The 72,089-nt window shown below is 43.6% G+C and overlaps 4 protein-coding genes across 4 annotated transcripts; 3 read left to right on the forward strand and 1 right to left on the reverse strand.

The window, feature by feature from the left end:
- Nucleotides 1-8,392: 8,392 nt before the first annotated feature.
- LOC144702420 (uncharacterized) lies at nt 8,393-20,695 on the forward strand. The gene is made up of 6 exons (XM_078574494.1): nt 8,393-8,679; nt 8,799-8,911; nt 19,265-19,340; nt 19,406-19,548; nt 20,268-20,354; nt 20,428-20,695. The coding sequence occupies exons 1-6, from the start codon at nt 8,635-8,637 to the stop codon at nt 20,693-20,695; spliced, it is 732 nt and encodes a 243-aa protein (XP_078430620.1). The 5' UTR covers nt 8,393-8,634.
- On the forward strand, nt 10,149-11,998 carry LOC144717078 (uncharacterized). The gene is made up of 2 exons (XM_078592405.1): nt 10,149-10,289; nt 10,353-11,998. The coding sequence occupies exon 2, from the start codon at nt 10,394-10,396 to the stop codon at nt 11,996-11,998; it is 1,605 nt and encodes a 534-aa protein (XP_078448531.1). The 5' UTR covers nt 10,149-10,289; nt 10,353-10,393.
- A 10,808-nt stretch (nt 20,696-31,503) lies between the features above and the next one.
- LOC144702499 (uncharacterized) lies at nt 31,504-36,004 on the forward strand. Its single transcript, XM_078574571.1, has 14 exons — nt 31,504-31,700; nt 32,271-32,356; nt 32,461-32,692; nt 32,878-33,001; nt 33,381-33,517; nt 33,595-33,703; nt 33,926-33,968; nt 34,051-34,225; nt 34,308-34,378; nt 34,447-34,540; nt 34,711-34,908; nt 35,368-35,577; nt 35,667-35,813; nt 35,879-36,004. Exons 1-14 carry the CDS (start codon nt 31,524-31,526, stop codon nt 36,002-36,004), a joined length of 1,929 nt encoding a protein of 642 aa, XP_078430697.1. The 5' UTR covers nt 31,504-31,523.
- On the reverse strand, nt 35,629-38,263 carry LOC144707821 (Protein kinase superfamily protein). The gene is made up of 6 exons (XM_078581071.1): nt 37,967-38,263; nt 37,546-37,877; nt 37,342-37,477; nt 36,995-37,131; nt 36,431-36,554; nt 35,629-36,365 (listed from the first exon to the last, which is right to left on the reverse strand). The coding sequence occupies exons 1-6, from the start codon at nt 38,019-38,021 to the stop codon at nt 36,016-36,018; spliced, it is 1,134 nt and encodes a 377-aa protein (XP_078437197.1). The 5' UTR covers nt 38,022-38,263; the 3' UTR covers nt 35,629-36,015.
- Nucleotides 38,264-72,089: the final 33,826 nt, after the last annotated feature.

Below are 72,089 nucleotides of genomic sequence, written 5' to 3' on the forward strand. Positions count from 1 at the left end.
GAAGCAACCTTTGACCTTATGAGTAAATATTTTTTGCATAAATCTCGGATATTGATTTATTTTATCTCATTTGAGATATCTCCCTCTATGAGTAAATATTTTTTCCATAAGTCACTTAAAGCATGCATGTAAAGTAGTTCAGAAGTTCTGATGAAATGTTCTAATAAATTGTTCATTATGTATCTTGGGTAATAATGCAGCAGTTGATGAGCAGGTCCTTATTTTTTTAAATATACTAATTTCAAACAAATTTATTAACTATTTTTACACCACTTTATTTTCATAAAAAAATTTAATTTTCTCTCCCTCACACATCTACAAAAAGTAAACTCTCTCTCATACATTCTCATGAAATGATGCTCTCTTATTTTGACAAAGCAGATTTGTGATAGTTTGCTGATAAAACATAAATTATTGGATTATTTCTATGAAATTTAAAGATTTTATGCATTAAAATAATATATGTGCATGTTATCAATATTAAAATGATTAAATCTACTTTTAGAGTGATATTCTGATTTTAATAGTATTTTTAAGGATTCTTTTGACATATTGTTAAATAAATAATTGTATCATTCAGAGTATATTTTTAATGAATTTTTTGAAATTTTATTCGTGGAGATATGAATTTGCCAAAACAAAATATATATTTGTTATATTTTGCTGACCTAATATTTATTTTATAATGATGAATTAATGTATTCTTTGCCTTAAAAATGTGCGCCGCCACATGTTGCCATTCGAATTGATCAAATGATGACCAATCAAAAGCATTTCAATGATTAGCTGTGTTCATCATTTTGAAAATGGTGAAATTATGGCATCATGAATCGCAAAGCCATAATGTCCCAATCATTGTCTGACATGTTCCATTTGTTTTATTTGTAATAGAAAAAGATGGAATTTGAAACGCAATAAATGTTATGCAATAGTCAATGAAGAAAATAATAAGTATTTAAAAGTCAAGATCTGCGGCGGTACACATGGTGCACATGTGTAACTCTCTCATTGGTTTAAAACATATGCAACTCTGGTGGAATTAGTCAAAAAATGAATGGATAGAAATCCTAAAAATTCAAATGGATATAATTTTATGACCCCATGGGTAGTTTTGGCTGAAATTTCATGGGGAGATAAAGTTATATTTCTTTTCATGACCTATGGCTGAGCCTATAAATAGATCCTAAAATTTGGCTCTTCTTGTACTCCATTGAAGGGACCTTGTGAAACAAAGGCTTTGGAGTGCCAATTTATGGTTTTTATTCTTTCTAAACTGAGTTTCTTCCCTCTTTTGATCTATCTTTGTTTCTATTGCAACACACCAAGGCACCGGACACAATATACAGGTCCATGAAGGGAGATTAATGCTTAGTATTTTTATTCGATTTCCCCCATATTTCTATCAATAATAGCTTTGGGTGAAAAGTTTTCAAATGTCCCACTCTACGTCCCATTCTCCCCGTAGCTCCATTCCACTCCCAATGTGTTCAGAACGATGTAAGAATGACAATGTAGTGAGAATGGGCCTCATCAATATGAGTAGGACATTCAACATAATGAGGATTGCATGTAAACATATAAAAGCTAGAAACATCAACATCTCAACCCATATTGTTTGAGGAACAGAGAAATCACAGATCTGATATGTGCACAATTGATTTAACTAGATTTATAAAGATGTCATGATTCCGTTATTCATCTTCCATTTCGTGCATTGATTAAGTTACATCTCAATCAAGGCCTTGAAACCCAAACAATGAACCTTCCTAAATGCACTATACAGTCAAGAAAGACGTGGAAATGAATAATGAACTAAACAATCCCCATTCAAAATCATTGTGCAATCAAGAATGGGATAGAAACGAACAAATAATCAAATACAGCTTGTTAAAATCACCATGAAATTGAGAATATCGAATGAGAAAAAAACTGTCTTTCAACTCTGAATGACCTAAGACAAAGATAATGATCGAAAAACAATTGGAGTTCAACTAGCACCAAAATAAATAGATGGATGATAGAAATTAAGAGAAATTATTATTCAAATTTGAGAAATTGAAATAGATAGATAGATGATAGAATTTACAAAAACTACCAGTCCACTCTTTACTATCCAAATAGATATATTTACAATAGAAATTGGGAAAAAATCTTAGAGATTCTCATGGATAAAACTAAATAGATAAAGTAATGAAAAATGGAAAAAAACTCCTTGCGACTTTGATGGATAAAACAAGAACACCTGTGTGAGACACTAATAAATAAAATTAAAGAGATAGATAAATGAAAATTATTTCAAAACTCATTGAGGCTGTGATTGCTTAAGCTAGATAGAGAAATGACAAATATGATGATACCATGAAATTATCCTAGAATTATCAACCACAATCATAAATATTTGCATCAAAATGTCCATATTTGATGTTATCATGTTTCAATTTGATCAAATAGCTTTTTGTGATTTTATAAATTTTCCAATTTTTTGGTATTTTTACCAATTTTTCAGACATTATATTCAGGCCGGCACTAATTCTACAAATTACAGAATAATAGTTGAATTATAAATGGCACGTGTTGATTTTTTGAGACTGTTAACATATTTCGCTCAAGTTTTCCAATGGCTAATTCGCTAAGAAATTTATTTATAAGGAAGAATTAATATTTCTAAAAAATTATTTAAGAATTTAATACATTTTTAAAAGTAAATACGGGTCTATGTGACATTACATCCCATCGGATTTTTTTTTTAATTTAACCAATGATTTTATTGATTTATAATTGCACGTTACATTGTTTTAAGCCTTCCAATTTGGGAAAACCTCATAAAGATCTTTAGTTCTTGGAGTGCTCAAACGGTCGAGAGAAAAAGTTGACGCTCCAAAAACTCTAGGGGTTATTATTTATACCTCTTATTTATTTGTAAATAAGACAGCTTAATAATGAGAAATTTATAAATACTGGTTTTTATAATTTCAAGCTAAAGAAAAAATGAGATATAAAATACTATAACATTTTATATATATGAATCCATGATATGTGTAGAAATATTGTAAGTTAAAGAGTCTATCATTTATGTATGACAACCTTTCTATTCTTTCCAACTTACTCTTACCATTTACCTTGTGATGTTGGCTCCATCTAGGTATGTTTGTTGGCCTTTACCTTCTCTCTCCCTGAAACGTCAGAATATAAATATCAGTTCATACCAAGCAAAATCAATGCACAAAATATGCATGTCAAGCATAAAATACACTCTTAAATAAACATCAACGCAAACACTATTTGAAGACTTGTGTCAACTATGAGGACCTAACTTCTGCATCATTGCCTTGCATTCTTTCCTCCTTTGTGAACACCCAACTAGCTTAGAGCCATTTTATGAAGACGCTATTTCTTCTATCAACCTATCCAAAATATTTTCGGATTCTAAGCCCTTCATACTTCACTTGGTGTCATCCTAACATTCCCAAATGGACATACATATTTCTAACCTTTTGTAGTCATACATAACCATATATTCCTATCCTCCTCATCCCTTAATCATTCAAGTAACAAATTATTTTTCTCTTTCTTTCGTATTCTATCTACATTCATAATCTTTATCCATCATATCTCATATTAATCTTAATACTCTATATAATATTCACAGTCACGTTCTCACCTCGTCATTTCCCTCTTCTCTCTTCCTTTTATTTATTAGTATCCATTCTCATGTGCTTAGTCTCCATTTAGAAAGAACCAAAGTCCCAACCAGCATCCCCCGCGGAGATGACCAATACTCATCATTAAGAAGTCATGTTATATTGGGTAAAGCTTTACAAATATTATTGAATAAACTCAATTATCAACAACTTAAAAACACATAAAATTGATTAATCAGGAAATATCACACACTGTTTTAATGCCTGTGATCAGCCTCCATATGGCTTTTTACCAGTGTACGATTGAATATTCATCATTTCTGGCTCCTCTCCTTAAAGGTCTGGCCCCATTTGAGTGGACGGCCAGGATTTGATGTGAAGACAGTTATATTACTTTCCTCATCCCATAGTCTTATGAGATGGAGGGATAAGGAGCGAGGCGGATATTATAGTCAATAAATGAAAACATTAATGGTGTAAAATGAAAAACATTGAGAGTCTGCAGATAGTCTGCCTGCATATTTGACTCGGCCAGAGAATAATTCATAAGAAAGAAATGAAAACATTGTGTACCATATATGAAGAGCCAGACTATAAGTCAAAATGAAAATGAGAAATACATGAATGGTGTAAAATGAAAATATTATTATGACAATCCAAGATGATGGATGCATAAGTGTATTTCATGGTTACTTATACCAATTCACTACAAGCTTCTAAAGGGATAATAACATATCATTATAAGTGTATTTCATGTCTACACACATCATTATACGATAATCAGACACATTGCATACAGTTCTACAATAGCTAAACATGAAGTATAGAGCAAAACACATTATTGGTCCAATATTTACTATTTAAAGAAACAAGTAGGAAAATATTTGGGCCTCGAAATTTCAACCCAGCTACACGGGCAACCGGTTGCCCCAAAGGAATCTTGGGCAACCGGTTGCCTCATTTTTTTTGGCGTTCTTCTTCTTTCGCCCTCTCTCTCGCCCCTTTCATTTTCCTATATTCTCTCTCTCTTCTCGGCGATCCTCTGACGATCCTCCGGTGATACTCCAGCGATTCTCAAGATTCCGGAAAGCCCTGTTAGCACATACAATCGCCACCCCGACCATCAACGCCGAGACACGACTACTAGGCTACGCGATGACAGACCGGGAAAGACGAGTCCAGGTAGGACCCTGCTTCATCCGCATTTTCCGCAATCTCTCCATCTATCTATCCATCCATCTATCTATCTTTTTTTTTTTTTTTTTTTTTTTAGAAAAAAAATGCATTGATATGAACGTGATAGTACATTGCTGGAACATGCCTTCTAGGCAGTTCCTCACCCATAGGACAAAGAGTGTGACAGAAAATTGAGCTAATATTGCACACACTACAGCTTCATTGCTTTCAATGTTTGCCTGCTCTTTCACACTGCTTTGTATGAATGCTTTCTTTAGTGCTGATTTCACTGAGTTGACAGAGACTATAGATATATTCATCTCGAAACTGAGCCCTCGCTTGTGCTGTTTTTTATTCTTTGTCTGAAAATTTCTTTTTTTGCCTTTGTATCTTTACCCAGCTCGCCTTTTTCTTCAAGTACAAGAATGTATCTGTGGAAAGAGATAATTTGGTCAAATGGGGCTACAATCTTAGGCAAACATGATTAAAAGTCATTACATAAACTTGCAGCATGAAAATGGATTTGCGGATTTACATTGATGCCATGCTACATGATATGTATTGATAATCAGAAAGTTTTGTAACAGATAAAACATGGATCAACTATGTTCCGTTTGATAGAAACCAGTATTTTGTCAATTATTCGATAGAGCATGGACTCTTGTTCCCTTAACTGTAGTGCCAAATATCAGAAGTCATTGAAGAAGGTTAGCTTAGGTCTTTGATGGTCCACTGAGACTCTTGGTGACTATGGAATGTTAATCTGGGCTTCAAGTATATACATATTTACTTCTTCTTTCCCTTTTCTAAACTCTTGAATTCATACATTCCTTCTTTGTTATCGCTTGATGGTGGTTTCACTTTTTTTTTTCTTTTCTTTGACTTGTCTGTCTTCTTCCTCTTCATCGTCTGCTTCTTTATCTTCATCATCGTCTTCTTCTTCTTATTCTTTGTCTTCTTCTGCTTATTCTTTTTCTATCTATCTATCTATCTATCTATCTATCTATCTATCTATATATCTATCTATCTATCTATGAGGGACATGAAGAGAGAATATAGGAAACCCTACAAATTGATTTTCGGCAATGAAGGGTGTTGAAGCTGGGGTTGCTACGATCTCTGAAGACGCAACTGCTTCACTGCTGCCTCAAGCGATGTTGGTCACCGGTAGCTCCTCGAATGAAGATGTTGGCTGTGCTAGCACGGGAGTATTAGATGTTGCTCCCGTCGTCGAATCGTCAATTGCTCATGCTTGGCCTGCATCATCTAGTGGTGTTCTAAGGAGTTTGAACAGTTGTAGAAACTTGATTTCGGCTTCTGTAGAAACTCAGAAAGTATCCGTTGGAGATGTCTTTGAAACACTCGAGCAAGCACGTGAGAAGTGTACCGAGTACGCCAACTGCCCCCTTGGTCAGAAGAGTTCCAAGAACTTGAAATTCATTAGGTTTCTTTGTTTTCGCGGTGGTCAGGCATCGATGAAGCAGTCCTCAGTTTCTACACAGTTCCAAAGAGAGAAGAGGACATTGAAATGTAAATGTCCATTTGTAATTAAGATGCGGTTAAATCAAGCCTCGGGGGCGTCTATGAAGTGTGTCATATAAATAATCAGCACAATCACGATCTTTTTACTGAAGTTGGCTACGTGACCCAGCTCTGAAGTCAGGGCTACACAAGGAATGACCGAAGATCAACGTTTGTCTGAACTAACGGCTCTGACAAAGCCCATTTTACGCCGCTCAATTAGAACCGAGAGCACATTTTAGTTGTACAAGGCATCAATGATTGTTTTGGGCGAAACTAGTGAAAGAAACCTACAGACATCGCACCGTGGCATTGTCTGATTTAGAGGAAGATATTTTTAGAAATCCGTTGAAAGCTCGTTGCAAAGGACGACCCAAAATAGGGAACAAGCGCTACATAAGGATGACATAGCAGCTGCAAAGTAAAAAGAAGCATAGGGGTGTCACTTGCTCTAACTGCGAGCAGCAAGGGCACAATGCCAGAACTTGTAAAACAGTTTGATTATATCTTGGTCAACTCTGTCAACATCTATTCCGTGGGTAATTCAAGAGCAGTCTCGCCTTTCTCAAGAAAGCCATGAAGTCTTGAAGTTGCGGGCCCAGGTTAGTGATTACCGGAAAGATGAAATCGACGACTGTTTTAAAGCCAAATAGAGAGAGGTAATGTTTGTTATTTTTCTATTTCTTCATCCATCTTATTGCATAAATACTCTGAAATTCTACAATGAATACATCTTCATTCTGAATCCTTTTTAATGAGAGTATTTTTATTCATCTTTACCTCACATCTGAGCGCATGCTTGTGTAACACGGGATGCGTCCAACTGACAATTCTCATTTGAATTTTTCTTTGCTGATTGGATTGATATTAACTTTTTCCAGCTTAAAGCTAGAGAGACTGGACAATTCGTTTTAAATCTCCTAGCAAATTTATTGGCTTTATCCCAGATTGGCAATTTGGGATTTGGGCTTGAGAAGAGAAAATCCTAATCCTTTAGCTTGTTTACAAATTTATCTAATATTTCGTATCAATATCCTATAAACTCTTTTGGCTTTATCCCATTTTGTTCTTCTGGGATCTGGGCATAAGAAGAGGAGATCATAATCCTTTGGATGATGTAATTTATCTAATATTTTGCAATAATTTCGTGGTAACTTAGTTGTGTTTTTCGGATGTTGGTCATCTTGGGTAGCTTATGTTCATTTTCTCTCATTTCTTTTCCCTATTTCAGGCTTCATTTGCACGAAGCATGGCTACTCGAGGGTTCGACACGTGGATTGTTGAAGTGAGGGGTGCCGGCCTGAGCACACGCATTGACCAAGAGGGCTCAAATGAAGAGGGAAAAACTTCTTTCAAACCATATAATACGATAGTATCTGCTCGTATTAATGGTTACAGATCTGCCATACTCGAGGAACAGAATCTGGCAATACAACCTAGTGAGGGCAACGATGATGTCCTGTCTTCGTGGGAGGAGTCACAACTAGTGACAAAGTTGACTGAAACTTTAACTCGTCTCACCGAGAGGGTATCAGGCTATACCAGTGAAAGTCAACTGAGGGAGATATCAGACAAATTCTTTGACCAAATGTCAAAATTATTGGAAGACGCCCAACTGTCTCGATGCTTTGAGGATGTCCATGTTAAGATTTCTAGACTTTTGGAAGCTGGTCAGAATTCTGCCCTTTCGAGTCAGATTGGAGAGCTTAGCCGGGGGTTAGTGAGCATCCTTGAAGAGAGTCATAGGTCTGTTTCTCCACCGCTATTCGACCTGCACGAGCGACTTTCAACTACTATAGAGGACTTCTAGAAGCAACTTGATCTTGTCGAGATGTATAACTGGGATTTTCACAACTATCTTGAGGAGGATATCCCTGCTGCTGTAAGATTTAGAATCCCAGAGAGAGAGAGAGAGTAAAGTTAGAGAGAGAGAGAGAGAGGGGATTACGGGTTGCCCGGGAAAAGGAGAGATAGCAAAGAAAAACAGAGCGCGTGGGATAGCGGAAAAAAAAAGAGCGTGAAAGGGGCGAGAGAGAGCACGAAAGAAGAAGAGCGCCAAAAAAAATGAGGCAACCGGTTGCCCAAGATTCCTTTGGGGCAACCGGTTGCCCGTGTAGCAGGGTCCTATTTCACTTGAAATTTAGGGCAAAGAAATTTTAGAATTGACGAAGGGTAGTTAAGACATTGAACATCGAGGAAGAAATTGGCGGGAAAAGAGACGCGGTGTTCTTAGTCTGCTTCCTTCCCATTTCTCCAGTTAACGATCGTCGATTTTGTTCTGAGAGGTTTGGCGTTCATGGAGATCTCGAAGATTTTATCGGATATGGAGTCTGTTCTCAAGGTAATAATCTTAGAGCTTGATGGCTTTCTTGCTGTTGGTCTTGTTTCAATCGCCATTTATACGGAATGTTCGGCGTTTCGTAACTCCTAGAATTGGTGATTTCGGATGCTTGTGCGCAGAAATACTTCGGGCATTCACAGTTTCGGCCCTACCAGAAGGAGATCATCCAGCAGATCCTTGACGGAAGAGATGGCCTCGTAGTAATGGCAACCGGAAGTGGAAAATCCCTGTGGTAGCTTGTTGCCTTTAATCGTTAAAGTTGTCATTTTTTTATTTGAGCAGATGGTCTTATGTGTCAAAAGGCATGCCCGCGACGATTACGAATGAACTTTATGTCTTAATGGATTATAGAGGAATATAGAGCTGGATCTAAGACTCGGGATTTAGAGCAGGAGTGGAAACTGAAAACGATAAAATGAATGGATTGGGACAGGAGAATGAACAAATCAACCTTTCAGGAGTTGGGGAGGCAAGGTTTGATTTTACTTTTGATTGCTTGACTCGGGGTGGCCCAAGAAAAGGGAAGAAAATGCAAGGATCATGTAAGTAAGCAAATGCTTTCGAGTTGGAGTTTTGAACGCTCTTCTCGGAAGAACAAGTCTATTGGCTAGAAATAATGCTTTCCAACTATTCAACTATTTAATTTTTTTCCCCTTGTTTTAGAATCCTTTCCATTCCGCCCGAGGGTAATTGGGGGCAATGTCTATCAATTTCCTCCAGAGGGAGACGAATACACTGGCCGTCGATCGCTGCAAAGTTCTTATTCGATCTCTGGGAAGATAGACTGACTACCAAGAAATTCGTTTCAGAAGTTCTGACCTGTATTCCTTTGCTCTGCAGGAGCTTTTCCTTATTGAGTCCGATTCTCTTCTCCTTGCATCCTTGGAATTTCGGTCAACCAAAGGTGTTGGATATGGTATCACGCTCACAGATTCCTGCATGGAAGTATGGAATTAACTGGTTTTTTATGTATGGCTTGGTTATCAAATCTCTGGACCTTAAGAAAGCAACTGAAATCATATCGACCTCTTTGGCAAGTTTACTTGGATGGAGAAGGAAATGCACATGATGCCTTCTATCTAATGATGTTTGGCAATGCTGAGTCTACAAGACCAGTGGATTGTCGTGACCTGTAAATTAAAAAGCTCTCCAATTACCCTCTTGCCCACGTTGAACCTTTCTAACTGCTGCACAATGATGGTTAAATTATATTTTTAAACAATCTTGACGAGATATTCGTTTAGAAAACCACCCGAAGATGAATTAGGAACGATCAGAAAGAGAGGAATCGTGGGCACCGGAGCTTGACGATGGAAGACCTCATCGTCGGCACCAGAGCTTGACGATCTCCGCCGTCGGGCACGATCTCCGCCGTCGGCCCCGACGGTGGCCCACTCGTCGTCGGCACTTGCCTCGTCGCCGACCCCGACGGCCCCCCCTCCGCAGTCTGCTGCAAAAACTCTCGCCTCCTCCAGCCTCTCCGTCGGCTCCCGACCCAGCTTCCACATCCAGGGTGATGAAGATCTCTGCCATGGAAGGGAGCTCGAGCGAGAACCGGAAACCCTAGCGCCCGAGGAAGAAGAAAGAAAGGACTGGGGGCGACGCTGCCGGTCGGTTCAGGGCGGCCGTTTTTTTTCCCGAAGCGGGGTTCCACCCCTCTCGCCGACGTGAAGGATCTGCTGAGGGTTTCCTTTGGCGCGATTGTGCAAAATACATGGCACGGATATACGTTGGAAACCTGGACGCCAATTTTACTAAAAGGGAGCTTGAAGACAAGTTTCGGGCCTACGGCGCTTTGAGAAGTGTATGGGTGGCCTGTAAACCTCCAGGTTATGCTTTTGTTGAATTTGCCGACAGAAGGGATGCTCTTGATGCTATCCGTGAGCTTGATGGCAAAAATGGATGGAGGGTTGAGATGTCTCATGGGGGAGGTAGCCATACTCGGGAGCGACATGTGGGGTCGGCAATGAAGTGTTATGAGTGTGGCGAGCCGGGGCATCTTGCCAGAGTGTGCCGACTTAGCATTGGCTCCAGAGGGATGGGAAGTGGAAGACGCCCGAGTCCTAGCCCCAGGCGACGAAGAAGCCAAAGCTATGGCCGTAGGGCCTGGCGGGCCCCCCCGCGCCACGGACCAAATGACCGGGCGGGCAAACGGCGAAGTCCAGGCCGTGCGGGGTCGGAGGCCGACGCTGGCAAACGGAGTATTTTTGCAGACATTTTTCGAGAAGCTACGCGTGGGGCTGGCTCTGGTGCGCACCCTTTGACAGCCCGATTTGCCCAGCGAGAAGAGCATTCCACACAACAGAAGCGACGGCTTGAACAAATCAACGAGAACTGTTGCTTCCGTTGCCTGGGACGCGGACATGTCGCAAAAGACTGCAGAGATCCAGTAATCTGCCGCCAATGCCGACGCACAGGTCACCGCCGATCCGAGTGCCCAATGAACCTAAAGCTGGGAAGCCGTGCTGACTCGAGAAGTTTCGCGGAGTTCAGAGTCAACTCTCTCATCGGGGAGGTTCAAGGAGGCGCTCCGACATTGGAGGCAGTTCAAGCAGGTTTGGCGGAACACTATGCCCCGCTTTTTCAGGTGGAACTCCAAATGGTGGACGAGAAACAATTCCTACTTAGAAGATTGTCTCGGGCAGCAAGAGAAAACATCTGTGGATGGCACCAGCAGATGCCGGCGCAAGGAACAGTCAAATGGCGGGGAGTCAAAAAGACAGACAGGGGATGCAAGATAAAGAACGGTACGATCTTGGTGGAGGCTCATGGCATTCCGTTCGAATATCGCTCAGTGGAACACGCAGCCCATATGGTGCGAAAATTTGCTCGCCTTTGCCGGATTATATCCACCGGGCTGGAGAGCGGAGACCCTCTAATCACAGTGCTTGAAGTGGAACCCCACAACGTCGGCATGCTCCCTCGATCAGTTTTATGCGAGGCGGCCCCAGGGGCCCCGGTTGTCCAGCTCTTGGTGGTCCCACCGCCTCCTCTTCCTCGATCGGCCAACTTTGTGATGGTTGGGAACCCTCCCACAGGCATCGAAGGGGACGGACGGTCCACCAGGGGAACCTTAGGGCCTCAGGCAGGCCGAACAGAGTGGAGGCAAAAGTCTGCGGCGCTTTCCACGATTGGCTCCGAGAGCGTTTCTTCGCTCATTCAAAATTTGGGGCGCAATCCTCCGACAATGCGCGATGCAACTCCTGAGCAAGCAGCCAAGAATGAATCATCGGAGGGGAGAGAAGCATGGACTCAAGCAACAAGGGAAGGTGTCATGGCAGGCAGAGGGCCACCTCCCAGCTGCCCCTATCGCGGCTGAGCCCAGCTCCCAGGGGACAGCGCCAGAACGTGTTGAACATCCCAAGGCGAGAATGATTGCGGAGGCAGCAGGAGCTATGATGGCCGACAGTAGAGGCGCCACGGTAGCCTCCCCATGAATTGCCTCTCATGGGCGTGCGAGGCCTCCGTGGCAGCGAAGGCGAGTAGTGGGAAGATATATCAATGAATGGGGGCAAAGGTGGTGTGCATCCAAGAGACTATGTTAGAGCAGGATCTACCCCAAGTGTGGGCGCCCTCGGCCGGGGTGATGGAGCACACGTAACCGGTGATGCAATTGGCCGATCAGGGGGTATTGCAGTGGCTTGGAGGGCGGAGGACTTTGATAAGCTGGAGGAGTGGAAAGGGCGGCATGTGGTTGCGGCCTGTTTGTCCAACCGTGAGGACGGGCGGACATGGGTGGTGGCCTCGGCCTACGGACCACCGGCCTCGCGAAGAGGGGAACTGTGGGAAGATATTTACGCCTTTGCCCACAAATTCCAGGAGCTCCCGATTCTCATTGGTGGTGATTTCAATGTGACTGTGGCGGCCGAGGACAGGCCGAATGGCTTGGGGGGGATGGACCCAGGTTCGGCGGAGTTCAGGAACCTACTGGCCAACTGTGGATTTCAAGAAACGGGGCCCTCGGACCAACGATTCACCTGGCGAAGCGCAGCAGGCCCTCTGGCGCGCTCTCGGCTCGATCGATTCCTATGCTCCATCGCGCTGCTGGAGATGTTTCCGCTCGCAGAGGTCACGTCCCGACCCCGCCCTATTTCTGATCATACTCCTATTTCCTGGCAGGCACAAACAGGAACTGCAAAGCCCCCCTATTTCAAGCTAGATCGTTCCTGGTTACGAGAGGAGGGCTTCAAGAGGCGAGTTGCCGAGTGGTGGGGTACCGTTCCTGCTATCGGATCAACGTCGGCACGGCTGGCTACTAAGCTGACAGGGCTCCGCCGACACCTCATCGACTTCCGCCGGAAGATTCGCGAGGACCAGAACCAAACCAGGGACGCTGCTCTTGCGGAGATACAACGATGGGACACAGAGGAGGATAGCCGGCCTTTATCAGCGGAGGAGTTGGCGACGCGTCAAGCCCATCGGGACGTAGTGGCTGAGGAGGATTTAAAGACTGAAATGGATTGGCGACAGCGATCACGGCAGCTTTGGCTGGCGGCAGGGGATGCAAATACCCGCTTCTTCCATCAAGCAGCAAGTGGGAGACGAAGAATGAACAAGATCAACCATTTACGGGTGGAGGGGACAGTGGTCAGCGGCCAGACGGAGGTTGGACGTGCCCGAGCTAACCATTTTCGGGCTTTCTACCGTCGGAGACCGCGTAACAAATGGAAGTGGTCTGGAGCCGACGCACCCAGGATCTCGGAAGAGCAACGAACTAAGCTAATCGAGCCTTTCTCAACTGAAGAGGCTCAGCTGGCCATTCGTGGGTTGAATGCTGAAGGGGCTCCGGGACCGGATGGCATGCCAATTTTCTTCTACAAGGAGTGCTGGGATATGGTGGGTCCGGAGGTCATGGCGACTTTGGAGGAATTCCGGAATGGTACCTGCGAGATGGACCGGCTGAACAAAGCTTATATCGTGCTTATCCCAAAATGTCCGGGAGCTGAACAAGTGGGAGAGTTCAGGCCCATCGCTCTCTCCAATTCGATATACCTGATCATCGCCAAGGTACTTGCCAACAGACTCCGCGAGGTAATCGGCTACGTAGTGAGCCCTCTTCAATCTGCTTTTGTCCCGGGTAGACACATGGTGGAGAGTGTGGTTGTGGCAGAGGAAATTCTTGCGGCCTGGAGGCGAACAGGCACCTCCGGATTTATGTGGAAGGTGGACTTTGCCAAGGCATATGATACGCTTGACTGGCGATATCTCTGGAATGTATTGCGCAAGCGTGGTTTCCCAGAGGTTTGGGTGCAATGGATGAAGCTCTGCGTAGCGACCAGCACTTTTGCAGTCCTAGTCAATGGCCGACCTCAAGGGGGCTGGATCCACCCCCAAAGGGGTATCCGGCAAGGATGTCCACTGGCCCCGCTTTTATTTATATTGGCGGCGGATACCTTGACGCGGTGCTCGGAACGGTTGTGTGCAAGGGGGCTGCTCAGAGGATTTCACACCCCTGGCTGGCCTAGCGGGATCCCACTCCTTCAGTATGCAGACGACACTACTTTTTTCATCGAGGGATCGGTGGAGGAGGCTGAGAACCTCTCGATCTTGCTGGACATCTTCTCCGATTTCTCTGGACTCAAACTGAATAGGGCCAAGTCTACACTCGTCGGTATCGGGCTATCTCCAGAAGATTTGTGTCAGTGCTCCCAACTTCTATATACGCCGATTGGCTCCCTGCCCATTCGGTATTTGGGCCTGCCTCTCACTGATGGCCGAGTTGGAGCACGGGAATGGCAACCGGTGGTGGAGAGGGTTGAACAGCGGCTGGGAGGCTGGCGAGCTCGTCTCTTGTCTCGAGGAGGGCGACTGGTCTTGGTGAAGGCTGTGCTAGCCGCGATTCCTCTACACTTCATGTCAGTCTTCAGGATGCCGGTGAGCGTTCGTAGAAGGCTTGAAAGCTGCATGCGGCGATTTTTTTGGAGCGGGCCCAGTCAAGGGGAATCGAGGGGCGTGGCCCTTGTCAGCTGGGACACTGTATGTCTCCCCACGTCAGGAGGCCTCGGTGTCAGGCACATTCAGCACACCAACATGGCTCTGCTGATCAAATGGGTACGTCGACTGATGCAGCCTCCATCAGATCAGGTCACGGCGGTCCTGCCACGACAGCTACGGAAGGGAATGGACTGGGAGCAATGGGCTACACCCTCCGAGGACTCCGCTTTCATCAGGGGGCTGAGGGGTCTTCGCCAAGGCTCAGCCTCTCTTTCGGCCGAAGCTAGGGATGGAACCAGCCTTCGGTTCTGGTTGACGATTGGACCGGTCTTGGGCCTGCGAGACCTATTCCCAGATTATATGGTCTCGCCCGCCCCAGTGCCCCGGTTCGGGGATGTGGGACAATGCGTGGTGCCCAACATTACCTGCCCATCTTTCCGAGCAACGAATGGAAGACTTCCTCCAGTTACAGCGATTGATTGCCTCTTTGCAGCCGCAAGAAGGGGCGAGAGCCAGTTTTCGGCCAAAACTGCATACCGCATTCTGCGGGGACAGGAGTCCAGCAGACCGCTCCTCATACCCGAAGTCGAATACTGTGGGCGGCGAATCCCACTGAAGGTGAAAATCTTCGGCTGGCTTCTCTTGCGGCGTAGACTGGTGGCGACAGTTCCGTCAACGCTGGTACCGGGAATACTGCGAATGTGTCCTATGCTCGGGCGGTGGAAGACTGTGGCCACCTGTTCTTCCGATGCCCGACGGCCCAGGCTGTGTGGCAGGCGGCCGGGGTAGGTAGCGTTGACCCCGCTACTGAAGAGGACTTTTGGAACTCCATCAGTGGTGGGCTGTTCCGCCGGGAGCCGGAGTGGCAACGGATCTTCGCCCACCTTTGGGCGATATGGCTACACCGAAATGAAGTCATCTTCAAGGGGAGGCCTCCCTCCGTCGATGCTATTCTGCACGACGCTAGGGGATTGGCAAATTTTTGGAAGAGAGGTGGCTGTGGCCCCCTGATTTCGTCCCCCTTGTAATGCATGACTTGATTTTCTATGTCATTATATCAATGGCAACGGGGGATCCCTATTCTGGGGGACTCTCTCTATTTTCCTCAAAAAAAAAAAAAATTTAAACAATCTTTCAAAGTTGGATATTGAAATCCGATATCCACATCCGATATTTGATATCGTCATCCTCCCCGAGAGACGGAGGCGGATGACGACATCGAGACGGATACCGATATCGGATATCGGTACTGTAGCAACCGATAGCCGATATTGATATCTGATATCTGGATATCCAAAAAAATTGATACCGAAAATTTGATTTTCGGTATCCAGTAAGCATCCGTCCCAATACCGTAATCCGATACCGGTATCAGGATGGGCGATCCCCACCGTCTTCTAGTCAATGGGATATTTGGGGGATAAATGGTCCATTATCTCCTGTGCGGCCCATTCATCCAACCAATGTACATCTTGCCAGTATCCCCTATGATCAATTCCATCAATTCCCAGGAGGATGAAAATTCAGACCTCAACATGGAGACAATCTTTGTGGATAATGACAAACCACCTTGAGAGCAAGCTGGTGATGGGGGGGGGGCAGTGTTTTGGACATTTTGTGTATTTTTTATTTTATTTTTTTGTTTCCCTTTAAAAGGGACAGCCCCCTCCATGTAGGGGGCACAGAATAATCAATGGTCTGATGTTCATTTTAGAGGTGTAGTATGTTAATAGTTTAGCCTATCGTTTTCTCCCTTCTTGAATCCCTCTTCCTGCCGAATAGAAGCTTCAGTCTCATCTGCTGGGAGCTGTTCCGCTCATAGATGTGACTCTGGATCATGTCACTAAGGCTTTACCCAGTTCTCACATGGATCTCCTGTGTGACAAGATGATACCAACATGTGTCCTAGTAGAAATAGAATCTCAATTAGATTCTCAAGGAGATACTCTCCATTATTAATTTGGCAAAATCAAGAAGTCATATACGGATGAATCCAGGAGTCCATCAGGCAAACAATGAAACCAAACGGAAGATAGTCTCATATAGAACAAGAACAAGAAGTAGAGGAGAAGTAAGATATTCTGAGATTTTGAGAGAGTAATGGTGATCCTGTCCCCTTTTTCTGGTCGCAGGGTACTCCCTCTCCCAGCCCTCAGCCAAAGCTCCCCTCTAAATAACAGAATCTTGAAAAAGGTCTGATTCCCGCCTCTTCTCTGCTTCAGTTATTTATAGGATCTCCATGGGCTGTGTTCCCACGTGTGAGATCCGGCAAGTGACCCAACTTATCGGGCTCTCTTGTTGGTATCCAAAGAGAGAACTGTATCCAACTGGTATTTAGATTTTCATAGCTCTGATACGATGACAACTTCTCATGTTGTAGTTGCAGGCCATTGATGACACACTCTTACGGATCAAGACAAAACACCTCATCCATTTTTTAACCAAGCCCACTTTATAGGCATGAAGTGGATCTGTGTAATTGTTAGACAGCGTTCATTTCCCTTGTTTTATTTTCTTCTCTATGTATGTGGGCCATGTGCTGTCAGTAGACCCACACGTTCTTAAATGTGGCTTGAGTGGGCAACATTGATGACCCATGTGCCTCAACGATTAAGTCACTATTCTCCTTAGTAATTACATGTTAAGACTCCCAAATGAAGAACCTAGAATCCACGCAAATTCAAGAGAATGTAACTTCTATAATTTGCCAAAAATAAAAGTGTCCACATGATAAACATCTTCTGAGGACATATCATTCAAAGTGAAGGAGAGCTGACAACTCCACACGTGCGGACTGACCCACACGTGTGGGTATTTGAATAATAGGCGGGAAAAAGGTGGCTTGAAGCTGGCGGGAGGAGGCTATAAATAAAGGGGCCAGTCTTGGCGAGAGAGGGACACGGAGTTATTCTTCAAGAAGACGCCCGGAGATACTCCGTTGCTGCTCTCGATCCGGCCTAAGCAGACACCAGATCTGCCCGTCACCAGATACGCTATTCTGTCATTCTTCCGTCTCATCTACATCTGCCATCTCTGTTATTCACTGTCATTTCTTGTGTACTCTCGTCCATTACGATATCCCCGTGGAAGTGTTGTTCGCATTGTGAACCTTATCTGTGGAATGCAATCTAAGTTTCGTTAGATCTATCAGAACTCTAACACCACAAGAATTGTTTTATCTGCTGATGTCCCAAATGAAGAAATGACCAAGAGGAAGAATAGGGAACCGATACTAATAGATGAGAAAGGGTTGGATCAACGTTTCCGCTATAGGATGAAGGACTGAGCCAGAGCAGCCTTTCCTCGTCAAGAACAGGAACATGAGAATCTCCCGCCTGCAACCAACTGACAATATTGAAATTCCCATGGTCTTCTGTCCTCCCTCGAACCTTATTCATAGGCAGAGCTTCCTAGCAAGCTTTATTCGAATTCTCACATGCCGTTCAGACCACATGTGCATGCTGTTCGGCATCTTCTTGTCACATTATTATAGGTTCTCAAAGGAACCTAATCAGTATAAGTGACTTAAGAGAAGTGAGCCAAACCCACTTATTTATATTGGCTGGTATGTAAACCAGCTATCACAAGTAAACACGTGAGGTTTTTGGTTTGGTAAAGCCTAGCTTCACAAGAGCTGACCCGAGGCACTGGAGAGCGAAACATTGGGCGGCTCAAAATGGCAGATCGCAAGAGTTATAATATGTGAATCCACAGAAGGACATTTGTACAATAAATGGAGTTCTGAACCCTACCCAGAAAATACCTGAGGATGCATGCTAGACGTACACATGCTGAGTCAAACAGCATATGAAAAAGAGAGGGCAATAGGCTGGAGCATCTGTCCATTAATAAAGGTGAAATAGACCGGAAATGGAGAAACCTTTTCCTGGAGGCCAGTTGCCAGGGTGACTGGGGGCTGGAGCTCGGGCGATCCTCCCAGTCCAGAGGGAGAGTAGGTCAATAGGTCAGTCAAATACCTTTATTTTCATGCCTTTATCTTCTCTCTTATTTGCGCACATACCCTCTTGGGTATCGTGTAAATGTATTTATTTAGACTGCCCAATTAGGGCACACATTGTAACCTTATATATATACGGTAGGGGATACTGTGCAAAATAATGAAGTTCAAGGTTTCTTGTTTCTTCCTCTTCATGTTATGTTTGTTCTCCACATCAAGGTTTCTTGGTGAAGCTTTGTAGGTGAATGCCCTGGAGTGGCACCATTGTTGACAATAAAGCTAGTCTTTGGTTGCTCTTGTACCAATCTTCTGTTACTCTTCTTCTCTTGCTGTTATTTGCTCATCTTGAATTCTTCTGCCCTTGGAGGATTCATCTATTTCTGGAAATTCTCAGAATTCTTGTCTCAGATCTGCTCTATTCGAGTTCATTCTCCAGAGGAGCGTATCAAAATATGAGTATAAATAAACAGTAGAATAAATAAAACTAAAAAAATAAAGAGTTTACACAATAAAATGGCCTTGAACGGTATTGAAGACTTATCCATTCAAATATCTGATCTATCATCGTAGCACTGGCCTGGGTGGTGTTTCGTTTGCTCATTTGCCAATTTTGTGGTGCAATTTGTACATGGATTTGCTTATTTTGCTGTTTAATAGTAAATGCCAACATTCTGTCTTTTTTTGCTTTCAAAGCTATCAGATACCTCCACTGGTTAGAGGAAAGACAGGTGTCGTGATTAGCCCCCTGATTTCTTTGATGCAAGATCAGGTATGTCCTCTGATCATGGTTTGTGCTTTAACGGAACAATTTGAACTAATACACTTCATTATTAGGTTATGAGCCTGAAGCAGCGAGGCATTAGAGCAAAATATCTGGGAAGCTCACAAACTGACCAAGCTGCCCATTACAATGCTGAAAGTGGAAAACTTCATCTTTTATACATGACCCCAGAAAAGAGTTTGTCTCTTAATGAAAGGTACTCTTCTCATCAAGCTAACTGCAATTCCCAGTGGGGTTATTGAAAGAAAAGCATTTTTACTTCTAGGGGGATCATCTTAAATTCAACGAGTTTTTACCTTATTATCTGTGGACATTTTCTGTTGTCTTTAATCTTATGGTTTAAATTTCCACATCTCATGTCAATGATCTCCAAATCTATTTGTATGATGATGCGAAGTAAGTTTAGATAGCTTGAGGAATATCTGGGAAATAGTTTTCTGGAGGGATTTTTTTTTTCAATCTAATGAACATAATCCAAGATTTTATAACGAATTGATGGTTTCTGAATTGTGATCAGTATAATATTTCCGAAAAGCATAGATCCTAGTGAACCTTAGTTAATAATCTCCAAACGAAAAGTTTAATCGATGACAATTTTGGTAGTGTCATCTTTAAGCATACTTGTGCTTATATGAAAATAGTTCAGTGAAGTTTCTGACGCACTACATTTTGTTTAATATCCCAAGCTCTTTTTCTAATTAAAGCAACTAAGTCACTAAAATTGTGCGATCTACTGTAATTTTGGCGTGTTTAATACATCAAAGGTAAAATTATTAATTTTTAAAAGCCAAAAAGTAAACTATTCGAGAAACTCAACCTTCTCACGGATGTTATATTATTGTGAATGCGCAATATGTTATGATTCTGAGCTTTCTGAACCATGCGATATTTTCTCCTTACACTTCCCTTTTGTAGCTTCTGGAAAAAACTTCTGGCGTCTGGTATTTCTTTGCTGGCTGTAGACGAGGCACACTGTATATCAGAATGGGGACACGATTTCAGGTTCATTAACTTTTCTTATTGTATAATGTTATTAGATGTTTCCTTTTTTGTTGACATATTGTCATTTGTGCAGAAAGGAGTATAAAAGGATACACACCCTGCGCAGTGTTCTTCCATGTGTACCGTTTGTTGGGCTGACTGCCACAGCTACTGAAAAGTGTGTCTCGTTCTCAGTTGGTCAATTTATTGTGCTACCTCTTATGTGTTCTCATTGTCCATTTATTTTCATACTCGGACTAGTTAAAGACTTCATCATGCCATTATGTTTGTTGAATATCCTTCTTTTTGAGAAAAAAAAAGGAAAAAAATTTGTAATGTTGAATATCCTTCGAATCAAGTAATCTGGAGAAAAAAAAACTTCCAGAAAAAGAACTATGAATCAATATAGTTTTCACTGAAGTGTGGGATCAGGAGAAGAAATTGAGAATTCAATAGATTCTGTGGACAAGACCTTGTCCTTGCCAGGATTCTACCAAATAGGCCTCCTCTCGGGGTTGGAGAATCAACAAGGTCCAGCTCGCACCTGCCAATTCTGTTAATGATTGAAGATACTTTCTTGATGGCCTCAACTTTTTATATATAGTGTCTCCATCTCCCGCCTAATCCCACACTTCAGTGAGTCTCATGTGCTTTTTGGAGAGGCTAGAATCATAGATCTACCTTGATGATGTGCACCACTTTCTCAAATGGTATGATAATTAATTTATTACGAATGGAAACCTCATCTCATCTCTTTAAAAGAGGAATCACACAGACTACACTTCGTTCCTAAAAAATGTAAGGGACTTCTTTGAGCACAATCTGATCCCATTTATGCTGGGTAATGTGGACATCATTCTAGGTGTACCATAGCTACGGACACTAGAATGGTTCCACTGTAACTACAATCACCTGATGGTGAAAATAATGTGGCAAGATCAAATTCTTACTATACAAGCTGACCCTGAGCTGAATGGGTTCCTCTTCTCTAGGTTTGAAAACGAACAGGCACATAACTAAAAAAAAAAAAAAAGAAAATGAACAGGCACATATTGAGTGGGTGAAATCAATAGAGAAAACGGACTGGATCAATAGGAAGCATCTAATGTCAACATCAGAGGTATATTCCTTTACCCTGAATTTTACATTCGACAGCTTAAAGATTCCTTTCCAGTGGTTTTCCAAAAACCAAAGACCCTACCACCCTCTGGGGAATGTGATCATAAGATCCATTTACTTCCAGGGTCTCAACAGTCAACATTACACCATATCGGTATTCAGATGCTCATAAAAATATTTTGGAGAATCTTACACAAGAGCTGCTTGATATGCACGTCAGTAAATCATCCAACAGCTGTTTCTCTAGGCCAGCATTGCTTGTTGAAAAGAAAGACAGAGGCCATAGATTAGGTATAGACTTTTGAGCACTCAACATACTGACTATACTGAATCGATTTCCAATGTAATACCTTTCGGATTATCAAATGCCCCTGCTACATTTCAATCTCTCATGAACTCTCTCTTCAAAGTTCACCTCAGACGATTTGTCCTAGTATTTTTTGATGATATCTTGATATACTTCAAGCATTATTTGATGCATGAAAAGCATTTAGCCAAAGTCTTCGAAATACTGGCCAACAATCATCTTCACATTAAACCCGAGAAATGTCAGTTTGGCCGTACCACCATCCAATATTTGGGACATGTGATATCAGCGGCAGGTATATCAACTGATCCTACAGAAATCTAGGATCTGGTGGATGATGCGCTGATGGCAGCCCTTCGGCATCCTCTGCGTCTGTGAGTGAGTCTGGGGCGACAAGGTCTGACTCCGGCATTGGTTCTGACGGGAGAGGAAAGGCACCGGAGGGCATCATAGGCGCAGAGGAAAGGTGTTGCTGGAACGAGAGCTGGAGTGTTCGCATCTGGTCTTGGATGTCGCTCATCCGTTCGGACAAGGGAGAAACAACGCGGTCAATGGCGGCCGCGACTGCCCTGTTAATGATATCGTCCGAGTTGAGCTTCGGAGGGGACTCCGCGGGGCCGTCCATGCTGGGGTGAGATGAGGTGGCTGGCTCTGATACCAATTGATACGTTCCCACTCAACATATCGATCTTCACTTGAGAACAGAAGTCAATTATCACCACAAGGGTTCACAACTGGGGTTCGGGACGGGAAAGGGAAGATAACACTGGAATAGAGACGGGAAGAACAGAGATGAGGGAGAGGAGGGTAGACGATGATGACGTCGTGAGATGGCCGCGGCTGGCTGATGGTCGAGACCTGCAAGCGGAGAGAGGGTGAGAACGACCAGAGGGAGAGGAGGGAGGGCCGGAGGCAAGGGAAGAAAGCGGGTAGAGTACCGATTAAGCGCTGTCTGCCCTAACCCGCTGGTTGGCAGACTCTTCAACTCCTTCGTTAACGGGCTGGGCTTCTCCTCTGTACTTGGGCCTGCATTTGCATTCATATACTCGCCGCGGAATCATATCAATATCAGTGGAAAACTCCTACCACCCTCAAACAATTAAGATGATTCTTATGATCGTCAGTTTATTGCAGAAGATTTGTTTCTGGTTGTGCAGCATTGGCACAATCTCTTACGACTCTGCTCAAGAAAAACTCGTTCAAATGGTCAGAGGACTCAGAAAAGGCTTTTAAAACTCTGAGCTGGTGTTGACAACTACCTCCATACTTCAACTACCCGATATCTCATTGCCTTTTTCAGTAGAGACAGATGCATCTGGGCAAGCTTTGGAAGCAGTGTTGCTGGAAAAATCTCTCCTTATTGAATATTTTAGCCAGGTATTATCCCAACATTCCAAATTCAAATCCGCATATGAGAGAGAATTAATTGCTGTGGTCTGGGCAGTAAAGAAATGGAAGCATTAGTTAATGTTTCAAAATTCTACATTTTCACACCGATCAGTTTAGTTTGAGATTCTTATCAGACCAGAAGGAAATTCCACTGCATTATCATAAATGGCTGTCTGAACTGCTGGGATTCTAATTTGAAATTCATTACAAGAAGGGAAAAATAAATGATGTAGCAGATGCACTCTCCTGCTCCATATCAGATGCATATGATGGAAGTTGCTATTCCATAACAGTTATTCATTGGTTAGATAAAAACATTATTGATCAAGAAATTTCAGCCGATCCAAAGTTGGCAAGAATCAAGGCATCCTTAACAACTACTCCGTCTGATCACCCAAATTACTCCATAAATCAGGGCCTCCTCTTCAACAGAAATCGCATTATGTTAACTGCAGAATCTACTTTGATTCCCTTTGTCCTACGAGAGTTCCATGACTCCAATATGGGGGGACATGAAGGGTACCAAAGGACGTACAAACGTATTTCCCAGCAAGTATTTTGGAGAGGCACGAAGAAGACAATAAAGAAGTAAGTTAACCAGTGCCTTGTCTGTCAACAACACAAACTATCTACTTTGTCCCCAGCAAGATTATTGCAACCGTTACCCATCCCAAATCAAATATGGGAAGACATTACAATAGATTTCATTGAAGGTCTATGATACGGTTCCCATTAGAATATATGAGAGGAGGAAAAGAAGGGCGAGCCAAATAAAGAATGTTGACCAGCCAATAGGCACCAGGGGACCTGATGGCCCACGTGATGCTGACGTGGCTACTAACTCCCAGTCTTGCCTGGGAGTGGTAGGAGAATAAAGGATGCCTATAAATAAGGGGTGAGACCTCCAAGAAAGGCACCTGTGGTCAGTTAGACTTCATGAAGGGTGTGGGGAGATCTTGGAGAGACCAGCTGTATGCGGCTAGAGTCTTCTGAGGGCGTTCATACCAACAAGGGGAGCTAGCTACTGGAGGGATCGGCGTCAACAGGGAATTCTGAAGTGGGATCTGTCTGTGGAATTGTGACATTGCATCTGTAAGTTGCTTTTCTTGATCTTTTCTTACCAATTTGATGCAGATCGTTTAAGTCTACCAAACTCTTATGGGTTTAATTCGATTATGGTCACTGTGGATAGATTAAGCAAGTATGCACATTATTTTGCTGTGAAGCATCCTTTTTCAGTCAGAGATATTGCAGAATTATTTGTTAAAGAAATTGTGAAACTACATAGGGTACCGAATTCAATCATCTCTGATGGAGTCTATTCACAAGTTAGCTCAAATGTGTTCTCTCCATCTCTGATGGAGGGAACACATTTGAAGTTCAGTTCTTCTTACCATCCTTAAACGGATGGACAAACCGAGGTTACCAACAGGGGAATGTATTGCTACTTATTTTGTTTCTCTTCAGAAAACCCAAAGAGATGAGCCCAATGGCTCCATTGAGCCGAATACAATTATGACACCTCTTTCCACGCATTCATCAAGACGTCTCCATTTGAAGCTGTGTATGGAAGGGAGCCACCATTCCTACTTCGATATGGTTCACATCCATCTACATCAACTCCATCTCCATTGATTACTACTTTAAAATCACATTGGGCAAAGGCCCAATCCAGAATGAAGAATTGATAATGTCCCTTTAATTCGGAGAAATATTCTGAACACAGACTGATGAAATAAGGTTGGAGAAGTTCTCGAGATCTCCAGATGCAGTGTACGTAGCCTAGTAATACGTTGATCGTGGAAGAAGGAATCGTTGATCAAATAAAAACGAGGGACTTCCGCCCTGAAACGTTCCAACAACATAGAAATAACAAGAACTCAAAGATATCTGCCTACAAGGTCGTATCGACCCCGGCGATCAGAAGCGAGCCGAATCAGCAACACCCCCTCCTCGAGAGCTCCTCTCGACGTCGACACAAAACCGTTTTCTTCAACGTGTGCTCCCTCCTCGGCCAAAACTTCCTTTTATTCACTTTTCTCCGTAACGTCTTTATTCGATAGGACTTCTTGGCTCCAGGCTGTCACGTGACGTGGCAACCTTCCCTCTTTTGCTTTCATACGTCCGAGGGAGTGCCTTATCAAGAATCAGGCTGACAAACACAGAAGAGATAAATAATTCTCTGAAGGAGATATGGTGTACCTAAAAATCTGACCGTATCGAATGAAATCCCTAGTCAAAAGTGACTTGGGAGAATGCGGAACGCCTGGACACGACTTCCCCTCAATTCAAGCTTGAGGACAAGCTTCAACTGCATGGAGGGAGTATTGGTATGCAACGATTCTTCTCCAAGCAATACCAGAGGAAGAAAAGGAGACATGTGTGAGAAGACCCCACGTTGACCAAGTATAAATAAAGGGAAGCTGCAAATAAGAGGATGCTAGCTTTTTCAAGAAGTCAGTTGCCGAAGCAGGCCGAGGGCTGGGGTAGTAGGATCGGGCCTGCTTACCAGAAGGGGGAGCTCGAGGAGATCTCCCAGAATCCATCCACATTTATCTAGTTTATTCTCTATACTCATCTACATTTTCTTCTTTCCAAATTGTGGACGGAAAGGTTATCAATATTTTATTAATCGATATTGCAAAATTTCGCATTATAGAAGATAGATATCTGTTGATCTGAGTATTACATGTCTTTATTTTCTCTCTCTTGTTAGCCCATTAAGGGCCCTCTCTAGTTAGCCCATTAGGGCTTCCTATAAAACCCTGTAATCTCTTTCATTTGCTATTAAGAATTGTTCTTTTCTTGTTTACATGGTATCAGAGCCCTAACCCTAACCCTAATCTGGGTTTCCTGGGCTCGACCTTGCGCTCCGATCTTCGGCGGTTCTCACGACCGCCTGATCTCGCGCTCGGTCTCGCCGTCGCTCCGGGCCTCCCAGGCGCTCGCCGTTCTGGCGTCCGCCGTCCCAGCGTCTTCCGCTCCGGCGCCCGCCGTCGGCCGCGCCGCCTCGGCTCGCGCCCTCGGCTCGCGCCGCCCGGCAGCGTCCGCGCTCGCCGTCCAGCGACCGCCGTCCAGCGCCCGCCGTCCTCGCCCGCCGTCCCGGCTCCCGCCGTCCAGCTCCGCCGTCCGGCTCCCGCCGTCCGGCTCCGCCGTCCAGCCCGCCGTCGGCTCGCCGTCCGGCTCCCGCCGTCCCGGCTCCGCCGTCCGGCTCCCGCCGTCCGGCGCCCGTCCAGCTCCCGGCTCCCGCCGTCCAGCGCCCGCCGTCCGGCGCCCGACATCCAGCGCCCGGCACCGCCCGGCGCTCGGCGTCTCGGCGCCTGCAGTCCCGGCATCTCGTCGTTCGGCGCGCCGACGTGGTCTACTCTGCTTTCATCATAGCGAACCTGGTTGAAGCCCAGACCTCTCATCACACGCCAGACTCGGCGCGGTATCTACGCCACATGCATCTGCGGTGCCTCTCGAGCCCGAATTGGTCGTCCTCCTCTGGACCATCCTCTTTGCCTCGGATGCCTCCGGATGGTATGTTTACTGGATTCAATCTCCTGCAATGGCGCCAGTGCGTCCAGATAACTTTAAAGGGCGTCTCATGCGCCATCTTCTAGAAGACGGACCTTCGGACCGATCCCAAGTATTATGACTGGCTGGGCGTTGAGGGTAGTTCATCGTTGGCTCTTGGACAGTATTTCACCTAGTGTTAAAGGTGAATTCATGTCTCTAGAGTCGGCTCGAGCGATGCAGGAAGCAGCACTTGAGAGCCACTCCAAGAAGCACAACATTGCGACTCTGTACGAATTGGTACATCGGGCCGCTAACCTGCGTCAAGGGACCGGTCTATCATGGAGTACAATGCAGAGCTCATTCGTTGTGGAATGAAATTGACTACTACATGCCGCCCGACCCCATTCGGTGGACCGCCAGTATACTCTTCAACCGGGTTTTCCAGTTTCTTATGGGACTGAACCCGGAATATGAAGTTATGCGGGCTCAGCTTATTCATCGGGAGACTGGTCCTACCTTCAAGGATGCGCTCCACGGTGTGCGGGTTGAAGAATCCCGCTTTCAGCAGGCCCAGAACTTCGGCCGGCACTTGTAGCTCATTCCTCTTCGTCACGCCCATCGTCGACTCCACCACCCGGCTCTTTGCCACGTGGTCCGACGGCTCGGACGGAGGATTCTCCAAAGGTGATCCTTCGCTGTTTTGCAATTACTGCAAGAAGCGAGGTCACTCTAAGAGGCGTGCTACAAGCTTCAGCGGAAGCGCACAACCAAGCAACCTTGCTGCAGCCGCCTCGTCCGTGCCCCGGGTCAAGTGCCTATGCTGTACGGTCTTCTCCCGACTAGTGCCTCGCCCGCTAGCTTCACTCCGGAAGAGATAGGCGTCGCCGCTTGCTTGATCCTCCAGTCGTGGGCTCATGCTCCTTGGCCCACGCAGTATGTCCACCAGTCTTCCCACACCTACATCCCCTCCTGGCCATTCTTTTTCCTCTTCCACTTGGCTTCTTGATTCCGGTGCCACCGCCCACATGACCCCAAATCCTCGAGCCTTTCAAACTTATGCACCTGTTTCTGGCTCCTCCAAAGTTAAAACAGCCTCCGGCGATCTTCTCACCGTGGCGGGTATTGGTCGTGTGGCCCTTTCCTCTTCTATGCATCTATCTAAAGTTCTTCATGTTCCTCGCCTTACTCATCATCTTCTCTCCCTATTTAGCCTTGTTCGCGACTTGAAACAAGACCTTAACTTCTCTCCTAATTCATGTTTTTATCGTGATAAGGTGTCGGGGAGGACGATTTTCATTGCTGAGGAGCATGAGGGGCTCTATCTTGTTCGTCCTTGTTCGAGTTCTCTTGCTTTTGCTGCTGCGGTAGTTTCCCTTTCGGCTTCCCACGAGCGTTTGTGGCTTCTTCATCGACGTCTCGGCCATCCTTCTTTTGCTACTCTTTATCGTCTCTTTCCTAAACTCTTTCAAGGCCATTCTGTGGACCGTTTTGTTTGTACTGCTTGTCGAATTGCCAAACATCATCGTACCACGTATCCTATCTCGTCTTCTCATTCTTCGACCCCATTCTCCCTTATTCACACCGATGTGTGGGGGCCTTCCCCTATTCATAGTACTTCCGGTTCTCGGTGGTTATGCATCTTTATTGACGACGCTACTCGATTCACGTGGGCATATTTCTTGAAGAACAAATCGGAGATATCTCGTGTCATTCCTCAATTTTACTCCCTTATCCAAACTCAATTCTCTATATCCGTTCGCTTCGCTCCGACAATGCTAAAGACTACGTTAACACCACGTTAAGCATCTTCTTCCAAGACAAAGGCATTATCCATGAAACTTCTTGTCCCTATACACCACAACAAAATGGCGTTGCCGAAAGAAAATTCCGTCACATCTTTGAAATGACTCGGAGCCTTCTCTTCCATATGCATATGCCCAAGTATTTTTGGGGGGAAGCCGTCTCCACCGCCATCCATCTTCTTAATCGCCTTCCATCTCGAGTGCTTGACTACTCCACTCCCATTGACCGTCTTCAGCATTCCTTTCCAACTCTCTCTCTCCGAACTCATCTTACTCCTCGTGTATTTGGATGTGTATGCTATGCGCCAAACCACCAACTTGGTCGTGATAAACTGGATCCCCGTGCTATCAAGTGTGTGTTTGTTGGCTATTCTTCCACCCAAAAAGGCTATTTATGCTATCATCCACCCTCTCGTCGGTTCGTCGTCACCAAAGATGCCACGTTTGATGAATTGCTTCCCTACTATTCCTCCTCTCCTGAACCCTCATCGTCCCCATCTCCCTCCGATCCACTCGAATTCCTCATCCTCGTCCCTCTTCACCGGCCCCGCCCGACGTGTCTCCGCCTGTTGCTCCTCCAGCAATTGTGCCTCCCGACCCGCCTCGGCCGCCGTCTCAGTCCCTCTGTGGAGCCTCCTCCAGTAATTGCTCCTGCGCTCGACCCTTCTGCTGCACCTTCTTCGATTCCTCCGCTCCCTATCCGTCGCTGCCCGCCTGAAAACGCCACGGTATTATATATACCTAGGAGAGAGAGAGGAGAATATGAGTTAGTGATAAGTGAGGGAGCCTAGTGGGTTTATAGAACATGACCCAATAGGAGAGTCCTCTCACTAACAGTATTACCCTTGCTCGTCGCAAGCCTCGGCTTCCTTCTTCGTCTCCTGCTGCCCCGTCTCCCTCAACCTCCACCCCTCCTGCCACCTCCTCATTAGCCGTGCTGCCCTCTTCCCGTTCCTCTCCCCTCTATCCGTTGGCGGAATCTATCTCCTCTCATCGCCTCTCACCCTCTTATCATGCCCTTCTCATCTCCCTTGATGCCACTTCCCTTCCCAAGATGGTGGACATTGCCCTTTCATTTCCGCATTGGCGTCAGGCCATGGCGGAAGAACTTCAGGCTCTTGCTCACAATGAAACGTGGGATCTGGTTCCTCTACCGGCCGGGAAGCATCTCGTGGGTAGCCGTTGGGTGTATGCTGTGAAGCATAATTCTGACGGTTCTATTGAGCGCCACAAAGCCCGGGTTGTGGCACAAGGGTTCACTCAGAAACATGGCATTGATTATCAGGAGACCTTTGCTCCCGTCGCCAAGCTGAATACTATGCGGATCTTATTGGCCCTTGCTGCGGATCGGGGCTGGATTTTGCAACAATATGATGTGAAGAATGCTTTTCTGCATGGAGAGTTGACTGAGGAGATCTACATGGCATTACCTCCTGGCTACACTTCCTTAGTGCCATCGTCTCCATGATCTGTTGTCTGTCGCCTGAAGAAAGCATTATATGGCTTGAAGCAATCTCCTCGTGCCTGGTTTGATCGTTTCACGACGGCCATGCAGCGTCGTGGATACCGTCAGTGTAATGGTGATCACACCCTTTTCTACCGCCATTCCACGTCAGGGGGAGTCGCTATTCTTCTTGTGTACGTGGATGACATCATTATTACGGGTGATGATACGACGACCATTACTGAGCTGGCTATGTATCTCTCGTCGGAATTTGCTATTCGTCGTCTTGGCCCGTTGAGGTACTTTCTTGGCATAGAGGTGGCCTATTCTTCCAGCGGGATCTTTATTTGTCAGAGAAAGTATACGGTGGACCTTCTCTGTGAGCTTGGAAAGGAGGACGCCAAGCCTGCTTCGACACCGATTGATGCGAACCGACTTGGTGCCGATGCGGATAAGGAGCTTGCTGAGCCTGGCCCATATAGAAGACTTGTGGGAAAACTGCTTTATCTCACCCACACTCGCCCGGACATTGCATATTCAGTGGGTGTTCTGAGTCAGTTCATGCAGACTCCTCGCATGAGCCATTTTCATGCTGCTCATCGTCTCCTCCGTTTCCTGAAGGGCACCATTGGCCGTGGATTATTGTTTCATCGCCATACCGGCCTGTGTCTTGAAGTCTACACCGATGCAGATTATGCCGGCTCTGTGGTTGATCGTCGGTCCACATCTGGGTATTGCACCTTCTTGGGCGGCAATCTGATTACTTGGAGGAGCAAGAAGCAGAAAGTGGTCTCTCGATCGAGTGCTGAAGCGGAGTTCCGTGCCCTTGCGCATGGTCTGTGTGAAGCACTTTGGATTACCCAGCTTCTTCGTGAGCTACGGTGTCCAGTTCCCTCTCCTGTCCAGCTGTTCTGCGACAACAAATCAGCGATTAGCATTGCTCATGACCCCGTTCAGCATGACCGTACAGAGCACATCGAGATCGATCGCCATTTCATCAAAGAGAAGCTTGAATCGGGAGATTTTTGCACGCCTTATGTTCCGTCCGCTGAACAGCTTGCAGATATCTTCACCAAAGGGCTTCATGCCCCTAGGTTTGAGGAGCTCTGTTCCAAGCTGGGTGTGGATAACATCCACGCTCCAGCTTGAGGGGGAGTGTTGATCTGAGTATTACATGTCTTTATTTTCTCTCTCTTGTTAGCCCATTAAGGGCCCTCTCTAGTCAGCCCATTAGGGCTTCCTATAAAACCCTGTAATCTCTTTCATTTGCTATTAAGAATTGTTCTTTTCTTGTTTACAATATCAATCAAATTTCACAACAGAATCATTTTTTTTTAAAATTATAAATACCAGGGTTGGCTCACTCTTTCGACCTAGTTAATGTAACTAGAGAAAGACTCAATAGACAGTGAGAAATTGATGTTATTTTGTGTTTGAATGAAGATTAACAAAAATGTAAGTCGTTGACAAATGCAGTAGGGATGGCCTTCCTCCTTGAATGAGTTTTAAATTCAGTTATTTTGTTACCCTTCCTATACGTGTTAACTTTTATTTTTCCATGGATCATATGATTAACTGTTAGCCTTGTTTGTTTTAGGGTTCGTGATGATATAATCAGGTCCCTGAAGATGCGTGAACCTTATATTACTATCGGTTCATTCAATCGAGAAAATATCTTTTATGGTGTAAAGGCTTGTAATCGTTCTCTGTCTTTTGTTCAAGAACTAGTTCAAGAGATTTCTAACCATTTGGCTGATGGAGGCTCAACCATCATATACTGCACGACTATCAAAGATACTGAACATGTATGACATCCTCTCTACATCTTAAGTTATTTCTTTGCATAATTTTTTTAAATTTTTTGAATCATATTGAGATATGTTGATCTATCCTGCTGTATTTGTGGGCCATTTTATAATTCAGTTTTGTATCCCTGGTGTTTTTGTTTTCACGATGAGTTAAACTTTATCAATGAATGAAAAAGTCACTCTGTTGTCTGCAAAGAGAGAGATTGTAGACAAAGGAAGGGAGCCACATTCATAATAGAAGGTGATGCAGACCCCAGATCTTGTACAATCGAGTCTGTTGAATAACTTGAAGGATAAAAGCTCCTTGCAGAGAATTGTAAAAGCCATTAAGTCTCCTCTCTGCACTTAATTCTGGGGCATTCTGTTTAGTCCTTTTTCTCTCAAGTTCCTTCCGGAGAAAAATAAATTCCTCTCCCAAATGAGTGTGCATTCCGTTTTCACGTTACTAGAAAGTCTATTGTAGGGTTCTTATTTTCATAGCTTGATATTCTGTTAATAATCCTTCAGAATACGCATGCTCTGTAGACATCAAATTTTTGGGATAAGTTGACGACTGATTCTTTTCAGGTTTTTGAGGCGCTGAACAAGGCGAGAATAAAGGTTGGGATTTACCATGGTCAGATGGGCAACAGGGCTCGTGAAGAATCTCACAGGTCTCCCTTTCCCTGAAACACGGCATATTTAAAATTTTAATTTCATCAATCAAGACTAGATATAATGAAAAACACAAGTAATATTTGTTTCCGTCGTCATGCAGATTATTCACCAGGGATGAACTTCAAGTCATGGTGGCAACTGTTGCTTTTGGCATGGGCGTGGATAAGCCAAACGTTAGGACTGTCATACACTATGGATGTCCGAAGAGTCTTGAATCATATTATCAGGAAAGTGGTCGATGTGGAAGAGATGGGTTGCCATCTATGTGCCAGCTTTACTATTCGAGAGGTGACTTTGCGAAAGCCGAATTTTACTGTGGAGAATCTACTTCAGTATGTCATCACTCTCACCCTTTAGTGCCTACTTTTCGAGAGGCGCATAAAAGTTTGAAATTCCTCATATTCTGGTGCGATTATATTGTTTTCCCTTCCAGTATTTTACCTTTTTACGTACTTTTTTTCTAATATTTGCTTACTCTTGGATATAAGCGTAAATAAATGAGAGCTCTGTCCAACAGGAAGTCCATAGAAAGTCTATCACCGCATCCCTGATGATGGCTGAGAAGTACTGCTTGCTACCAACTTGCCGACGAAAGTTTTTATTGGAGTACTTCGGAGAGAAAGTACAATACACTTCGTGCGGTAAATCCATCCTAAACTTTAATTGATTTGTTTCACCTGGCAACTCTTTTTCCTAAATTGTTTTATCATGAGTTTCTCTGTAGATGAAATCACATCAATCGCGTAAAAGAAGTCCGGATTATGGATTTGTTAAAAACTACAAGGGTCTTCTAATTTGTTTCATTTCTACTCCCTTGTTAAACTTTACCCACCCCGAGAGAAATCACATTTTTCCTTCAAGATAACAATATTCTCATTTCTCCGTAATGTATGACCTTGCTCTGTGCATCTGTTTTGATTCCGATGGCTGTGGTTTAATCAGGATAAGAATACATTATCTGTGCTTGTCAGTTTTTGTGTGCAACTTCTTTGTTCTTGAAGATCATTCGTCCTGATTTAGGTAATTGCAATAATTGTCTTGGTTCGAGAAGAGAAAGAGACCTATCTAGGGAATCCTTCTTGCTTCTGAGCTGCATTCACTCTTTGGGAGGTCGCTGGGGCCTGAATTTGCCCATTGATGTTCTTCGTGGATCAAAGGTAACCTTTTTGGATTGTCCTCTCTCTAATTTAAATCCTTTATCTAAGAGAATGGATCATGTTTTTCCATCATCAAGTCAAAGAAGATCGTCGACCACGAGTTCGATAAGCTCCCACAGTACGGTATCGGAAGAGACTGCTCTTCTACTTGGTGGAAAGCGCTTGGTGGGGTCCTTCTCTCCCATGGTATTGCTACCGAAACTTTTTTAAAGCAGAATTATTGTCCATACTACGGAAGAATACAAATATTTTTCGAAATTTACCAACTTAGCTTTTCTCATCGTAATACTGATAAACATCACTATTGCTTTCATGCCCTGAAACTTTTTTATTTCCCTTCGGTTTAAGTTGATATCATCAGGACTCAGAGGTGAGTCCATGTAAACTAAATTCTCCGTGTCAATGCAGATTACTTAAAAGACATCGTCACGGACATGTACAGAACAATTAGGTACAGGAACTTGTAGGATTTAATAAAATTTTGAAAATAATTTCTATAAACCTGCGGTTTGATCATCTCCTATTTTTTCTAGTATCACCGAAAAGGGATTTCAGTTCTTGCAATCATCACGTGGTCAGAATAGGCCACCTTTAGTGTTACCGCTTACCGATGAAATGACTGATGAAGAGGATAGTGGAAGTAAACAGGGAAAAATTGAAGGGTCCCTGCGAAATTTGTCATCTTTGGAAAGTGAAGCATTTTCCGAGGTCAGCTTACTTGAAATTCGGTTAAACGCAAAGTAAATTTCATAGATGTCTGATAAACGGGGTTAATCTTTCGTTGTTCCAGCCTGAAGAGAAGCTTTATCGCCAGCTTCTGGAAGTCAGAATGAACATCGCTAAAGATTGTGGCACCGCACCGTGAGTCGTCGATTGAAACTTCCTTTGATTATTTGCTAAGATTAAATTAATTAAAACTACTATTTCAGGTACGCGATCTGTGGTGACGAAGTCATCAGAAGAATTACAAAGAGGAGACCGTCAACCAAAGCAAGACTTGCGAATATAGATGGTGTCAACCAGGTATTTTTTGTAGTAATTTCGCTTAAATGAAGTGAACCCAATGAATATTTTCAGGGAATTTTCTTTTCTCCTGGCTCAAGTGGATAATCGATAATTTAAGAGTTCAGCCTCTACCGTTGACCTTATTTAAAAATCATTAATTTCGTTTAACATTTTCTCTATTTCAACAGTACTTTGTCACAACGTACGGCGAAAATTTTCTCCGCGACATCCTCAATTTCTCCCGAGAATTCGACCTTCAACTGGATGGTGAGGCGACAATTGACTCGAAGAACATCCGGTCAACATCCGAAAGGAAACTAACTCCAGCGAAATGGAACGCCTGGAAAATGTGGCAGCAGGATGGCTTATCTGTCCACGAAATAGCCGTAAACCTTCATCATCATCATGATCATCATCATTGTTGTTGTCATCATCATCATTGTCTTCATCATCATCATGATCATCATCATTGTTGTTGTCATCATCATCATTGTCTTCATCATCATCATGATCATCATCATTGTTGTTGTCATCATCATCATTGTCTTCATCATCATCATGATCATCATCATTGTTGCTGTCATCATCATCATCATCATCATCATCATCATCATTATCATCATCATTGTCTTCATCATCATGATCATCATTGTCTTCATCAGCATCATCATCATCATCGGCATCGTCATCGTCATCATCATTGCCGTCATCATCATTATTTTCATCATTATCAGGATCATCATGATTGTTGTTGTCATCATAATCATTGTCTTCATCATCATCGTTTCTATTTTTTCGTTAAAAAGTAAAAAAAAATAATGATTTGATCTTTTTTCCAATCTCAGAATTTCCCTGGAAGATCGGCCTCGATAAAGGAAAGAACAATCTTCGGGTACATCCTCGAAGCCGCTCGAGAGGGGTACGAGATCAACTGGCCTCGCCTCTGCGACGAAGTCGGGTTGACCCCTGAAATAACGGCTGAGATTCGTTCTGCCATCGCGAAAGTGGGATCGACGGACAAGATGAAACCCATCAAAGACGAGTTACCGGATGAGGTCACGCTTCTTCCCTCTTCGCACTTTCACCATTTCCAGGAAAAAGAAAAAGGAAAAAAAAATCAAAGAAAATTATTTCTCTTCCTCAGGTGACATACGACCACTTGAAAACCTTCTTGGCCATGGAAGATCTTCAGCAGTCAAACCACGAGGACTCAACTAAACGACGACGCGGGGAAGGACACGTGGCAACCCAGGACGCGATCTTAAGCTGGCTAGCCAGCAATCCTAACGGGGTGAGAGAGCAATCATTGCTTGCCACGTGGCAGTTTAGCGTCTAATGACGGGATCTCCGGCGCAGGTCTTGCAGTCGGACATCGTGGCGAACTTCCGTGGGTCCCGCGAGGGTGACGTGGCGGATCTACTCGGCGGGCTTGAGGGCCAGTTCATGGTTTTCAAGAAGAACGGGCTTTACAGGATCATGTAGAGGGAGAGAGATCAGAGAGATCGGACGGTGGGGATTCGACGGTGGGCCAGACCGGCGCCGCCCTGGAGCGGCTCGAGCGTCTCGACGACGTCACTCATCAAGGGCCGGGCCTTGGGGTTCTGGCTAAGGCAGTAGTAGGCCAGGCTGCAGGCCTTCTGGGCCGCGCGGGCCGGGAACTGGGCCTCCAGCCTTGGGTCGATGATAAGCGGGAGCTTTCGCCGGTCGCTGAGTTTGGGCCGGACCCAGTCCACTAAGCTCTGCTCCTTACTGGGCCGGCTCTTATCCACGGCCTTCCGCCCCGTCAACAGCTCCAGAAGCACCACCCCGAAGCTATACACGTCGCTCCGCGCCGTCAGATGACCTGCCGTTGACCCACGCCTATAAGTCAAACCCCACGGTAATTTTCTCCCTCTGCCAGGGGCTTACCCGTCATTACGTACTCCGGGGCCGCGTACCCGTACGTGCCCATCACCCGGGTGGACACGTGGGTCTCGTCTCCCTCCGGGCCCACCTTGGCCAGCCCAAAGTCGGAGAGTTTCGCCGTGTAGTCCTGCAGGCCCACCAAGCCCATTAGCGCTAATAGATACGCGGAAGGGACGATTTTTCGTCCCAGGACGAATAAACCGTCCGGTCAAAGGGTATGAACGCCAATCGGGACGAAAATTCGTCCCGGGAGCACCGGACTGGACGGTTTTCGTCCCCTGAGACGGAAAAACCGTCCGTCCGGACGTCCCGGATGAAAAACAGCTAGATTCAAAGTCCCTGGCAATGATAATTTCCATCAAAGTCCCTGTATTTCTCTAAATAACTTAGAAAAATTTATATTAATATATTGATAATAAAACGGGTTTTTTTGGTCTGGGCCGAGGGACGGGACGGTTCTTGTACCGTTGAACGAGAAATTCGTCCCGTCCTTCGTCCCTGCACCGAATCTGGACGTCAGACGGGACGAAATCGAATCCATAGAGAGAGAGAAAGAGGACAGCGAACCGAGTCTAGGAGGATATTTGAAGTCTTGAAGTCTCGGTATATGACGGGTCTCTCGGCGTTGTGGAGAAAGGCCAGACCTTTGGCGGCCCCCAGCGCTATCATCATTCTAGTGGCCCACGGCAGCGGCGCCGCCGTCTCTGAAAAAAAAAAGAAAAAAAAAAATAGGTCAAACGAAGGAGATCTCTCCCAACCCTGTTCTTGCCGTCTGCAGTAGATAAATCTATAAAAAGTCGGTAAAGAAAGAATTACTCAACACCCAAGTCATCCATCATCTTTAATTTTTCTCAGACGATCAATAATTCCAATTTACAACAGTTCATCAGTGGGACAGAGCAAGAGCGACGTACTACGGAAGAGGTGGTTCTCAAGGCTGCCTCTGAACATGAATTCATAAACAAGCAGCCTGTGTTCATCCTCGCAGCAGTAGCCTATGAGCTTGACCAGATTAGGATGCCTCAGCTGCCCGAGAAAGTTCACTTCTGTCTGATAAACAAATCACACAGAAAAGATCAAAACTCTTCAAGAAAATGAACGCAAATTCATTCACTTACAAGCCATTCTCTGTGGCCCTGGTGGCCGTTCTTGTTAAGAACCTTGACAGCGACAGGGAGAGATTTCAGACCCACTCTCACATTCTCGTCGATGTAGCCCTTGTAAACAGTCCCGAACCCTCCTTCCCCGAGAATATAATCATTACGGAAGCTCTTGGTGATGGTTTCCAGCTCGAACAGGGTGAAAGAGATCAAGTTGGTGTACAGCGAGATGTTCCTCGAGTCTTCTATGATCCTTGGAGTAGACGGATCGCTCAAATCAGAGATGCAACGGTTGTATTTTCTATCCGACGAACTGTTCTTCCCCTGCTGCGGGAACGTCTGATGCTGCCCTGCATCGCAAAACGAGACTCAAAAAACTCGTAAATCTACCAAAGTTCAACCCTAGATTGTGAAAAATCGAGAGGAAAATGAGAAGTACCGCGAGAATGAGCCACAACGGCGGCCGATTCCTCTCTTGTTCCGCAGTTTCCCATCGAGCAAACTCTCTCTCATTCTCCGTCTACTCTTCAGCTCTTCTCTCCTTTACCGACCGACCGTCTGACACTTTCTTCATGCTGCTGCCCAGGATCGATCGAGCCCACCATCGCTTCCAATAGCAGGAGAAAGCACCGAAAATCGCCCAGTCGGAATCCTCATCAATGTCGATTAGATGCCCTCTCCGCCATTACACTAACACCAGCTTCCGGGCCGATCTCCATTCCCCTGTTAAACAAGAAAGAGAGAGAGAGAGATGCGATTTAAACAAGAGAGAGAGATGACTTTTTTATCATCATTCATCTTTTTTTGCAGTTTGCCCCTCGCAAGACTAATAATTGGATTACTCACCGCGGTATTGGCGATACCGTCACCGCGGGGACCATCGGTCAGGAGCAGCGGTAACTGCACCCGCGAAGCACGCGATTCGGCTTGCGGTGTTATTGTGCTCTACCGGCGGTTTTTACTATCGTAAACCAGCGGCGAGCGAGAGAGGGAGAAGGGAGCGTGGGATCACGATAAGGGTTGTTTATGCGGTGCCGCACGTGTTGAGTGCGTGCCAGCGGGTCGGTGGCCCATCATTGGAGGCATGTGAAGAGTCCAGTAAGCTGATTGGCTGAGAAGAACAAAAACATTTGTAGACCCTATAGAACGACAAAGTAGACAGGTGTTGCCAGAGGTGGGTACACCGTTGAGAGATAGATAGATAGATATATAGATAAACATATGTATATTCAGAGAGGCTGACTCTGCTTGTCGTTTTGTCTAGATATGTATATCTTATGAATGGAACAAGTTTTTGCACCACATTGGCCTCAGAAGGGCAAAACCAGAAAAATAAACTGGCATGCTCAGTTGGAACTTTGATGGGAGTTATAGGGACTCCCGTCCTGATACTGGTATCAAATTACAGTATTGGGACGGATGTTGTACTGGATACCGAAAATCAAATGTTTGGTATCCGTTTTTTTCCGATATCAGGATATCGGTATCCGTCTCAATGTCCGACATCGGTTTCTGTCTCGATGTCGTCATCCGCCTCCGTCTCTCGGGGAGGATGACGATGTCGGATATCAGACTTGGATATCGGATTTCGATATCCAAGTCTAGATTTGTATATCTTACGAATGGAACAAGTTTTTGCACCACATTGGTCTCAGAAGGGCAAAACCAGAAAAATGAACAGGCATGATCAATTGGAACTTCTGTGGGAGTGAATCTCTCGGATGCTAAATGGTGTTGGATACTGTATACTAATTACAAATGAAGATGAACATTTAATTCAAAGGAAGAAAACTCTAATCGTGGCATTGGATGTCAGATTCATTTTTCACTTCTTGAAATTCCCTCAATTTATTATCTGGGAACATTAAACTTGGTCAAAGTTTAGTTTTATTCTACAATAATGAATTAAGTCAATCCATGGAGTGATTGGACCTGTCTTTTAATTCAGCATTTTTTGTCATATTGGGCTTAATGTTTTCAAATAGTTTGCATTAAAAACTGAAAAAATGATAAAACATGAGAGGAATTCGTAAAACAATGTCAAGTTTGATCATGGTTTTGAACCACAAATTATCTCAAAACCAAGTAAAATACTGAGATTTAAAAAGGAGAGGATGTTGAGAGTTGGACAAATAAAAATCAAATAATCCATAGAAATGTTTAATTGTCATGATAAATCATGTTGCAAACCATTTTTGTTGTTTGCAATAAGAGGGTTGCTGTACGGGCACACAAAAATTAATATTTTAGGATACAAGTTGATTAAGTTCATGTGAAGAGCAAGTATTTTGAGTTGGTGTCAAGCGAATGTCAAAGGCTTTTGATGAGGTGCAAGCAGTGTTTGTGGTCCCTTTGTCATCTGATGTAACATTTTCTTCGTAGTCATCCGTAGTCGTACAGATTTTTCCCCTGAACACTATCCAATGATTTAATACTCTAGATCTTGATGAATGATTCTGGGTCAATGTGATATTGATTACTCTATATATAATGCCTCTCATGTCTGATTTTAATTAGTTTTGCTTATATGATTCCATGTACTTTAATTAGTTTTGGTTATATGATTTTAATTTGTTTTGCTTATATGATTCCATGTACTTTAGGAAACTTGTTAAGATTCATTTGTTAATAGAGTTCATGCTATCTAATGTGGAGCTGATGTGGAAATGAATTTTGGATTTTTTATATTGTATGTATTTTGTGCTGGGAGATTTGGTGTATGGTTTTGAATTTCTTATCTTATTTTATCATTTTTCCTTTGAGCATGGGATTGATTTTGCATTTCCAAAGAAGTTTCGGCATAGAGGTTGAGGTGTTATTATGTTGATATATTGAATGACATACTTTCCCATCTGAGTGGAATTTTTTATATATTGAGAATATGTACAAGATTTCTAGTGGCTATATTTATAGGTCTTCCTATATGTATCCAAGTTATGTCCAACCATATGATAATGTGAACAGAACATTGGATGCCTTTCCACAGTTATCCTCTGCTTACTATCCAGGAAGTCATTCTAGATGAGGATTAATTCAGGGATTGGCTGTGATAAATCCTCTTCCACATAGGCCCTTATGTATCCAACTTGGGTAAAACTGTTGACTCCTTAATCAATAGCGATAAATGTTCCTGACATATATGCAATGGATTTAAAGGGTGTCAGATTAAAAAACTGATGATGAAGGACCGGAAATCCCATCCATAGTGAAATAAAAATAGATCCTTTTTTAAGGAAAAATCAGGTTTCCACCTAAAAGTTCCAACCATAACTTGAGACAATTTCCATACATTTTTACTTCAAGCTCTTTTAAAATTCTCATCATCTACAAATCTCATGATAACATGTCTCCCATTTAGAGATGTAGCCAAATTTGTATTTATGAAAATGCTAATTTTTTCATCTCGTTGTTGATATTTTTTCCTTCACATGTGAATTTACCAACTAGAGATTCCTCAAATGGCTTGGCCTTTTGTGCATTTTCCTCATCTAAAAAAACTAACCATTTTAAATCCCTCATGCATGGGGAAGTCTCTAGTTGTAACTCTAGTGTTGAATTTTTTAATAAGATTTCCAGCGTTATCTCAGGACCTACTTCTCTTGCAATTTACTTGAGTTTTGTATCAGTTCTAGGAGTGCTTCTTTATAGCATTATTTTAGATGTAGCCCTGGCTAGATCATAAAAGATTTTATAATGTACGTCTAAATGGTCAAAAACCGTAAAATGAAATGATAGAAGGGTGCTTATGTTTATGTGGATATTCTGGAACATCCCTAAGTCATTAAAATACCAACATAACTATTTATAGATTGTTACATGTATTATAAAACATATTGTATTTTTACTGTTCGTACTAGTACTCAATGTGATATGCAGATTTATCAATGCAGCCATTAAATATGGGGATGCAATATTTGATGTTATTATGAGAAGAATAAAGTAATAGAGTTGATGAAGGGAAGGGATTATATCCCATGTTCACTCAAGTAGTATAATGTAACTTGTCTTCTAATAGGTAGAGCATGATTTGTATAAAAAATCACTTATTTTGTACTCCTGGCCGCCAATTTCAGTTTCAGAAGCGGTGTCATGGAAGAAGGGTAGCTTCCATCTTGTTTGGAGAAGAATTGGGAATCTTGATGTTATTCACTTGGAGTCACCTCATTTAGTGTGAAACTTGTATTTGAGCGTTTCAGTGAATCTTCTATCTATTTTTATTTTTTAAAAACCTTTTGGACATTTCTTTTCCTATTTTTGGTTTGTATGCATTGGGATTGCCATTTGCTTTTGACTTCTTCAGCCTGATTGCCTCGAGTTTCTTGTTTTCATGCTGGAAGTTGACTTATCTTTCCATTAGATTTTGGTTCCCACATTTTTTGGCAACTGTTCTGATAAAAGTCTCCAAGGGCACAAGCTTACATTATACCTAGTCCTTGGTACAAAACCTGCCTCACTTCCTTGAATGACCATTGCCATCCATTCCTAGATTAAAAAATATAACTCCAGCTTTTCTCCCTTCTCCTTCGTACACTTTTTATGAACCTTGGCCAAAGGGTTTTATAAATGTGAACAATATTTAATCAGGATACACTATAATATGTTGATGATATATGCACATATATATTCATATATACCATCTAAACAGTATTGAATTCATATGGATAAGGCATTGTTGAAGCATGATATCAATAATACATAACTGCAAGATATCTAATGTGAATAAAACTATCTACCTAACCGTTCATCAATCTATCTGTCCCTTTGTTTTAAAGGCAGCATGTACTAGTAAAGTTCATCACAATGTCAGAAATCCAGCGTATGAATTTCCTAATATGTATTTTACGTTATAGATGATGAATAAATGAAGGAATTCACCTGATTCTAGTCAAAATTGTCTCCAGATGCTTATGCTCCTTCCTTTTTTGACAATTCCTTGTATTGTCCATGATTTTATAAATCTTGATGTTTGCTTCAGTTGGCTCTTGATTTCAGGTAAGGATGTCCCGCGCCATCTGTTATGGTTTGTTCTCTATTGAGTCTTGATAGATCTTTTGGCCTGCAAATATATATCCTTGGTTCCTTATGAGAGGGTCTAAATAAGCTTCACATGCTCCATAGATAATTAATATGTTAAATAAACTAATTTGTGACAATGTGGGAATTCCTGCACTGAATATAGGAAAATTTTCTTTTGTTGGCTAATTCCATAATTAGCCAGTGCATCAGCGAGGTTGTTCCCTTCTCTGTGCCGATGATTCATATGTTGTATAAGATAGTAGTCTGAAGTCAGCTTTTGCCATCTTTTTTTGTAATTTCCATAATCGACGCGACTTCGTTGTCCCCATATGATATGCAGCCTGAGAGTCAGTATCCACAATGATATTGTCGATGCCTACTTTAGAGCAAAGTTTCAGTCCATCTTTTAGTGCCTGAAACTCAGACTCCATATTATTGCACATCTGATAATACTTGGCAAAGCCAGCGATAAACTTTCCTTCACTATCTCTTATTATAGCTCCACCACCAGATTGTCTTGGATTGCCTTGTGATGCCCATCAATACTGAGTTTATATTTGTGTTACAGTGGATGGTACCATTTGATTATAGTTATTATAACATTGTATGCGAGTTATCCTACCTTTACATCCCATGTAGAAAGTGCAGAGACTTGCCTCCTGGTTGTGACCTTATTAGGTTCTGCAATTTGATCCATCAAAAAAATACTCTTATCAATTTTATGCCCTTCTACTGTTCCCATTCCATTTCCTATGGTCCCACTCCTTCCATAATTGCCATAAAAGTATGAGGAAGGATCCTCTCCTGAGGACATGTGTTTTACTTTCTCTATATCTATGGAGGCAAAAGACCTGGATCCAGTTACTGAATCTCCTATATGTTCAATGTGGTAATTAAAGAACCAGGACCTAATGTGCTGAGCCAGATTACTGTGGTAGAAGAGGTGTACCCGATTGCTTATCGAGTTTACTTCATTGCAACATGTACAATTAGAAACCAGCTGTATTCCTAATTGTTAAATATTTGAATGTTTTTTTTAATTTCCAGAACTTTACACCAGAAAATGCTGATTTTGTAGGGAATGGTTTGGTGCCAAATACATTTGAATATTTCAGCCTCTGGCTTCTTTTCCCAAATGTGCTCCAATGCATATTTTGTGATAAAAACTCCTTGCCACTCGAAGGTCCCAATAAATTCATCCTTCCTAGTCACTAATATAATTTTTTGTTTCCTAATTGAATAAATAAGTTGACCTGTCATCCCTCTATCCTTTTGTCTTTCCTACAAGTTTGTTGCTAGAAGTTCTCTCACCTTTAATTTGCGATCATCAACCTGTCTATCTATCTATCTATCTATCTATCTATCTCTCTCTATCTATCTATCTATCTATCTATCTATCTATCTACAGAGAAAGAGGGACAGATAGAGAGAGAGAGAGAGAGAGAGAGAGAGAGAGAGAGAGAGAGAGAGAGAGAGAGAGAGAGAGAGAGAGAGAGAGAGAGAGAGAGAGAGTGAGTGAGAGAGAGACAGAGAGAGAGAGACAGAGAGAGAGAGACAGAGAGAGAGACAGTGAGAGAGAGACAGAGAGAGAGAGACAGATAGAGAGAGACATAGAGAGAGACAGAGAGAGAGACATACAGAGAGTGAGAGACAGACATAGAGAAAGGGAAACAGAGAGAGAAACAGACAGAGAGAGAGAGACAAAGGGAGACAGAAAGAGAGAGAGAGTGAGATAGAAAGAGATAGTTCACATTTGATTGTTCACTCTTGGTAGCTTATTCACGGAATACATTTTGAGCTTCCGACTGTGCATTGGCTTCATGCAAAGACGGTTGTTAGTTTTTGGGATCTGTCATCTTTGATTAATCACCAAATTTGTTGTTCATGTTCATGTCTTTGAAGTTTTCATTTCTTTACTGTAGTCCTAGTTGAAATACTTCTATATAGATCTTCTATCCTTGCAATATAATGTATAATTTTTCTGCAGGTTGATCACACTCATATGCCTCTTTCCCGTTGCTACTCTTGGTTCCCACATTCATTGTCACATTCCTTATATAGCAAGTCCCTGGACTAAGATGTATACTCCGTATTTCCTTGTTATAGAGTCTGTATTAATCCGTTGAGTCAGAAGTCTATTATTTACTGATTGGCCACAAACATGCCCAACAATTCCCCATTCTCTTCCCAGCGATGAATATGCGACATCCAGTATTCAGGAAATATATCTGCCATCCTTTACTACACGTGCAGAAATATGTTATGATGACATGAAATAAATAAACATAAGGATTTTCATATTTAGGAAATATTCCTTTAGAAGAATAGTTTATCATGAATGTCTACAACATAATTTATGGAGAAACTAACACATCATCTACACTAGTACTTTCTCGATAGGCATGATTAATTTTGTCCATTTTATAAATACATGGAGCAGAATTTGATCCCACCATTATTTAAGTCTTCTTAAAGAGCTGGTACATTTTTATATTATTTAACATAGCACAGTAGAGTCAGATTCCCGAACTACTTTTTCAATGCCTTTTTGTTCAGAGAGTCTTAGTCCATGCAGTAGTGACCACCCTTGTGCCTCCATATCAATTCCATCTGGGTATCCATAAGGGAAGGAAATCAATATCTACTGTTGTGCATATCATACTATTCCTCCTCTCATCACTCTCCCATGATTTCCTTTTGATGCTTCATCCAAATTAAGTTAGTACATTGAGCCCTGATAAAGCATGCAATTAATGATTACACTGTTATGTTTTTAGTGGACTGGTCCAAGTGAATGTTCCAGTTTGTCAAGACTTGGACATCTCTATTTGTTGTGATTTTTGTGGGTGTGACGATAGGTTGAATATTTCTTTACCCATGCCTGAAACTGTGCGATTGAAAGCGGTATCCAATATCTCCATTTTCCCATTTCCTTGAATTTCTTTTCTTCCATATTTCCCATAGTAATATAATTGTCCCAAACATTTCTATAACATGGAGGTTCTAATTTCTTTGAATATGTGTATGATTATGATCTTTAGCCATTTCTTTGGTGTCAATTGTATATTTTGTGTCAGATTTTCACTTCTGTATATTCCTGTCACTTCTGTATCTTTAGCCACTTCTGTATTTTCACTTCTGCATCAACCAAGTCTAAATATACCTCGCCCATTATCCTACAAAGAAAATATGATCCCTAACCTCTATTTGTGGATCCTGTAAGCACCAGGTTTATTTTGATGCAATGTGAACCCCAATGTTCTGTATATTCTTGTCCAAAGGCAAGACATTATTAAACAATCTCCACATGGAAAACTTAATTTTGGTTGGTATAGCTTTTGATATTGTTTTATTGATCTAGATCTTGAGATATTTGATGAAAAAATACTTCTATGTTGACTTTTTAGTAAATTCCCCGTGTGTAGTAAGAGTCCAAACTGTTGAGTATGGAGCATTATTCAACTAGTAGTTCTTGGTTCTCACTTATGTGATTATACATTTAGGGCTACCATTATATCTAAGTTATAGCTCTCAATATTGGGTGAGTAGATCTCTGACTTCTAGTTTTGAGTCTCTCCTTATGCAGCCTGGAAGGTTTTCCAGTCCAATTGGAGGACCAAATACTGATATTTCATCGACCTAGATTCCATTGAAAGACATCATCCATCTTTTCCCAAATGACCTTGAACTTCTGTATTCTTTAGGGAAGGTATCGATTGGAATAGATTATATCCAAGCTTCCAAACTTGGCCCAAAGAGATATATTCTCATGATAGCACCATGATTTTTCATGCAAAGGATATTCATAGTATCAGCTAACGAAGTATGCCAAGGCATTCTAATATGTTGTACATAAATTTTTTTGCCCGAGCTACCCTATGTTGTTTCTTATTTTTCACATTACTTAACCTTAAAAAATGCGCCAGAATCCTATCGATAGCTTCAATAAACTTTCGTGGGATATCCTAGATGAATAATGTATGAATAGGAATGATGTATAATACATGCTGTATCAAGATAATTCATCCTCCTGTAGAAAGCACTTTACCTTTACACCCTTCCAACTTGCTTATGCTATTTTTTAGTATGCAATTCAAGTATATGGTTTTAACTTGAACTGAAAATATTGGAAATTCCAAATAGAAAAAGGGAAAAGAACCAGAAAAATAGGAAGGTGTTTATGTTTCCATTTTTCTATGTGAAGGTTGATGACTCTCAATAAGTCATCAAATATTTAGACTTTTAAGTATCAAAGCATCAAGAATATTTAGTTAATTCATGTGAGTTGTCATGCATATGCATTATTTTATAAAATTACTAACCCCACTTGATTCTTCGAATCAAGTGGATTATATTTGACATTTTTTGGTTAGTAAGTTCATAAAAAGGTTAAGACAACCAAAGGAGGACGACAAGAATCAAGAGGAGTTGGCAAAAATTCAAGAAGAAGAAAATTCCGAAAATGCCCCCGGGGCATGTGTTAAGAGAAACCTATAAATACTCTCTTGAGAGTTCATTTTGAGGTTGTCCAGAATTTTCCCTAAGGAAGCTAGGGTTTGGAGAAGAAGGTGTTCTGCAGACCCTCCAGTAGCTGATGAGCCATTGGAGCTGGGAGGAGAGGCAAGCTGAAGAGTATCCGCTCAAGAAGATTGCCGACTCGCCGGACAGGACGTGACACGAAGTCGGAGTGATTGAGCCGGTTCAGCTTTGTATTCTTCTCCCTCTTAGACAATCTCGGTTGGGCTTGAAGCAACCTGCAAGGTTCTTCAGCATTCTCCAACCAGAGTTGTTTATGTTTTAGTTAATCTAAAGTTTTTTTGGTTGTTCAATTCATCCTACTTCTTGTTTTCCCTCAAAAATCTACAGCTCTCTACTGAATTTGCACTAGAAATTCTCACACGCAGCCAGCAGCCAAACCGCCAGCAACCCAGGCCTCAGCCTAGGTCGCCAGCAGCTCAAGCTGCTAGCAGCACTGCGTGTGCAGCAGCTGCCCGCGCGCAAACGCCGCCTACATCAGCGTAGTGCGCAGCACGCCCGCGCGCAGCAGTTGCTCGCGCGCAGCTGCCGCTTGCAGCAGCGTCGCGCGCAGGCACGCCTGCGCGCAACTGCCGCTTGCAGCAGCGTCGCGCGCAGGCACGCCCGCGCGCACCCGCCGCTTGCAGCAGCATCGCGTGTAGGCACGCCTGCGTGCAGTAGCTGCCTGCGCGCACACGCCGCCAGCAGCAACCACGCGTAGGCGCTCGCGCGTGCACAAACACCCGCTGGGTGTTTGTGAAATTACCCCAAAGGGCAAAGGCAAATCCTCAGTAAAGGAAATCTTTACTGAAGATTTGCTGCACCGAGACTTTTAAAGAAAACTGTGTCGTTTGTACTGAAGATCATTTACCAGAGTTTATACTTGAGTATTGAGATTTAAAAGAACTGATTTGATAGAAAGAATTCTTCTGCTGTTTTTTGCCGTCTCCCTGTGGATCGACCCTCACTCGCCCTAAGCTGTGAGGTTATAAATTTCGTTGTATAAGCTCAATCCTCACACAGATTAACTGATAAATAACCAGTAAAAACCACTAAAATCGAGCTTATCAAAGGTGCTTTTTCATCCACCTAAAATGATTTTGTTTCAATTGATTCTCTGCCCTGACATACACTCATTTGGTCTAATAGATACATCATATTTCTCATTGTTTTGTCTCTTCCTGTTGAGGAGTATGATTGTAGCATCTTCAACTAAATATTGAGATAAGAGTGGGTCTCTATGTTTAGTAAAAAAATATCAATCTGATTAGTATCCATACTCTTTTTACTATTAAAAATAAGAATTTCTTCTGTAATTTGAAAGAAACAGGGTGAGATTTGATCACCTTGTCAGAGCGCTTGAGATGCTTGAAACAATGGGGTAGTGTTCCCATCTACGAGCACTGAGAAATTATTATATTCTTTAGATGATTTAATAATATATATCCACACCTCACTTAATCCAAATTAATATAAAACTGAGAACACAAAATATCACTCAAGTCTACGAATGCTTTTTCCATGATGACATTTAATCTGGGGATTTTGTGATTTCTCGATTTAGTAATTTACTGATTTAGGCCAACACTCTCATGGACTGATTTAGATTTTAAAAAACCTGAATTTTATTTCTAGATGACCTTTTTTAAATATGATTCTCAATCTTTGAGTTATATATATTTTACCGATTTTGATATGCTACATTTGATTAACTAATCGACACATCATTTTTTAGATCAGAGCTTCTCTCTCCTCCGTAGAAGGCGATTTGCTCATAACTTTTGCGTCCGACCTCTGATCGAGCTGAAACCGGTCCCATTGGATTCAGAAGGTCAAAATCTTTTGGAATCGAAACAACGCGCAAACAGATCAATATAGCGCATTCTAGAGGAAATTTAAGATCAAAGGTGAGTTTTTATTTTTGATTTTATTTCATGAATTTCGGATGCTATACGAATCCAAATTGTGTCGAATTTGGACTTCGATTGTTCCTCTTCGGGAGTAGAACATCAAGGTATAATTCGTTTTCCTTTAATCTCTCTTTTTATTGTATAATTTAGGATGTTTTAGTCCCCCTCGCCGAAAAAAAAAGAAAAAAAAGAAACAAACTCGCGGCCCGCAATCCCATGTAGGCCGCTGAGTCAGTAGAGAGAACTAGCTGGCCGTCTGACGTGTCACGCATGTCAAACGGCCAGCCCACCCACCAAGGGGTGCGGGCGATGCCAGCACACCCCTCATCTGACGTGCTCGCCACGTCAGATCCGGGTGTGCTAGAAGCGCCCACCATGAGATCCATCCAGACCGTCGAATCCGACAGTCTGGATGGATCTAACGCACATAAAAAATATAAAACAAAGAAAAAGAAATTTAACAAAAACCCAAAAAAAATTAGATTTAACGTCGCCGCCTGCAATCATTGCGGTGGGCAAATTTTGTCCATCTATCTTGACCGTCGGCGACGACACGTGTTGCGCCGAAAACAACTCAGATGATGGACCTCCAGTGGTCCAGCACAACGTTAAAAAAAAAGAGCCGTTGGCTTTAAATGCCGACAGCTCTTTAAAACTAACTTTAAACCTCGAAAGTAACCCCACAGCCACGTCAGATCCGACGGCCGCCATTGAACCCCTACATCAGATTGACCCATCTCTGGCTGTCGGATCTGACGAATCCGCCCACGTGGACGGCGGCCCTGATGCAACTGACAGTGCATTAATGGCGCTGTCGGTAATTTCACTATCCTCGGTGCCCGCCATTGTTGACTATTCTACGCCTCTGCCACCGTCAGATCGTCCAGCGCCACATCTATTGGATGGCCACGATCGCGACACGTTGCCTCCCGCCCCAATTTTAAAACAATCGGCTGACGTGTCCATCCTTGCCCGCCCATTCAACTCTCACGTGGATCACATGAGGAACCACTATTGGTCCACGTGGATCCTATGGGCCTAGCACCGCTGACTGGGCGGGCTGAGGCTACCATGTCCGACCGAGTCGTCTCGACGGCCCCTCGCAGAGTCGACTTGGTCAGACAGGCCCTCTCAGCCCAAGTCGACCTGGTCGACCTAGCCCAATCCGATCGGGTCGATCCAATCGACTCGGCCCACCCTGCCAGGGTCGACCCGGTCGACCCGGCCCAGCATGAGCGGGTCGACCCGGTCGACTCGGCCCAGTCCAACCGGGTCGACCCGGTCGACCAAGATCAAGTCAACTCGGTCAAAAATGACTGGGTTGACCCAGTTCACCAAGTCGCCCCGGTCAACACCGACCAAGTTGACCTGGTTAACTCGAATCTCCCTGATCAGGCTGACCTAGTTGACTGCGTCCAGGTGGACTAAGTCAACCAAGTCAACACAGTTGCCTTGGTACCACTTGTACGAGTTGACCCGGTCAATACCGACCGAGTTAACCCGGGCATCTAGGGTTTCCCCGACCAGGCCGACCTTGCTGACTTCGTCCAAATGGACCAAATCGAATTGGTCAACCCGGTTGACTCGGCCCCACCCGTCTGAGTCAACGAAGGAAATTTAGGCCAGGTTGACCAAGTCAAACAGGTTGACTTGGTCAACTTGGCTACAGTGGATCAGATTGACTCGTTAGAGTCAACTAGAGTCAAACAATTTGACTTGGTCAAAACTGGCCAAGTCAACCAAATTAACTCGAGGGACTCGTCCCAAGCCAAATTGGTTAAATCGGTCCCCACCGATATAGGCGCACGGTTTGGCTTGATTGACTCGCATAGAGTTGACTTGGGGGCTTGTGACCGCATCATCCCAGCTAAAGGGGACCTACACACGAATGGATCACTCCCGAAGAAGACTTGGGCAGCAAGAGTAGCGAGCCATTCACATACGCCCTCTACCACACCTCTCCCAAAGCCTACGCTCCCTCCTCTCTATGATGCTACGATCCCGAAGCGAGGCTACACTGACTCCGAGGGTGTGCACTTAGTCACCTTCTCCAAGGAGGAGGTATCGCGAATGGCAGCCCCATTCGCTTAAACACTGATAGGGCGGTTTGCTACGAAGTGACCACTCATTGACAACATCATGAGAGTCTATCTAGTACCAGGGTATTTCCTTGGTCCGGTAGTCATTGGAGCAAGGAACCACAAGAGCGTCTTCATTCGGTTCCAACTTGAAGCCGACTTCTGGAAGGCTTGGAGCCGTACTGTATGGACGATCAACGACTCCATGATGCACACCTATCGATGGGCAGCCGAGCAGACGGGGAGCTCACGAGAGCACTGTCCCCACTTCGTCCTGGTGTGGATAGGATTCCCTGGCCTACGACCTCATCTCTTTACACCTATTGCCTTAGAATCCCTTGCCAGCGATGTCGGAACTTTTATACGTACAGACAAAGACGTCCATCTATTTAGTCATCCCGGATATGCGAGGGTCTGTGTTGAGGTCAATCTACTTGAACCCTTACATCGCATGATACTCATTCGCAATGGAGATGAGATGATCTGCTAGTCTGTTGTGTATGAAAATCTTCCCCGTTTCTGTACACAATGCGCTCTATTGGGTCATACCCTACATACGTGTCGCCAGAAGGCATCGCAGACTGCCTCGATCTCTGAGGAGGAGTATCTTCCCCCATTGGCCTACAATGACTACATTGTCGCGGCGAACTCCACCAACCAAGGGCGACGTCCAAATGAGAGACCATCATTAGGCAAACACCCCATAGATACCTCGCAGCTCATTGGCGTATCCTCTTCTACCTCACGAGTCACTACGTCAGCTAAGCCGCAAACGTCTAAGCCTTCCCTCCCAGCTTCACAATGGGTGAAGAAGGGCGCTGATAAGTGCCCCAAAACCCCATCACGGGCTAAGGATGCCCCCTCTATTAGTAAAGGCAAAGAGGTTTGTGTATCCACAATGACCTCGAATACTTTTGTCCTTTTGGACATCCCAGAGGGACCCGAGAAGGACGATTATATGGAGGCTGGGAGGAGTCTTCCTTGTATCTGTCCCACAGCCCCCCAAACCCGTCCCTCCTCATCTCCTAGACCAGCTACCCGCCTCTCCACTTCATCCCCATCTGTACCCTCCCATGTTTCCTCTCATGCCCCTCCCTCTCGTCAACCACCCCCTCGGTCTAGCCCTCCTCGTGGAGCATCCCCTTCTCACCCCCCACTTCAACCTTCCTCACCGTCTCCACCTATCATTTCCTCACCCCCTCCTCCACCTACCACGTCTTCTCCCACCACCTGACCCCATCTATCTTCCACACCATCCCACAACCTCTCGGTCTTCACCCACTCACAGCCACCCCTGATATACTTTCCTCCATGCCTGACCTACACCCATTACATATACCTTCTAAACAGGTGGAAAGCTTGACAAGCTGTCAAGCCGCTTTCACTAGTTCGGCGGACACATGTGGAGTTACTAGTGGTCGGGCTTCCACAAGAGAGGAGGAGGACGATGCCTCTCTCTCTGAGGACTCTGACCTAGATACCTCTCCCCACTTGAGACACCATTCAGATACCTCGCCCTCACGTCACATATACAACACCCGATCTCGGGTGCGTCACGCTAGCCAATAAATTCATGATCCCAAGTCTTATTTAGAATTGTCGAGGGATCGGCAACCTTTTAACCCAGACACATCTCCTTTCCCTCATCAATAAACATAACTTAGGGATAGTTGGGCTCATCGAACCGATGACTACATCGGATCATTCCAACGCCATTGCGAGGAAACTCGTAATGGATCATGTTTATTGTCATTCGTCGAATAAGCTTTGGCTTTTTTGGAAGCGAGATTATTCGGTCATACTCCTGGCTGAGGGGACACAGTACGCCACCTTTGATGTACCGTACTCCCAAAAGCCCTACTTACTGTCGTCTATGCCTCATATAGACACCTAGAGCGAGCGGCTCTCTAGGAGGAACTCGCCTAACATATCCACTCCCATTCACGGCTAGTTGATCTCCCTTGGTTTATAGCTGGGGATTTCAACTGCATACGGGACGTTAGCGAGCGCCAAGGAGGACGGCCACCTCGAACATGCTCCATGCAAGCTTTTAACGACTTTATCCATGAGGCGTCACTAGTGGAGCCGCCTACCGTGGGTGAGAAGTGGACCTGGTGTAATGAACGTCAAGCGGATGCGCGTATGTACGAACGGCTTGATCGCTATTTTACCAATCGTACCGCATTGATGCATTGCACCATCACGATTGAGATCCTACCGATATGTTACTCGGACCATATGCCGATCCTCCTTCTCCCAGACTCGAGTCATCAAGTCCGCCGCCCCCCATTTTGATTCCAAACCATGTGGCATGAGCATGACGATTTCCATCGTTTTGTACATAGCCACTGACATGGAACGATCTTGCCCTCACCAATGGAGAACTTCAGCTACCAACTGAGGAATCTTAAATTTCACCTGAAGTGGTGGAACTGACATGTGTTCGGAGACGTCTACTCACCGGTTGAAGCACTTAAGAAGGAACTAGCTGTTCTAGAGCGATAGCTGCAGGAGGGTTGGACGGACGATATAGGAGAGTGTCAGCTTTGCCTTAGAGAGCAGCTTGAGGATGCTACGCGGCACCAGGAGATCTTTTACCTCCAGAATGGCTGCGAGAGGGTGATAGAAACACACGTTTCTTTCATGCTTCGATTCGTCACAGAGTGCGCTCTAACTACACGACCTTATTAGAGACGTATAGTCAGAACCCCACCCAGCTAGCAGCCGCAGGGGTGGAGCATTATCACTCACGCCTCTCCTCACAACCTATGATAGTGAGCGAGAACCTTCTTACCTCTATCCCCCATCTGGTGACCGACCAAGAAAGTGTACTTCTCACAGCCATTCATACCCGAGTAGAGATCAAGGAGATCGTTTTCTCCTTCGGGAGGAACAAGGCCCCCAGACCGGATGGATTCTCCGTAGAATTCTATACTACGTGCTGGGATATCATAGGCACCGACTTGGTGCTAGCTATCAAAGAGGTGTTCATGCGCAAAGTCTTCCCACGAAGTTGGAAAACCACTTTTCTAGCGCTCATTCCAAAAGTGGACACTCTAATTTCCTTTAGGGACTTTCGCCCCATTAGTCTTTGTAATGTATGCTATAAAGTCGCATCCAAGATCATTACAAACCGACTAGGGCACTTTCTTGATAGACTTATCTCACCAAAACAGTGTGGATTTGTCAAGGGTCGTCAGATCCATGACAATATCATGCTAGTTCACGAGCTAGCCCAGTCCATAGATGCTCATATTCCAGGCTCAAATGTCATCATCAAGCTAGATATGGAGAAGGCCTTTGATCGAGTCGAGTGGAATTTCCATACCGAAGTGTTACGCCGCTTCGGTTTCATAGATGCGTTCATCGATCTCGTTGATGCTTGCATTAGAGAGAACCATTTCTCTCTCCTGATGGATGGAAATTCCACTAGTTTCTTCACGGCCACGAGAGAACTCCGGCATGGTGATCCTATCTCACCTACCCTCTTTATATTGATGGAGGAGGTCTTCAGCCGATCGCTCATACGAGCGACCGAACAAGGCCTCATCCAACCGTACTTTACAAAGAGAGGCTGCACGATTCTCTCGCACTCACTATTTGCTGATGATGCTATTCTATTCCTCAATGGATCTAAAAAAATCCATTAAGGCATTTATGAGTGTCCTTACAGCATACGAGCAAGCTTCGGGCCAGCTTGTCAATGCCTCAAAGAGTAGCTTCACAGTTGGCCCTTCTGCCACTATGAAGCACTTTGAGATACTCCAGCATTCTACACGTTACTCTCGAGGATGCCTCCCATTCGACTATCTTGGATGCCCCATCTTTATAGGCCCCTCTAGACATCATTACTTTGATGCCTTGTTGGGCAAACTTAGAAAGAAACTAGAGGGATGGAAACGTTGTTTCCTATCCCCTAGAGGATGCATCCAACTTATTAGGCATGTCCTCATGAGTATACCGCTGCACACTCTAGCGGTCCACTCACTATCTCTTACAGATCTCCGCTCAGTGGAACGACTATGCGCATGTTTCTTCTGGTCTGGTCACCTGATGGGCGAGAATCGTCCTCATTGGGTTTCTTGGGAGAAAGCATGTCGGCTAACAGACGAAGAGGGTCTAGGGATCAGACGCCTCACGGACATCCAGGACATGCTTCAAAAGAAGCTCGTATGGCGTATGTGTGCCACACGCTCCCATTGGGGAGTTTCATTTTAGCCAGATATGGCGAGTGGGCCCATCGAGAGATAGATATCCGGGGCCCTCGGAGATGGCAGACGTGGTAGCGCACTAGCTTGAAATTGCTCAGGTCACACGTTGGCATATAGGCCGAGAAGAAATTAGCGCGTGGTTTGATACCTGACATGCAGATGAGCCATTCGCTCTCCACCCACAGTTCGTACCACACTGAGAGTGACTCATAGTGGCCCAGCTGCTCATGGGCAACACGCCACACCTATGGGAGCATCATGGCCTCCCCTTAGCCACTTTACCCGATGTCCAGAATACGACACTTGAGACTAGTTCCGATTGTGCCATCTGGACGATCACATCCGATGGAGCCTACATGTACCGCTCCTCTTGGGAGCATTTTCGTGTGAAATTACCCATACAACACTAGGGTCCCCGCATCTGGCATCCGGCGATCCTTACGCGCATCTCCTTCTTCCTCTGGAGACTCCTCCACTGAGGTCTTGCAACTGATGACCAAGTGATCCGTATAGGTCACTCTCTCAGTTCCCGCTGCCATTGCTGTCCCACATTCCCACATACAGAGACCATGGATCATCTTTTCTTCCATGGTGAGACATCACTTGAATGCTGGCGCCAAATCACAGACCATTGGCGCCCGCGGCCTCATGCTACACTGACCCCGTTCGAGTGTTTTGGTAAGGTGTTTCTCTCGCCAACATGCTCTAAACGGAGCCCCATCCTATACATCACCATAGCTTACCTACTATGGGAGATATGGAAAGGGCAAAACTCTTCTCGTTTTGCAGATTCGCCCACACGCCCCGTGGATATCATGCGTCGAGTCAAGTTGTGGATCAGGCGCATCCACCACCTCATTCAACCTCAAGCCAGCAGATCAGCACTCGCATGCGACCTCCTCAGCTCTTGGGGCATTCCGGTGACCCCTGTCCCTATCCGCATTCAGTTCCGTGTTGTTTATTGGCTACCACTGCCAATCGGCATCCTTAAATTGAATGTGGATGGTGCGGCCAAAGGGAGCCTGGGGCCAGCTGGGGTGGGGGGAGGTATCCTCTGGGACCATAGAGGGAGCATTCTCTTTGCTTTTTCTTCTTTCTATGGCACACAGACTAATACAGTAGCCGAAGCTATGGCGATACGTGATGGTCTACTCCTCTGTGAGGAGCAAAACCTTCACAATATCGTCGTAGAATCATACTCACAGGTGTTAGTCGACATGCTTCGTGTAGGTACATGCTCCCAATGGCGGCTCCATCGTGTATGGCAGGACATCATGCGGTGCCATCCTCGCACAACCAGCTTTCGACATCAGCTGCGAGAGGGCAACCAGACAGCAGATGCCCTCGCCAACCACGCGGTACATGCACGAACGTCTTCTTCCATCTTTCTTTCTTGGCAGGCGCTCCCTCCGACAACTAGGGGCTGTTATCGCGTTGATCGTCTCGGCATGCCGACCCTTCACACGTGGCGCATCCTCGCGATGGCACGCCCGTGGGAATGGAGGATTGCGTGGAACACTAGAGCTAGAGGGATGGCCTGCGCCCGCCTCGGCTGAAGACCTCGCCACGCACTTCATCGATACCACCCACTTCTCATTCCACGCCTATAAACACTTATAAACACTCTACTTATATATAAAATCCCCCTGGTTGGCATCCAGGGCACGGATGGATCGGTCTACGGGCACAACCGTCAGGTTGGCCGTACCCGGCATCGTGTTTTTTGCCCAAAAAAAAAATAACGATACTAACTTAAAAGGAGCATTTGGCATTCTTTTAGTAGAAGTGCTGTAAATGTTTCTTCCATGATCTCGGTAATGACTTTATATTAAAGAAAGTATGAATTACAAGGAAAACATCATTTTGAATAATTAAGCAGAAGTAAGTGAAAAACATGGATTAAAACTGTTGGGGCCTGGTGTTCCATTAGAATTCATAGAGGCGAATTCATCAAAATTTATTTTTCATATCAGGTGGTCTACATCACATAATATTATCTTAACCTGATACATCATTTGGCATAACCTAAAGCAAAGCTTGATCTATCTATGTAGGTTGCACAATAATCATATTTTGGTAGAAATATTGGCTGCATACTCTAGTTATTTTTTGTCATTGGCATAATTATCTCTTATTGGGAGTTATAATATTTTTTTCTAATGTAGCATTCACAATCAAAGCAGAAATATTTTTTACTCTGGTCCCCCATTTGTTAGACATTTTTGGTTTGCTTTTTGTTTCAAAAACATTTCATATTGTTCCTCTTTCAGGGATAGCTCTTGGATCGATTCTTTCCATTTTCACTCTTTTTGTTCTTCCCAATTATTTTGCAGTTCGATTTCAAGGGTGTATATTTTTATTTTAATTTTTTTCTCAATGTAAATGTTACAAAATAATTCTGTGTTCCAAATTTTAAGAATTTTTTTATTGATCTAAGCCTCATATTCAGATTATCCATAGGATTTATATCACTCACCACATTCCATTTTGTTATGAGTGCAAAAAACTAGGGGTGTTTGATCCACATAGCTTGAATTAGAAAGGGGATCTTCTACTTCTAGATGGAGGCTATTGAAATGTTAATAGTGTGGATGCATGCTCCGAGAGATATTTTTGAAGACATTTAATTTGATGGGTATTTAGTGGCTGTCAAGCCAATCACCATGTTTTGTTTGTGCCTAAGACACAAAGGACATCTCATGGATGGACGTCAAATTTTTAACTATGAATTAAAGGTCGCTAACCATGGGACTTAAATAAACTTTTAACTGAATATAGTAAGAACTAAACATATGTGATTGAGTGGTAAAGATCAGATCATCAACCCTTTGTATAGAAGGAGATTGACTCAACAAAGATGATGATGCAGTAAAATCCTTGGCCATGGTAGTGAGGATGTTGGAGGTGTTTTCCCATGATCCCGTTACACATAAGTACTAATTGAATGATGGATTAGGGTTTGAGGATTAATCATACCCTAAGTCATTTAGGAGTCTAAAGCAGAGAAAGAATTATAGATATATGATAAATGATGATTGTAAAGGTTCCATGAGCAAGTTCATTTGATACTATATATCATCTATAACATTAGGTGTAGAGTGGCATCCCGCATGCTAGAAACCTAATATATCTATTGGGTTAAATTGATCCTTAGTTATTTAATCTATTTTTCAACATAGCTTATTAATAAGGCTGGCTAATATTTGTTATTGGGCCATTAAATCTATTATCTAGAATGATACATGGGCCTCAAGGGTCACCTATATAAGATTATTAGGGCACTGGTGGATATGCTGTACCTGAGTGATTTTTATGGAAATTTTTTTAGTTAAGTACAAATAGGGAGGGGAAAACATTTTAGACACCCAAGCAATCTAGAGCTGGGTGCGTCCCTCATACAATGCATTTTAGTAGCTTAATCTGACCACATTTATATGTTTATTTGTATTAATTTAACTTTCATGTTATCAAGCTTAAAATGATTAAATCAAGTCTTAGAAGAAAATTGTGAATTTTTAGCATTTTTATGTATTTTTTGGACATTTTTCTAACAACAGATTCTGAAAGAACATAATTTTCAGAGTCAGAATACGATTTTTTTGGAATTTTTTGACATTAAATTATTAAAATTATTAATTTTTAAAGTCAATATATATATATATTTATGAATTTCAGAGTATATTTTGGGTCCTTTATTTCGCAATACCACGTGTCACCGTTCGATTCGTTGAAGGGTGATGAATCAGGTTTAAGTATAATGATTGGCTGATGCCAATCATTAATTGAGCTTAATGATTGGATGTCATAAACTAAGCCCTTATGGCATCACGATTAGCGATGCCATAATTACTTTTAATACTAACAAGATCACTTTTTACTTTTCCTGGCGCAACCAATCAGAAAAAAACCTCTTTTTTGCAATAAATGCGTGCATGGATTGAGGCAAAAAATATTAAAAAATGATGACTTTTCCTTTCTATTGCTCTCTCCTTGGAAGGGTCAACAATGACGGTCGAGCGACGTGTCAGCGCCACATGTGACCATGTGTACACGTGGCACAGATGTGTACATGTAGCGCACATGTGTACATGTAGCACACATGTGTTCATGTGGCACCCACATGTGACATTTTATTTGGATTAAAAGTGGAAATCACTGACATGGCGCAGTCAGCGCTCTAAAGGGATTCCCTGAATAAGTTACCAAAAGTGAAAAATCAAAGGTGAACTCTCTCTCTCTTCCCCAAGGTCAATGCTAACCTTCCTTCAAAGACCCTTGAACATCGTGACATTGGACCGAGAAATATATCCTGGTTGACCTCTGCTATAGAATCTATGTTATTGATTAGGCGGTCAACTTATTCTACTATTGGGTTGACCTGGATATTGTCTCCAAGTCACATTTCAAGTCCTACAGAGTCTATGAGTATCATGGACAAAGGTAATTACAATTGAATAGTGTGGTTTTTAAAAACCTCCAGAAATTTAAAAACTAATAATATCAATAATAAATAAATAAGTGTCTATTTTTTATTTGATTGATTAAGATGACTGTCCTTGGCCATTTTGTGGCACAAGAGATATCTTATTTACTTGCTATGCCTCCATGTCTGATAGGTTGTGTCCATTTTGAACAGCAAAAGCCTTCAATGGAGTGGGTCGAAGATGACACAGAGATGGAGAAACAAACATCACAACTGGTCGACATAAAGAACAGATAAAGTAATGCCCCGGACATGACATAATTGGAATTAACAAAAAGGAATTTATGATGACATAAGAAAATCAATTTTATATCTGCAATTAACAACTTCTCAACATCAATGTATAGTAAAGCAAACTTTTCATGAAAAAAGATATATAGATAGATACATAGATAGATAGACGGAAAGATTGTAATGTTAGGATACTGAATACAAAAATGGATATCAGATAACAATGTGAGAGACAGTTCCATTTCATCTTTTTCCTTATCGAGATTAATGTTATCAGTATCCATTATCCAATATATGATCAAATAATTGATAGAAAATGTTTATGTTTGTTTTCTGAAATCATATGCATTATCCAGACACATATCTCAATATTTAACATTTTTAAGTTTAGATATCTGATGTTGTGAATGGGTATCTGATAGACTCAATGAGATAAGACAGAGAGAGAGAGAGAGAGAGAGAGAGAGAGAGAGAGAGAGAGAGAGAGAGAGAGAGAGAGAGAGAGAGAGAGAGAGAGAGAGAGAGAGAGAGAGAGAGAGAGAGAGAGAGAGAGAGAGGGAGGGAGAGAGAGAGGGAGGGAGAGAGAGACCCAAAGAGAGTCCAAAAGAGAGACAGACAAGCCAAAAAGAGAGAGAAAATTAGAGAGGGGATAGAGTTAGATAGAGTTGTACAAAGAGATAGTGAAAAAGAGAGAAAGAGAGTGTGCGAGAGAGCACACGACTTGAGAGATTGAGAAAGGACAAGACTGAGATAGAGTTTGAGAGGATAAGAGAATGAGAGATAGCAAGCGATATAGAAGAAGAGCACATGATAGAGCACTGGACTGAGAGAGAAGGTGATGGGGGACCATCCAACCAGCAAGGTGACTGTTCATGAACAACCGCAGAGTGAAGCTCGAGTCGACGCCCAAGACCCGAGTTTCACGTATACGGCCTAGCAACATGTCACCATAGTTGTCTTTATTTTCTGCATTTTGTTTTTCTGAATTGATGGATCGGCCATCGTGTTTAGGACCTCGCCCGTTATTCATTTTATTTTTGCACGTATTGTTAGACTTTTAGGGGAAAGTCCTCATGGGACAGTTTCCCCTAACTTGACCCACTTGGGCATCCTCCTTACCCTATATAAAGGGAGGCATGCCCAAGGAGCCTTTTGGAATTTATTTGAAAGTTCAAGATTTGAAGATTTCTTCAACTGGGCTCCCGCCCTCCTTCCTTTGGGAGTTACCCCTTTTATCATTTTCTAGAATAGACTGCGAGGAAGCCGCACATCGCCACATCATTAGTTTCACCACGTCGAGCCACACCTCCGTTGGAAGAATGACTTTGTCGCCCCATCGGCTTCTTGATCACCGTCAATGTTTTCTTGGGATTCTTGGAGATATTGTCCAAGAATGTCACGGTTCTTGATCGCCATCCGCAGACTCACCACCCTGCATTGCTTTCTGTCAAACTTCATCGGGACACGGTTCTTGCACCCCAAGAGCCACCTTCTTGGATGCGCTTTCGACCCAGCCGGCCACCACCCTATCCTCCCCCACTCCTTGTCTGCACCCGCACCAGTGATCGCCCCCTCAATGCTCATGCGGCCGTATCCTTTTTGATGCGTGCTTCAACCCTTCCCCCAGCACGCCCCTGCATTGAGCGCTCCGGTACACTGCTGCCCACTTGAGACCTAGTACCCAGCCTGCACACAGCCTGACGCCCCAACACGCCCTGGTACCTTGCCGCGTGTTTGACGCCAAAACCCAGCCCGTGCACCGTCTGACGCCTAGAGCACCTCCAACGACGCACATTCCGGTGTCCCTATGCACATTATGCCCGTGCACCACGCGCGTAATGCACGTAGCGCACGCATCCGCACCCTGCTCCTTGTGCACTGCACCACGAGCCCAGCGCCCACGTGCCAAATGACAATACATCTAGCCCTACGCCGTGTGCACCAACCTCATTGCACCTGCCTATGCACCCGCTTACACCGCTGCCCGCCTGATCGTCATTCACGATCAACATGTGCGTGGAAGCCCCCGATTGCCATCATCCTATTGATACGTCATCAACGACTATACGCCTTTGCATTGATCTTTCCCCACAGACATCTAGGTTACACCCTACCAGGTTCAATTGTTCCCTTATACCTACAACTTTATTACTTCTTTCATTGCCATCCACTTATTGCTCCTCTGCCTAGAATACCAATGCATTATAGGACTAGCCACTATCTTATTGAGTGGTATTGTTTCTTTGGGATATCAACTAGGAACATTATCAACAAAGAGTTGGGTTCTGTGCCTTAATTCATCCATGAAAAACATGATTCCAAGGATACGAAAGCATGTTAATCGATTCCTAATTGATCTTTAAAGGCATACATCAAATGTACCTTGTGGGAAACTTGTTCCACCCTTGACTTTGCCACGGTGAGATCATTATGAAGCCGTTCATGTGTTCGGCCTCTAGAAATATCCACGCAATCACTTGGCGCTTGGATCTCCACTTCTTCTTCTTTTACTCTTATTTAAAATCTTGAAGATCTTCTCATGATGAAGACACTCTCCTTGGTTGAGTGGAGAAGAGAGTGGAGAAAGGGGGGGCTCTCAAATCTGGCTGGCCTGGGTGCTTGAAATGAGCGCTCCTTCTCTATTTATATTTTACTCAAGTATTTCTAAAACCTTACAAAGTAAAATATATCCACCAATGCCCTGATGACCTTATGCGTGCGACCCTCTAGGCCCATATATCATTCTAGTTAATAACTTTAGTAGCCCAATAACAATTACTGGCAACCCTAGTGAATTAATTATACCAATATACAGATGATGTAACAGGACGAACGCCGGGATCGAACAGCTCGTGTTACACACAGGGAGGATGAGGGCAGTCATGTCATGTAGGGGAGACGACTAATGCGGACGTAATGCAAGAGATGGTGCAACAATAAAATCACTAAGAAGTATAAAGTCGGCGTCAACGTACACCAATGACAATTCAGCTACGGTAAGCGTGACTTGGGAATGACACTAGACTCCCGATGATCCAGATGTCAGGTTGAAGGCCGATGGAGCGAGCTTGGCTACTGCCTTTTTTGTGCAAGCACTCGACAGTCTCAACCATGGATGTACCGATTGAAATCCTAATCCTTAGAATGTGAATCCTATCTATCACTAATCTAATCCTGGCGGTGGAGACACGCTCCATAGGCACTGAAAGAAATAATTGAAGGCGTAAGAGGGAAGAAGTGTAAGCGTACCCGATTCGTTATGGCTGGCCTGACGTTTGTATCAGCGATAACGGGGTCAACAAGTGACCTAGTGAGTGGCCAGGCGATGATGAGCGACGACGAGGGCACTAACAAATGACGACAGCAACGGGAGCAACAACGACAGTTACATGCATGGTGGCAATGTCGATAAGCATGACGACGATGGTAACGGTGCTACAACAAAGTGGCACAGGCGCGATGGAGGAGGCCAGAGCAGCAGCTGGTGTTGCGGCGGGCAGCTACAACGAGGAGTGGCGATGGGTACCGTGGTGGATGTAGAGGCAGGCGCACCAAAAGGCATTGCAGCAAGGGCAACGTAAGGGGAGGTGGCGTAAGGGGCAACAGGGTTCGGTAGCATAAGCATCAACATGCGCGGAGGCTACGGGCACGACGGCGATGAGTTCGACGACAACAGGCGCAACTAGCGTAGAGCCAAATGGCCGGGCAAGCTACGACCCAGTTACTGGCCACGACTGTGACTGGCGGTTGCGGTAGTCGCTAGGGCTATTGCGGTGGCCGCAGCGTACTATGGTGGCCACTAGGGCTGCAACGGCCGCAGGCGACTGTGGCGGACGCCAATTGTTGCGACGGCTACTAGGGCTGTTGAGGCGGCCGGAGCTGTTGCGTTTGCCGAGGGCGGCTGTAGCAGTTGCAGGGTGTTGTGGCAGCCGCGGCTGTTGCGACAATTGAGGGTGGTTGCGGCAGCCGTGGTGGTCGCGGGCTGTTATGGCGGTGGTGGGCTGTTATGGCGGCGGTGGGCTGTTGCGGCGGCTATGGGTTTCTGTGGTGGCTGCAGGCTGAATCGATAGCCTCGGGAGAGGTGGCGGCCATGGGGCTGCGTGCGAGGCCAGGGGGGAGGCTCGGGCAGCCACAAGAGGCAGCCGGCGGTCGTAGGAGGCTACAGGAGGCCGCGCTCAGCCGCATGATGCCATAGGAAGCTGTGGGAGATGGTGGCCAGAGCTCTGGCAAACGCGGGAGCGGCGGTTTTTGGCGACAAAAATTAGGTTTTTTCTCTCTATTTTTGCGATGGCATTTTTGTAAATATGGGAAAAACTTTAAAAACTCAAAGACAGGAAAATCAATAAAAATCACATTTTTTCTCAAATTTTCTCTCCTCTCCTCTCCTATGGGTGGCCCCACCTTTTATAGGGGCAAATGTGGGCCTTCCCCCTTAGAAATAAAGGGGAGAAGGCCCAAATAAAGTAATCAGGGCCCCCTAATAGGAGAGAGAGACCTACTACCATGCCCACACTCGGGCTCACACACACACAAATGTGTAGGTCTGTACAATGACCCAAACAGACAAGCACATACGCGGTCGACGTACAAGGCCTACTAAACAAGGAAAATATGGAAAGATAACGTCAAACCTTTGTGGCCCATAGACTAGGCCTGGTACTTCGAAGGCTGGGTCTTGCTCGTGAACCCTCGCTCGATGAAGTGGTTTGCCGGGGTCTTCGAAGCAAGATGATCCCCCATCGATAGATTAATTAACTAAGGATTGATTTAACCCAATCGATAGGATAAGTTTCCAGCCCGTGGGGTGCCAAGCTACACCTTGTGCTTTAGAAGACATTGAGTAGTGTTTGAACTCTCTCATGGAACCTTTACCACCATCGGTTACTGTATATGTATAATCCATCATCTGCGCGACACTCTCGAATGACTTAGGGTATGGTTTATCGTCAAACCCTAATCTGTTATTCGATTAGTACTGGTGCGTAATGGGGATCATTAGAGAACGCCTTCTCCAATATCTGCACTACCCTGGCCAGGTATTTTCTGCATCGTCTTCCTTGAGTCAATCTCCCCTTATACCATGGGTGGATTACCCCATCTTGACCACTCAATCATCTCTGTGAGTTCCTTACTACATCCGAGCCATGACTTGTTTGAATCCCATGATTAGAGGTTCGTAAGTTGTAGACAAAATGTAGTTGTCCATTCACGAGATGTCCTTGGTGCCTCAAGTCAGTGGATCACTTATACATCCGTGACATTAATCAACCTAATTGACATTTAGGTATAATACCATTCAGGGATTCATAGGGATCAATTCAGTGAACTCTTTCTCCAAAGAGCACCCACTATCTATCCTTAGTGTCGCCACACTAATAGGCACAAGATCAGCTATACATATTGTATGTGTAGGATTAGTTAGTGATGTTCTATCCGGATAATTTGATGTCCATCTCGACTATCCATTGAATAGAAATATTTAAAATACGTGTTTAAAGACTATTGATCATTGTATTATGATTTCATCATAATTCACTAGGTCATTGCACTTATTAATGGAATTCATTATAATCATCGCTCTATAATAATAATGAAGATACTATTTTATTCAACGAACTCTAATAAACATGGTGATGTGATTGGCTTGATAGCCACATAATATCCATCACGAAGGCCATGGACGCCTTTGGACACTTTGCTTTTCCCCACCACGTAGGTTGTCGAAGCGGTCAAACGGGTCATTGGGAGCTTGTTCACTGCCTAGACCTCTTTGTCACTTTAATAGATCAACGTTTAAACAGTGGTTGACATTATTTCTCAATGAACTTTTAACACTTCTGCTTTTCCTTCTATATGTTGCATTCATTTTTCCATCATTTTCCCCTCTGGTGTAACATAAACTGCTCGATCTCGGCAGTCATGTTAAATCAGGAGACAACGAGGGAGCTCGAGAGAGATTCGACAAAATGAGAGAGAGATATCAAGAGGGTGATCGAGATAGAGAGAGAGTCAGAGACAGTGAAAGGGAGAGTAAGTGAGATTCAAAGAGAGTTACAGAGAAAGCAGGAGAACAAGTGCTAAAGAGGAGTGAGAGATTCTGAGAGAGAGAGAAGGCGAGATTGGAAGATAGCCCAACAGATAACGATATTAAGTTATGGAACTCCTTATCATTTTCTAATCGTTAACATTATGCAGGTTAGTAATATATGTGTCCGATATCATAATCTGCTTAATGATATGCATTATCATCATCCATTTTCCACCTTGAAAGTGTTATCAGCTATTGACATTATCAGAGGCATCGCAGATTTTTTGGGATAACAGATATGGTGATATCCAAGACAGGTATCAGATACACATATTGTTAGTAGTACCATACTCCAAATGAATTGCTTGTGCAATATGGCAGCCCACGTGCAGTCAAGAACAAAGACCACATATACTAAGCAACATTGATGTTATAGAAAAAGAGAAATCAGTCTTCTCTTAAGAGAGTTGAGACATGATATGAAAATTTTAAATATAGTTAGATTTCATGTTTTGTGGACTTTGTATCTAAATACAGGTGATTTTGAAGTAATCTCCAACAAAAGATGTTTTCTTTTTCCGAGTATAAAATTATCACATAAGCTTTCATAGATATCTGATGAAGCCTTTTCCCCTTGATAATATGCCCATGCTAAATTGGATCTGAAAATACCATGGATGTGTTTGGCTTCTGGTGCTTTGATTATAGGTTTGAAAAACGTTTTGAAGTAGAAAAATCAAAACTTAATTCAAAATGGATCTCTAAAATAAATCAAATATCGTGTACCTTATGGGGACCATGTTCTACCCTTGACTTACTGCATTGGATATTGTTCAAAAGCTGTTCATGTGTCAAACCTCAAAGAGTATCCAACCGATCAAGGCACTCTCAGAACTCAACTTCATCATCTCCAACTCTGCTCGAGGCTCTTTTAGATCTACTCAACATGAAGACACTCTTCTTGGTTGAAGGGAACAATGAGAAGGAAGAAAGGGAAGGGGGATGCCTAGCTCTGGCTGGCCTAGGTGCCTAAAATGGATGTCACTCCCTATTTATAATGAAGTTTATTCATAAAAACCCTTCTGTAAAGTTATATCCACCAATGCTCTAATTATCTTGTGTGTGATCCTGTGGTGCATGCATCATTCTAATTAATAAATTTAACAGCCCAATAACCCTTATTACCTAACCTTATTATATACTATATTAACATATAGTAATTAACTAAAGATGGTGGCGTGGACGCCATTGCATCGACACCGGACGCACCGCCGCCATCAACCGAAGTCAACGTCTCTGCCACGGACACACCGCCACAGTCAACCGACGTCAACACCTCTGCCACGGACACGCCGCAACCGTCTCCGCTGCGCACGTCTCCACGCACGCACCCTCCTTCGCGCATCATGACACGTCGCCAACGGTAGATCAACAACTGCCCCTTGGCGTGACATGAAGCACGTCTCGTCTTTAATTTATTGTCTTCAATTTCTCATCTTTAAGTTGTATTTTCTCTTCCCTCCAAGGCCTATATGTATAGGCCATTGTTTCAAGAAACAGTTAGGCAGTCATTATTCAAGAATCGAGTTTGTTTTAATTCTTCTTGGAGGACTGCCCAACCTCCCCTATCCTTCCTCTCACCCTAGCGCCGCCGCCGCCGCCGCCGGCCACCCTCCGTTTGTCTCTCCCACCCCTTCGTCCCTTCTCTCTCTCTCTCTCTCTCTCTCTCTCTTTCTCTCCCTAGGTTGCCCTAGGGCACCCAGGCCACCCCATCTAGGGCTGCCCAAGGCCACCCTAGGTCGCCCCATCAAGGGTTGCCCAAGGCCACCCCCAGGCCGCCCCATCAAGGGTTGCCCAAGGCCACCCCCAGGCCGCCCCTCCAAGGCAGCCCTAGGCCGCCCCAGGCCGCCCCACCCAAGGCTGCCGAAGGCCGCCCCATCAAGGGCTGCCCAAGGTCGCCCCAGGCCGCCCCATCAAGGTTTGCCCAAGGCCGCCCCAGTCCGCCCCATCAAGGGCTGCCGAAGGCCGTCCCAGGCCGCCCCGTCCAAGGCTGCCCAAGGCCGCCCCGGGTCACCCTATCAAAAGCTGCCCAAGGCCGCCCCTAGGCCGCCCTGTCCAGGGCTGCCCAAGGCCGCCCCCAGGCCGCCCAACGTCTGGGACGCCGTCGACGCCACTGCACATCGTGCATACCGTTCTGGTGTCTGGGCGCTGCCTCGCACCCCTCAAGGGGGTGCCCCCCCCCCCCCCCTCCCGACCCCTCGCCAACTAAGCGCGCAGTTGGATCCGCAACCCCGCATTGAAGCGCCCGTCAATCGTCACGCTTTCTGCCAGGGCCGTACAACGCCCGGAACGCCCAGACTCTCTAGTCTAGTGGGCATTTCAATGACCGAATTCACCCAGTCTCATCACGATCAGAATTCCCCTAGACTCTTCACGCACTACGGTGCTGAGGTACGCCTGAACTCTTTGGTGTCGAAGTGTTCCTCGTCCAGTATTTCTCGAGAAGTCTCCACCGCCGTCAGATTAGATTTGGTTTGGATTTCCCCAAATTCTCTCTTGTTCATGAGTTTCCCTCGTGACGCGAATTCGGGTATTGATTTTGGTGCTTCGGCATCGTCGCGGTGGGTGAAGACAGTACTCCCACCCTCGACGAGGATCGGAGCTGCACCACCAGTATTTCATCAGTTTTAAACTCCAAATTCGACCGTGTGGATTTCTGTGGGCTGTTTTATCCCTCCCTTACCCAATCCATCCATTGCCTTCCCTCCGTCCTATCATTTCTCCATCTCTCCAGTCGTCCATTTCCTAGTCGTCCTACATAAAAAGATAAATTAAATCCAATCAATAGGTTAAATTTATATTTTTTTAAGTGCCATGCTATTACTCATGCTAGAGAAGATACACAATATCACATTAACTCTCTCATAACACACAAATTATTGGTTTAATGTTATGAAATCTACATATTTTTATGCAATAAAATAATTAAATATGTGCCTTATCAAGCTTAATAGGATTAAAAATATCTTTATATTGATATTCTGATTTTTTATTTAATAAAAAATTTTAGGATTTTTCCAACATTGTATCCCTAAAGAACTTAATTTTATGATTCATAAAATATTTATTAAATTGTTTTTAACTTATAATCAAAGTTATATGAATTTTTTAAGTTGAAATATATATTTTTTATATTTTTATTACTTTCTATTTAATTTATAAAAAAATATTAAACAATTGTTTGGCTTTGAAATGTGCCCACTATGTGTTGCCATTTGATTCATCGAATGTCATTAAATCACGTACTTCCACAATGATTAGTTGCAATAAAAAGGGGTTTAAATTGCATTAAATGTGATCCTAGAATTGTGTGACAAAATAATATAAAGAGACAAAAAGTAAGTCAAAAATTGCAGCGATACACCTGTACCTGGAAACTGATTATAAAGTAAAATGGTGCTGCCACATCAGATACTTACACGGGAATATTCTCTTTTTTCTAACGTGAATGACCCATGTCAGCGCTTAAGTGCATCTGATAAGCCTAAAATCGGGTAAGAAAATTTAAGTAATAATGTCGTTTAGAATTAGGCTTATGCAATAAAATTTATACTAATTTTCTTTAATCACATTTATGAAATATAGGATGAGAAAGGGGTCGAACCATAGGGCGGCACTTCTCAAGAATTTTTATCCTAAATTTTTTATGAATTAATTCAAGAATGAATTGATTTTGTATTTAATGGGCCTTAGTTATGTTTAACTTTGTTTTGTAATTACTAAAAAGTATTTAGAATCTTTATATTGATGTTTATATTTTTGGTGAGACACTACAAAGCTGATTATTTTTATCCCTGCGTAAAAAGAAATCGAAACACTAAAAGGCAAGGCTATGTGATTTATCAAGATAATTTTTTATGTATTTAAATTGAGAATTAATTACCAAAGCAATTGATTTATAAATTGGACTTGAAAATGGACGAACTTTTTAGTGAAAATTTGGATTTAGGTATGGCATATGTGGAATTGAATTTTCCAACAATCAATTTTGATATCTAGAGAGAAAAAGCAGGTGAAATAATCTAGAGAGAGAAAGTGGAAAAAATTGAGGAAAATCAGTTATAGATAAAATTAGACTTTGGTTGATATATCTATGATCAATATTAGATGAGAAACAATGTAGAACTAGGAATTTAAAGTCAGATGTTGAATCAAACCAAAATCCAATGCTAAATACCATTAAATTCACCTCCAAAGGCATGTACATTTTGCCCGTGCCTCGGCGTTTTGAGATCATGCAAGAAGATGTTCAAATAGTGAAGAAGAAACTTAGAACTTTGATTCTTGAAGCAAGATCTGTCGACTTCAGAAGCCAATCTTGTGTCCTTCCTAGCAAAACTAGTTGGGGAAGGGCTTCCTCAGTGGTTTTCCCCTTCTTCCCGACCTTTATTTAATAATCCAACTGTACGGAGCGTAGAGGGTGAAAAGATAAACCTAACCTCAAAATTTGGGCCCAATTGAACTGGTAGATCTCAAGATATTGTTATTCTATTGGCGATTAATCCGAGCCATAAGATCTTTTTATCTCACCTCCACGTAGGTAAAAAATCCAAATTTCTGATTCCCCGACATTATTTCCTTATTTTCTTCGCCCTCGGATCACGTGCTGCGACGCCTTCCACGCTAAAATTTGATGCAATCAATGCCGTTAAAAGTGAGAGAGAGAATGCCACGTCGCCCACGTCAGCATTCTCATTTTAATAGAAGAATAAAAGGTACCTTTCTCATTTTAATAAATGCACACGCTTATCGATTCACCCCTTGCATTTATTGCATGTGGTTACCAATTCGCCGCATGCATTTATTGCACACAAAAGGCCAACAAACAAAAAAATGACAAACTTACCTTTCTCCTTGAGCCGCCCACGCCAGGTAATCATCGAGACGATGATTCGTTAATTATGGCATCGCGTATTTCGATGCCATAATTAGCCTATGACAAATGATTGGCGCAGCCAATCATTTGCTCAAATTTTCAGGCGAATGACGTGGAAGCCACGTAAAATAGTTAAAAATCATTTTTAAATTCCAAATAAATCATGAAATATATTCTGTTAATTCTAAAAAATATTCATTGGCTATATAGTGGTCAGAAAATTATAAACAAAATATGGAAAAATTTCAGAGAAATCAGTTAAGGCCTTAACAACCTCTAGCCAAATATTTTATGCCCTGCAAAAAAATCTTTTATGCATTGAGGTCAAATGTCTTATAAAAAATGCAAAAATATTTTAAAAAATTATGGAATATAGTGCAAGCTATTTATGTCTGTTTAGTTATGATAACATGAAAATATGGCCAATAGAACACATATATGTATGTAATATTAGTCAATTTTGTATTATAAATTCCAAGTTATCAATGTCATTCACTAAAAAAGAGAGAAAAAGAGACTATTTGGTAGGTACATCATACAATAATGTGATTGATTAGAAAAACACTTTTTTGTCTTTTTATTCTATAGGTACAAGTGAATAGTAAGTCAATAAAAATTTTTGAAAATATTTGATGATTGGATATCTCAAAAAAAACAGAAAAGGAGGAAGCATCATCGTTGATGAGGAGAAAAAAAAATGAAGGGCTAGGATGCTCCAAATTCAAAACGCGATATCTGATGATCCATACGTCCGATTTGGCTTAAATTTTCAGGGTTGCTTTGTCTCCCCTTCCTCTTTCCATCCATACCTATGATCCTTAAACTTTCAGGGTTCCTCTTTCAAATTCAAATAGAGGCGTGGAACATTGTCAAAATCATCCTTAAACTTGCTTCTTACTCATGTAGGCTGATTGAAAGATAGTCATTTTTTGAGATCCATCAAGTGTGTTCTAGGTGTCTTGGGTGTGTGGAAACAACACCAAGGGATGCCAGCAACCTCTCCGAGCTGCTCGAGCTGACATCCGCAATCAACACTTCAAGTATACGGCCTAACGATGGGTCGTGAGCATTAATTTTATTTCATTTTCACGTATCTTGTTTTCGTTCTGAATTGTGGATGGGCCTTCATGTTTGGGCCTCGTCCATTGTTGTTT

Source organism: Wolffia australiana, chromosome 1 (assembly GCF_029677425.1).
Source record: "Wolffia australiana isolate 7733 chromosome 1, ASM2967742v1".
Taxonomy (NCBI): Eukaryota; Viridiplantae; Streptophyta; class Magnoliopsida; order Alismatales; family Araceae; genus Wolffia; species Wolffia australiana.

Bases quoted from the DNA above. Each gene is read 5' to 3' on its own strand.
- LOC144702420 (XM_078574494.1), top strand. From the start codon at position 8,635: ATGGAGATCTCGAAGATTTTATCGGATATGGAGTCTGTTCTCAAG. The intron at 8,680-8,798 runs GTAATAATCTTA...GCTTGTGCGCAG, and splicing joins ATATGGAGTCTGTTCTCAAG to AAATACTTCGGGCATTCACA. The intron at 19,549-20,267 runs GTACTCTTCTCA...TCCCTTTTGTAG, and splicing joins AGTTTGTCTCTTAATGAAAG to CTTCTGGAAAAAACTTCTGG.
- LOC144707821 (XM_078581071.1), bottom strand. From the start codon at position 38,021: ATGGGAAACTGCGGAACAAGAGAGGAATCGGCCGCCGTTGTGGCTCAT. The intron at 37,132-37,341 runs GTACGTCGCTCT...TTTTTTTTTCAG, and splicing joins TGAGAACCACCTCTTCCGTA to AGACGGCGGCGCCGCTGCCG. The intron at 36,366-36,430 runs GTAAGCCCCTGG...GGTCAACGGCAG, and splicing joins CCCGGAGTACGTAATGACGG to GTCATCTGACGGCGCGGAGC.
- LOC144717078 (XM_078592405.1), top strand. From the start codon at position 10,394: ATGGCACGGATATACGTTGGAAACCTGGACGCCAATTTTACTAAAAGG.
- LOC144702499 (XM_078574571.1), top strand. From the start codon at position 31,524: ATGCGTGAACCTTATATTACTATCGGTTCATTCAATCGAGAAAATATC. The intron at 34,379-34,446 runs GTGAGTCGTCGA...CTACTATTTCAG, and splicing joins AAAGATTGTGGCACCGCACC to GTACGCGATCTGTGGTGACG. The intron at 35,578-35,666 runs GTCACGCTTCTT...TCTCTTCCTCAG, and splicing joins AAGACGAGTTACCGGATGAG to GTGACATACGACCACTTGAA.